The 72,089-nt window shown below is 34.2% G+C and overlaps 1 pseudogene; it reads left to right on the top strand.

The window, feature by feature from the left end:
- Positions 1-45,457: 45,457 nt before the first annotated feature.
- On the top strand, positions 45,458-48,043 carry LOC123609358 (annotated as a pseudogene).
- The last annotated feature ends 24,046 nt before the right edge of the window (positions 48,044-72,089 follow it).

Here is a 72,089-nt window from a genome sequence, read left to right as displayed (position 1 = left end):
ACCAATGTGTGTTGTTCTCAAAAATAATAACAAAGTTAGGAAAAATTCATTTACACTTAGGGAAAGATAAAATGAAACACATGTCTAAATGTCATTAAAATTATATTAAAATCCTATTATAAACAATGTAGTACTACTAGAACATTCTAACAAGTTAGTTGAGAAAGCAAAATCCATTGAAAGGCACTACTTACAAAGATGAAGACAGGAGAAATAGAACAGTTGAAAAGCCCTGTATCTATTAAAATTTGAATACATTATTTAAAAGCAAAACAAGTTTAGAATTTCTACTGTGCTTTATTGTTTTTAATGTTGCAATTGAAATCTAGGTGCAACAAAAAGAAAAAGAAAGAACAACTAGAACATAATGTAAAAATATTTTCAAAGACATCATCTTTATGTTAAAAATCTGAAGAAATCTACCAAGAAAACAAGATCTAATTAAGTGAATGCAATAAGGAAGGGAAATAAAAGGTCAATACAGAAAATTCCATTGCATTTCTGTATACTAAAACCGAATTGGAAATTTTTATTTATTACACCAATTATATATTTCAAACATATGGTGCTTACAAATAAATATTAGCAAAATATTTTTAAATGTTAGCACAAGTAGAAACTGTTGCAGGGAACATTAGAGAAAGCCTATGTAAATGTTCAGACAAACTCTTGAGATGTCAATTTTCCTTAAATTGACCTATGTATTGAATACCATTATCAAAATTCTAGAAATCTGTGTAGAAATTGATGACTATATTTATTATATGGAAACAAGTCACAAAACAGCCAAAATGCCCTTAAAAAAGTTGGAGGATTTTTATGACCTGATCTCAGGAATTTATATGAATTTATAATAGTTAAAACAGTATAGCATTTGTGTAAGGATAGACATAATGATTAATGGAATAGAACAAAGAATTTAGAAATAGACTTTCAGATATGTAGTTAATTGATTTTAAACAAAGGTATCAAGGTAAAAAAATGCAGGAAGCATAGTTAAAAAAATGGTGGTAGAAAAGCTGGGTATCTGTAAGAAAAAATAAATTTTTTTTTTATCCATTCCTCACAACATTGGAAAACATTAATTTGACATTGATCACAGACCTAAATTCTAACCAAATTTTGACTAAATGTAAAAATTCTAGAAGAAAACAAAGGATACTATATTTACTGTCTTTTACATAAAGAAATTGGTAGTTACATATAAAGTAATAGAAACCAGAAATCATTAATACTAGAAGAAATATAGAAACTTGATCGTTCACAATAAAAATCTTGTGTTGTTGTAATATGCATTTAATAAAAACAGACTGGAAGAAAATATTAACACCATGTATTCAACAAAAGAGTCATAAGCAACACCTTAAAAAGTCCTACAAATCAGTGATAAAAAGGCAGACAACACAAGAAAACTGAGCAAAACTCTTGAATTGATACATCAGCTAAGAAGATATATGAATGTCCAGTAATCGCCAGAAAAGGAGCTCACTATCATCAGTCATCAAGAAACAAAATGAAACCAAAATATTATACCACTTCAATCCCAGTACAATAGTTAAAATTAAAAGTATGAAAAATACCCCATGTTGGCCAGAAGGAAGCACTATGATTCTATTCTCAGTTATGTCTGTAAGTATATAAGACAGTAAAACTTTGAAAAACAGGTTTGCAGTTTCTTGTATACCTTTCCTGTATATTCTACAGTCACCAAATAGCTCAATAATTTAATTTTTTGCTGTTTTGCCAAGCAGCTAAGTTTGAAAACAGATAGCCACACAAAAGTCAAGTACAAAAATACTGATATCGTTTTTATTCATAAGAAGAAACTGGAAACAACCAAATGCCCATAGATAAAGGAATGAATAGTAACCTTATGCTATTTACCAAAAGGAGTTGAAAACTTATGACCACACATGCACTTTCACACAGATGTTTACATGAGCAGCTTATTTGTAACTGCCAAAACTTGGGAACAACCAAGATGTGGCTCAAACTGTGGTACATCCAGGCAATGGAATATTATTCAGTGTTAAACAGAAATGAACTATTAAGACACAGAGGAACCTTAAATTCATATTGCTAAGTGAAAGAAGCCAATCTGAAAAATCTACATCTTCTAGAGTTTCAAATATATGATAATACGAAAAAGGCATGGAGACAATAAAATATCATTGCTAGAGGTGTGGGTGGATCACGGGATTCTTAGGGCAGTGAAAATAAATATGTTGCATGTTATTATAATGATGAATATATGTATATGCCATTGTGTTTTTGTGCAAACCCATGGAATGTACAACACCAAGAATGAGCCCTAAGGTAAACTATGGACTTTGGGTGATTATGATGTATCAAAGCAGGTTCATTCTTGAAAAAGGGGGAAAAAAAGGTACCATCTGGTGAGTGATACTGATAATGCGAGAGGCTATTCATGTGTGAAGGCAGGGTATATATCGATAATCTCAGTACCTCTCAATTTCGATGTGAATCTAAAACTGCTGTAAAAAGTAAAGTCTATAAAAGAAAAATGAAGAGATTCTCTACATATATTAGAAAATAAAGGTTGCATTTTTTTACTGTGGTTTAAACACATTTTTATTTTTGGAGGAAGGAAAAGATGGGTTTCTGACACATAAAATATTTATAGTCATGTTCCTTCTATCGCCTTGTGAGCTCACATGTCGGCTCTCCCTTATTCATGTTCACCCCCCACTTTTGCATCCTCAGGCACTTGCTTAGGAAAGCATGGATGTATTTCTATCAATTGCTTCTCTAATAGAAACTGTTTATAAAGTCAGCATCCTGGAAACAGTAGGTTACAGCACCCCTGTAAAATATGTATAAACCATGCTTAAATGAAAGTGCTTTTCTTACTGAACAAATAATGCCTATCTGAAAAGTTATATGACAAAATGAATTTCACTTAGAAATACTGCTAGCTACTTCAACACTGTCTACACAATACTGGTTTCCATGGGCCAATTATTTAGTTTTGGGCTGAAGTTTCCAAAGATATGGCTGTCTCAGTTGGTAATAATCACATAAACATGTCATTTTTTCAGATACCCTTCAATAATCAATGATATCAAGAGAATTTATCTGGCCTATAACACTTTTTCTCATTTGTCTAACGTTTTTATATACACTGATTTGCATGTATTACAGTGAATCACATAACATATGAGATATTCTTAGAGCCCATAACGGCACTAAAGACACAAGAATTCCACACTGGTGGAATAAAATTTTCTCCTTATACCCATTCCTCCTCCTTAAGACTTATTAATGAATTAAATAAAGAACATGCAGACAGTGCATCTTGTCCAAATATAAGGAAAATATTTAAATTAATTTTCAAAGGGAAATGGGTCAATCTAAAGATTACAGGATTGGGCATTGCTTCCATGTCCAAAGGGAATGTGTACAAATAAATCAAATTGACGTATTATATTAATTGAGTTTTCATATAATTCCAGAGACAGTTTTTAGCATAAAGATAGATGCCATAAATAACTGCCACTTTTACTATACAATATAGTCATATAATTTATCTTTCAGTTAGAGCAATATGGCAATCTTGTTCCCTAGATCCCCCCCAACTCACACACACAATCTCTTAGAAAATGATGCAATAGCCAAATTATGGAAGAGCCTAAATGTCCATCAACTGATGAATGGATAAAAAAACCTGTGGTTTATATACACAATGGAATACTACTTGGCAATGAGAAAGAATGAAATCTGGCATTTGTAGCAACGTGGATGGAACTGGAGAGTGTTAGCTAAGTGAAATAAGTCATACAGAGAAAGACAGATACCATATGTTTCCACTCTTATGTGGATCCTGAGAAACTTAACAGAAGACCATGGGGGAGGGGAAGGAAAAAAAAGGAAAAAGTTAGAGAGGGAGAGAGCCAAACCATTAGAGACTCTTAAAAACTGAGGGTTGATGGGGAGTTGGAGGGAGGGGAGGGTGGGTGATGAGCATTGAGGGGGGCACCTGTTGGGAGGAGCACCGGGTGTTCTATGGAAACCAATCTGACAATAAATTTCATATTAAAAAAAAAAAGAGGGGCGCCTGGGTGTCTCAGTCGGTTAAGCGGCTGACTTTGGCTCAGGTCATGATCTTGCGGTCCGTGAGTTCGAGCCCCGCGTTGGGCTCTGTGCTGACTGCTCAGAGCCTGGAGCCTGTTTCAGATTCTGTGTCTCCCTCTCTCTCTGATCCTCCCCCATTCATGCTCTCTCTCTGTCTCAAAATTAAGTAAACGTTAAAAAAAATTAAAAAAAAAAAAAGAAAATGATGCTACCTCCATTCTCTAGTGTGTGCTATATGTAACTCTTCGTTTCAATTCTATACACCTTAAAGTAAACTTTATTTTTTAGATGGATTGTTGACACATATTATTTGTACAACCAATATTCATTTTCCAGTATGATGGAAAGGTCTGGGTATCAGAAATATCTAAGTACAAATACCTGGTTTGCAAGTTATGTGACCTTGATCAAGTTAAAACAACGTTCTTCACCTCAGTCCCTCATCTAAAAATTAAGATGGTAATTTAAAGAATTTTGGGGAAATTGTGTGAGATATAAATATGTGAGTTAAGATGTCATTTTACAAAGCAGAGTTGGTGTTAACTGTTATCACTGTCATGGGCTAGACACTTGGCAGGCTTTGGCAGTACATGGTCATCATCATGCTACCAAGAAAGACACAGACAGAAATGGGAAGAAGTGTATACAAATAATTATAATACACTATGGTTTTTTATTCCAAAATAATATTCCACTAGTGAGTTTCCTACATTAACTGGTTCATCTTTGATTTCTTATATTTTTATTGTTAGGAATGTTAAGGGTGGGGGGGTGATGAAACACACATCCTTCACACACACAATTAACTATTTTTTGTTTGTTTAGCATTTCCTTTCTGCCTTAGTAAAATAATTAAATGCCTTTTAAATATCATTTTCAGACCAATTTAGTTGTTCTCTTCCCCTGTAAAATGTGAGAAGCTTTCCAAATCATTTATATATAAGCACATAAGTTTTGTTCCTCTTTTAGTCTTACAGCATAATTATGTTATAAAATTGACACACAATTCTTAAAAATAAAATTCAATACTATTTTTTTATTTTATTTTTTATTTTTTAAAATTTACATCCAAATTAATTAGCATATAGTGCAACAGTGATTTCAGGACTAGATTCCTTAGTGCCCCTTACCCATTTAGCCCATCCCCCCTCCCACAACCCCTCCAGTAATCCTCAGTTTGTTCTCCATATTTATGAGCCTCTTCTGTTTTGTCCCCCTCCCTGTTTTTATATATGATTTTTGTTTCCCTTCCCTTATGTTCATCTGTTTGTCTCTTAAAGTCCTCATATGAGTGAAGTCATATGATCTTTGTCTTTCTCTGACTAATTTCACTTAGCATAATGCCCTCCAGTTCCATCCATGTAGTTGCAAATGGCAAGATTTCATTCTTTTTGATTGCCGAGTAATACTCCATTGCATATATATACCACTTCTTCTTTATCCATTCATCCATCGATGGACATTTGGGATCTTTCCATACTTTGGCTATTGTCGATAGTGCTGCTATAAACATTGGGGTGCATGTGTCCCTTCTAAACAGCACACCTGTATTCTGTTCCATTGATTTGAGTGTCTGTTCTTGTGCTAATTACTATTTCTTTTAATTTTTTTTTTCAACGTTTATTTATTTTTGGGACAGAGAGAGACAGAGCATGAATGGGGGAGGGGCAGAGAGAGAGCGAGACATAGAATCGGAAACAGGCGCCAGGCTCTGAGCCATCAGCCCAGAGCCCGACGCGGGGCTCGAACTCACGGACCGCGAGATCGTGACCTGGCTGAAGTCGGACGCTTAACCGACTGCGCCACCCAGGCGCCCCAACTAATTACTATTTCTGATATAAGCTTGGCATATTTACTTTTGTGTCTAGAAAACTGTATTATCTATCATCTATTTTTCCATACACCTAGATGTGACACAGCAGGGTAGTCAAATGTTGATGGACATTGTAAAGTTTTCTATTTTTTTTTGGTATTAAAAAAAAAGCTGGGCTAAGTTGCACCTGTTTTTTTTATGAACATGTTATTACTGATTTCTGGATTATCTGAAATTAATTTCATTAGAGGTTCACAAACTTTGTTTCAAAACAAAGTCTCTTTGATGGTTAGATTTAATTACAGATTCAGTTTTAGTGGATTTAAATGTTTGACAAAGGTCAAGTTAGTTGTCATGACCAATGCCTCCTGGTATTCTTACTTGTTATTACCTGATGCCATATGCCATTAGACTGCAGCAAAAGACCTCAGCACAATCTTATATTTTCCTTTGCTTATTGCTTATTGCACTATGTTTAGCAGGACGTAGATTTGTGATATTTTCATTATTTCTTAAGCAGTCCAGTATTTTAGTTTAGTTTAGTATTTAAAGTTTATTTATTTTGAGAGAGAGAGAGAGAGAGAGAGAGGGAGAGAGAGAGTGCCCGTGCACGTGTAAATTGGGGGGGTGGGGTTGGGGAGAGTGAGAGGAAGAGAGATAGAATCCCAAACACACAACACGCTCAGGGCAGAGCCTTATCTGGCGCTCAATCCCACAAACCTTGAGACATGACCTGAGCCAAAATCAAGAGTTTGACACTCAACTGACTGAGCCACCCAGGCACCCCTTAAACAACCCAGTATTTTAATAACAAATGTGATACCCGGGGACAGTTTGTCTTAGAGCATCCAGTCCTTCAGAGAATTTACTTCATGATACCCAAATTTAGACATTGTATTGTATTTGTCATGTAACAAATGTCTTTCTAAATTAAGGAAGTCTACATAGTAGTCTTATGTCTCCAACTGAGCTAAGTGAAAGTATGTGTATTCTTAAAATGCTTATCCTTAAAATTTCTTTATAATTACAATTATGTATATAGGTTTTTTCCTTGCTTACATGGGATAAAGGTTGCAAAATTTCAGGTTTATTAAATAATATAAAATCTGTTAATAGGTACAATCCACTAACCAAAATAACTACTCATTTTAATTAATCAAAAATATAAATTAAATGCCTAGCAAGTATTATATACTTGTTCTATATATTTCCACAGAAATATGTGCTTCATTCTTTTTTTTTAAATTTTTTAAAAAAATTTACATCCAAATTAGTTAGCATATAGTGCAACAATGATTTCAGGACTAGATTCCTAAGTGCCTTTTACCCATTTAGCCCATCCCCCCTCCCACAACCTCTCCAGCAACCCTCAGTTTGTTCTCCATATTTATGAGTCTCTTCTGTTTTGCCCCCCTCCCTGTTTTTATATGATTTTTGTTTCCCTTCCCTTATGTTCATCTGTTTTGTCTCTTAAAGTCCTCATATAAGTGAAGTCATATGACTTTTGTCTTTCTCTGACTAATTTCACTTAGCATAATACCCTCCAGTTCCATCCACGTAGTTGTAAATGGCAAGATTTCATTCTTTTTTATTGCCCAGTAATACTCCATCATATATATATATATATATATATATATATATATATATATATATACACTACATCTCTTTATCCATTCATCCATACTTTGGCTATTGTTGATAGTGCTGTTGTAAACATGGGGGTGCATGTGTCCCTTCGAAAGAGCATACCTTTATCCCTTGGATAAATACCTAGTAGTGTAATTATTGGGTCATAGGTTAGTTCTATTTTTAGTTTTTTGAGGAACCTCCATACTGTTTTCCAGAGTGGCTGCACCAGCTTGCCCTCCCACCAACAGTGCAAAAGGGATCCTCTTTCTCCGCATCCTCGCCAACATCTGTTGGTGCTTGAGTTGTTAATGTTAGCCATTCTGACAGGTGTAAGGTGGTATCTCATTGTGGTTTTGATTTGTATTTCCCTGATGATGAGTGAAGTTGAGTATTTTTTCATGTGTTGGTTGGCCATCTGGATGTCTTCTTTGGAGAAGCGTCTATTCATGTCTTTTGCCCATTTCTTCACTGGGTTATTTGTTTTTTGGGTGTTGAGTTTGATAAGTTCTTTATAGATTTTGGATACTAACCCTTTATCTGATATGTAGTTTGCAAATATCTTCTCCCATTTTGTCAGTTGCCTTTTAGTTTTGCTGATTGTTTCCTTCACTGTGCAGAAGCTTTTTATTTTGATGAGGTCCCATTAGTTCATTTTTTCTTTTGTTTGCCTTGCCTCCAGAGACGTGTTGAGTAAGAAGTTGCTGTGGGCAAGATCAAAGAGGTTTTTGCCTGCTTTCTCCTCGAGGATTTTGATGGCTTCCTGTCTTACATTGAGGTCATTCATTCACTTTGAGTTTATTTTTGTGTATGGTGTAAGAAAGTGGTCCAGGTTCATTCTTCTATATGTCACGGTCCAGTTTTCCCAGCACCACTAGCTGAAGAGACTGTCTTTATTCCATTGGATATTCTTTCCTGTTTTGTCAAAAATTAGTTGGCCATACGCTTGTGGGTCCATTTCTGGGTTCTTTATTCTGTTCCATTGATCTTCTGCCAATTCTATTTCTGATACAAGCTTGGCAAATTTACTTTTGTGTCTAGAAAACTGTATTATCTATCTATCATCTATTTTTCCATCCACCTAGGTGTGACACAGCAGGGTAGTCAAACGTTGATGGACATTGTAAAGTTTTCTATTTTTTTTTTTTTTTTTGGTATTACAAAAAAGCTGGACTAAGTTGAACCTGTTTTTTTATGAACATGTTATTACTGATTTCTGGGTTATCTGAAATTAATTTCATTAGATGTTCACAAACTTTGTTTCAAGACAAATAAAATAATATCAGTTTCAGTATATGCCCCTGAAGAGAGATTTTTTGAATGTACAACGTTGTCAAATATTTCTATGTCCTTTTGGAAAGACAAATTTTAGAATACCAATACTATATAATATATTGAGGGTCGTTCTATACCAGTTCACCATGTCAACTTAAAAAGGGCTTATTAATTCATTTTTAATGGTTGCCCTCTATTCTTTGCAATTATTTACCATGATTTATTTAACAAGTTTTCTATTTATAAAGCTTTTAAGTTTTATTTTTTACCTTATTAATTTTTACTTATTCTTTCTTACTACAGACAATGTGGTAAATTAAAAAGTACATTGCATATATAGACATTTTTAGGAGTGAAATTACAAAGTTAAAGTTATGTTTTTGGATGTTGCTAATTGTCTTGCCTAAACATTACATCAAATGCACAGTTTAATGAACAATGTACTACAATGATCATTTTCTTCAACCCTCAATTGACACAGAGTATTATAAAACTTTATAATAGGTGAAACAGTATTTCAATGTATTTTTAAGTTTCATTACTTTTACTATGGTTAAAATTGAATAGATTTCCACATATTAGAGCCCATTATATGTCTTTTCCTTACATGTTAGTAGCATATTTTTAGAAGATAAAGGAAGGTCAGTAATGTGCCCTCCACTCTGAGAAGACACTTTAATATTGAAAAATGAATCAAGCCTCTCCATACCATTTACAGAGTGTTATTCGAGGTAACTTACTGACAGGGATCATCAGGCTGGTGGACGAACAGAAGGACCAACAGATTGACAATCCAAGGCACGAGACAGCTATTCTCCGAAACTATCCTCCACCCATTCTATGCCCCCTCCAGCTTTCATAAAGGGGCATTGTGATGAGGTCACAGGGTTGTTATCTAAAGTGGTGCTCTCTTTGTGCCAAAAGATCTCTACTAGTTACCTAAAGTGGGGCCTTCTGTGCACCATTTTAGGGAAGATCAGAATAACCCTTCCCACATTTGGCTAAGGACATACATTAACCTGCATGGGGCCTGGAACATGCAGCCACGAGGCAGGTCATTGCAAAGTCATGAATAAGATGGAAGACCAAAGATGGAGTCAGTGTTGTCAGCATTCCTACAGATATGCTCAATTTTTCTTTAAGTTAATTTATTTATTTTGAGAGAGAGCATGAGTAGGGGAGGGACAGAGAGAGACAGAGAGAGAGAGAGAGAGAGATGCCCAAGCAGGCTCTGTGCTATAAGTGTAGAACCCAATGAGGGGCTTGAATCCACAAACCATGAGATCATGACCTGACCTGAAATCAAAAGTCAGATGCTCAACTGACTGAGCCACCTAGGCACCCCACATGTGCTCAATTTTATGACTCACTTTCTTATGGAATGTTAGAAGTTCTTTATAAACGATTGAAGTTAGAGCTTTATCCTTATTATCAGTTGAAAATATATTTCCCATTTTTGCAATTTTTGTATATAAAATTGCCTATAATATTCAAACACAGTTAATTGAGGTGTAATTATTGTACAATAAACTGCATATGTATATGATTTAATGCATCATATGTATATGATTTAATGCATCATATGTATATGATTTAATGTAAATCATGTAATGATTTTACATGAAAGTAAAATCAAAAATCAGTATAACAAGCACATCAATCACCTGCAATAGTTTCCTCAATAGTTTCCATTGCTAAGCAGTGAATAGGTATACCATAATTTGTTCATTTGTTTAGTGGTGAGCATTCAGTTTATTTCATTTCATTTATCATTTCATTTCATTTCATTTTATGCAGTTGTAAACAGTATTGCTTTTTAAAATCTAAAATTGATTGGTCCCCGCTTTTTTTTTTTTTTTGAGAGTTGGAAGAAGATTTTTCCCAGTGTTCTTCATTATTCTAGCCAACTAATTGAATATACCAAACATTGCCTTATCCTTATTTAGAGAAAAAGGATTAAGTAAAGACTATATTCTCCCCTGGAAGAGGAGTCGAATTAAATGTATTCTTATTTTTTACTAAGTTATCATATGCCAATGTTCCTGGTCAGCTATAAAAAAATTCAGGCTTGTCACTGTTTTTTTTTTTTTTTTGGATTTTACAATAGAATCATATTTCATATATTTATTTTGATCTGACTTTGGTCTTTAGCAATCTATAGAAATCTCTCTTATCAATATGGAGCAGAGAGCAGAATACAGTTCATCCTTGGGATAAACTTAATATTAAATGTGCCAGTGAAACTAGGAGGGTGAGTCTTGACATAAACTTAGTAGGTAGGCACTAGTCACAAAGTCAAGACCAATCTAAAATTTAGCATTAAGAGTTAGTGGCTTAACAAATTAAACAGAAGACAGAATGTGGTTATATATGTGTGTGTGTGTGTGTGTGTGTGTGTGTGTATATATATATATATATGTATATATATATATGTATATATATATAATGTCACTATGTTACTTTTAACATTGTTTTAATGTTTTTATTTATTTTTGAGACAGAGAGAGACAGAGCATAAGCAGGGGAGGGGCAGAGAGAGGGGGAGACACAGAATCTGAAGCAGATTCCAGGCTCTGAGCTGTCAGCACCGAATCCGATGCGGGGCTCGAACTCACGGGAGTGTGAGATCATGACCTGAGCTGAAGTTGTTTGCTCAACCGACTGAGCCACCCAGGCGCCCCCAAAATATAATTTCTCTGAAGTAAATGTAAGCATATAGTCCTGATGGATATGAGATACCTTTGACAAATCTAGAAGAGCTGGACTACCACGTCTGATTTTATGTAGTCGTGGCAATGGACACAGGTTTCTGTTCACCCACTGAAATTAAAAGGGCACACTCTAGCTTTAGGGTTAACAGTAAAGTTGTAAACTGTCATATTCACATTACTTTTACATTCTTTAAAACAAATTTAAGCAGCAGGCTGCTGTAATTGTTCTGGACTAAAGCCAACTTGAAAAGACAACCAGGAGAGATGACGATTCTCAGAAGGTGAGGCAACATGACAATTACGCGTCATGCCTTATTACTTTCGCTGACATGACCAGCTGCGGTGGGGAAAAAGTCCCTGAACTATCTCCAAATCTCTTTAAAACATAGATTCCCTTAAGATTTTAAAATAAATTCAAAGTATTTCCAGTATTGCCTCATCTCTTGTCTGAGGAACAAGACATTTTATCAGAACTATCTCAAAATTGAGTTGGGATCTTTGTTTTCATTATGATTTACCTTCATTCATGTAATTTTTCTGATTATATATAATAATCATAAAGAGAAGGTCAGTCATGATTTTCAGGGAAGTAAGAACAATGGATTCAACGTTAGGTGGCCTCTGCATATTTGGCAAATTCTGACTGCCTTTTGTTATATTTTCATTTCTTAATCACAAAAAATAACATTTGGCAGATTTCTGCTGGCATCTTGTGTGTGTATATGTGTTTCCATACATTCTTTTGACAGCACTTTTTTTTTCCTAAAAGCATTATATTCAAACACTTTATTTCTATGAATTAACTCTGGTAAAATTTCTTACAAACTATCAAACAGATTTTCCTTTTGAATGTGCACTCTGATCAAATTAATTTCTCAACTGTACTAGTGAATAGTAATTAGAAAGCAAACTTGGCTGAATGCACGAATGTTAGCAAAGGAGCATGAAAAACTGAAATTAATATATTTAATTTTATCAGTTAGTCATGTATTAGGTATTACTCTGCCAAAAAACTTGCTGTAATTTTTTTCCTCATTGGCAAGACAATCAGGTACAGAATGCTTTTGCATTTAGGTTTGCTTACAATTCTAATTGCCACCATCAATTCCCTCTTGAGGCTATGGAAAGAAAGGAAAGAAAGTACAAATTTACATCACTCCAAATAGCAGGTAATCTTTAAAATACATAAATTATACATGCAAACATAAATATTGAATAATTCATTGTTTAATCACATTTTAGTAAATAATTATTTTTTCAGTGTCTAACATTCAGTCTTTATAATGAATACATTTCTTATTTGGAATGGATTTCCATTTAACTGAGCAAATGGTGTTATAGTTTCTTTTATTAATCACCAATTTAGTAACTAAGAAAATATTATTATTGCTTATTTCTAAAATGTATCAAGTGAATTATTTCATATATTCAGTCACATATATTCATTTATGGTATAGAACTATTTTCTAGGAGAGGGAGGAATGATTACTGTGATTTTAAAAGTCCAGTCATGATTACGACTGAAATGTTATCTTTAAACAAATTATTATAACAAACATAAACGGAAAGTTGTTCATTGTTATAATGTTGGATTCATAATGAAATGTATATTTCACTTTTTATATCCTTAAAAATAAAACAACATTGTAAAGCAGTGTGCACCTTGTTTTTGTTGTATTACTACAATTATTCTTCCTCATTCATTCCTATCCTAATATTAGCATCTAAAACAGTATTATAAGAGACATTGACTCTTCAGTGAATATACAAGCAGACATTAAGGGAGAATAGAATTGACTAAAATTTCACAAGGCAGCAGAGGTAAGTAGACAGAGAATCAAACTGAATGAATAGAGAAAAATATATACAATTGTATTTATTACAATAGCTTGTTTACAAATCATGACTACATAGTATGTCACTAAGAGTTTTAAAACATATAATTTTCATATTATTTTTTAGTTTCTAATCACATGAACAGACACACACACTCACCTACAAACCACATTATGTGAAAGAGAAGTTGAATATAGTAACTAACACAATCACCAACTCAAATAAAAGTAGTAATAATTTAACAAGAGAAGGAAACATTGAATTACAGTAAGCACTATCTGAGAAAAGAGTACCTATTAAAGCAATTAAATAGAAGATTTCAAAAGAGGGGCAGGGGTAAATAAAATGTGATCAATCTAATATAAAGCAGCTAAGAGAATAAATAAAGGAAAACAAAGAGAATAAAACAAAAACTAAGATGGAAGACAATCCAGTTGTAGTATCATTAAAGTAATAAAGGCTAATTATGTTCCTTGAAAAGACAGAAATTCCCAGATTGGCTAAAATAAAAAAGCTTTGTGCTGTGTAGAAGATACTTACAAAGACATCTTTGTAAGTCAACAATAAATGGATAAAAAGACTGAGGAACATATACAAAGCAAATAGAAATCACTAAAACCTGGAATAACAATTCTTACATGAGACCAAAATTGATAAGGATATAGAGTATTGGAAAACAAAATGAACCATCTTGATCTATGTTTTATATGCAGGATACTGCATACAATAAATGTAGGGTACACATTACTTCCGAACACAAACATTTACAAAATTATCTATGAAATGATTAAACAGGTCTAAGCAAACACAAAATAATTACGATGAAAATGATATTTTGTCCACAGAAAACAAGACAATATAATTAAAAATAAATAATAAACATATATATTTTTTAAAATGTCCAACATGTGAAACAAACAAACAAACAAAAAATGATGTAGGGGTGGCTGGGTGGCTCAGTTGGTTGTGTCCAGATTCTTGATTTCAGCTCAGGTCATGATCTTACAGTTCATGGATTTGAGCCCTACATTGGGCTCTGTGCTGCCTGTGTAGAACCTGCTTGGGATTCTCTCTCCCTGTCTCTCTGCCCCTCCCCTGCTCGCTCTCTCTCTCTCTCTCAAAATAAATAAATATTTAAAAATTAAAAAAAAAACTATTTAAAATAGTTAATTAGTAGAAAATGTTATTAGAATGGTTATTACAAAATACTTAAAATTACATTTATGGCAGCAAATATACTAAATATCAAAACTTGTCAGATGGAAAAACAATGGTACATAAATATTAATGTTTTGCTTTAAATGCATTCATATGTGCCAAAGGAAGATTGAAAAGTGATGGCCTAGGGGCTCCTGGGTGGCTCAGTCGTTAAGCCTCCGACTTCAGCTTTGGTCATGATTTCGCGGTTCATGGATTTGAGCCCCAAGTCGGGTTCTGTGCTGACAGCTCAGAGCCTGGAGCTTGCTTCGTGGATTCTGTCTCCTTCTCTTTCTGCCCCTCCCCCACTCATACTCTGTCTCTCTCACTCTTGAAAATAAATTTAAAAAATTTTAAAAATTAAAAAAAAAAAAAACTAAAAAAAAGTTAAAAGTAAAAAAAAGAAAGAAAAGCGATGGCCTAGATATTCAACCTAGCTGTTAATAAATAAAACTTCAGAGTATCTTAAAAAAAAATTTTTTTTAATTTTAAAGAGAAAAGCACACATGAGCAGGGTAGAAAGGCAGAGGGAAAGAGAAAGGCTCCCTAGCAGTTTCCACGCTCAGCACAGAGCCCCACCCAGGTCTCAGCACCACAACCTGAGATCATGACCTGAGCCAAAACTAAGAGTTGGACTCTCAACAAACTGAGCAACCCAGGGACCCCTAAAACTTCCGAATAAATTCAAACAAGTCAAAAGTAATTAATAATACACAGCAAGTAAGAAATTTTGTTGTGGGAAACAAAGAAATAGTGGATTCGTTAAAGAAAAAGGAGAGAGAGAGGAGAGGGGAAGAAGGAGGAGACGCAGGAGGAGGAGGAGGAGGAGGAGAAGGAGGGGAGAAGAACTACAAGAACAAGAACCAACAAAATAAACATCTCTAGAAAAATTAACCAGGGAAAAGAGAGAAATCATAAGTAATTATACAGGGCATGAGATAATTGCTTAACAACACACACCGTGTAAAGAATTTAAAAATCAATAAAGATTACTGTAGGAATCTTTATATTTCATATTTGAAAACGGAAAAATGGACAATTGTCTAGAAAATCATAAATGACAGGCATTTAAGGAAAATTCAGATAACTGAATATACCTAACAACATTAAATAATATAATCACTTATTAAAACCACTTACACACACACACACACATACACTCACTCACTAAGAAATTATGCTATTTTAATAACAGAATGAAGAGAAAATTCCTGTATTATATTAATTTTTCTAGGAAAGAAGAGAGGAATAAATTTTAAAATTTTGATAGCAAATTTGATCTAGGTTATGCTATTCCCACTTAAAACCTAAGTGCAGAAAATTTAAACGAGTGTTAAAGAAAAAAAATTCTGAATCTTGTTAAAATGGTAAGGAAGACTTTATTCAGGAGCATTGAGGAATGTGAGAAGCCTTTAATAATAGGAGAAAGAGATGGGGCTCAACTCTGACTCAACTCTGACCACAAGAACAAGTGAGGATTTATAGCCAAGAAGCAAGTCAGTGGAGTTGTGGGGTCAGAGTTTGGTGAGCAGAAAATTACTAAGAGGAGATATAGAGACATCAGAGGAAGAAAGAGTTCTTGCTAGACTGACCAAACAGGATTCTTACCAAGGGCAGACCAAAATGATCAATAGCAAGGGGGGGGGGGGGGCGGGGATGAGGAATTTGATTAGATATCCAAAGTGATCATATATCAAGGATAGGAGGACTCTCTCTAAATTGACTTAGCAAGATTTTTTTTAAGTTTATTTATTTATTTTGAGAGACACAGAGAAAGCACCAGTGGGGGAGGGGCAGAGAGAGAGAGAATCCCAAGCAGGCTCACACTGCCAGTGCAGAGCCTGATGGCCAGCTCAAACCTACAAAGCAGTGAGATCATGACCTGAGCTGAAACCAAGAGTCAGACGTTTAACCCAGAAAGCCACCGATGCACCCCTGACTTATCAGGATTCTTGCTAAAACTGGACTCTTCAAGGACAGACAGTGAAGCCCAAGTTAGAGGCCTAGTAAACAAAGGGGCTCAGAGTAGCCTGGCTGAAACTTGGCCAAGAAGGGAGTCTTTGTCAGTAGTCATTTTCTAGAATACTCTTGAAGACAGCATTTAAATAAGATTCAACATCTATTTTTATTAAATTGAGAAGGAAATTTATTAACCTTATTAAGATTATGAAAACATAACAGAAAGTGAAATGATAAAAATTCAAATGCTTCTTTATTTAAAGCTAAAATTGTGTCAAGGACCTTTATTAACATTCTTTCCTTGGAACATTCAACTGACATGCTAACTGAGCAAATAAAGAGATAGAGGACTTGACATGAAAACAAGCAGTCTTGGGGTGCCTGGGTGGCTCAGTTGATTAAGTGTCTGACTTCAGCTCAGGTCATGATCTTGCATTTTGTGAGTTCAAGCCCTGTGTCGGGTTCTGTGCTGACAGCTCAGAGCTCAGAGCCTAGAGCCTGCTTCGGATTCTGTGTCACCCTTTTTCTGCTTCTCCCCCACTCTCTGTCTCTCTCTGTCTCTCAGAAATAAATAAACACTGAAAAAATTAAAACAAAAACAAACAACAAAAAAAAACAAGCAATCTTTTTGTAATCCACAAAGGAGATAATTTCATGAATAGAAAAAAATTTAAAAATCTATAAATAACCTAATAAGGTTCTTTAGGAAGTTCCCAAATACTAGATTAATGAATCATAAGCACAAAAAAAGTGCTGTTTATCTTCTTCACATTATTGTTTAAGATCACCCAGATGAGCTGCAGTATCAGCTGATAACATTTTTTAAATAATTATTTGCTTAAATATAGATAAAATTTAATAGAAAAAAATTGAAAAATTCTACATATACTCTATTATATTTTCCTAAAATAGTTGAAAATAAATCTAGTTATGAGAAATACTGTCTTCTAATGTTTAGGAAATAATTTTGTTTTATAATAAAATGTCTATCAGTAAATATATAGTAACAAGGCAAATTGTTCCCATGTAAATTGATGTAAATATGAATGTTTATTAAAAGTAAACTCTGCACCAATACAGAGTTTAACATAACTCTTAAAATAATCAGAACCATCATTCCCTTAATGTACATTCAAAGCACAAGTCCCCAAATTTAAATAAATTGAGTTCAGTTTGCCTAATGTGCCTTAAGTGTGATGTAAGTCATTAACAGGTTGAGATCAAACATCAAATTACGTTCTTGACAGCAAATCTCTGCTGGGAAGAACAAAGTTTAGAAGCTTAAACATGTGTGGAATTGAAAAGATAAGTTTTTTCCCTGCAGATACATCTTTCAGGATGAACAAAAATATTTGAATAATTTGCTAGAAATATATTGCTATAGTTTTAAGCAAATAGTCCAAAGCTGCCTACATTTAGACATGCCGAAAGGTGCCAGGTAACATAAATTATTACCTAGAAACTATAGATATAGAATACATGAACTGTGTACTTGTGGTGTGCATATACAAATGCCCACTCACATACACATGTATTTATTTAAATATACATATATATACACACGTTTGTGTGTCCATGTGTGCATATAAATGGAATTTATGTGGAAGGACTTAATGTAAGTATTTATTAACTGCCTTTATATTTCCTTCTTTTCAAGGGAAAGTTTTCTGAGGTTTTCAGAGAAGGAAATGATAGGTACATTCTTAAAGACTCAACAAGCTTTAGGTATTACACTAAGACTCATCCTGATGCCATTCTGTGCTTAAAATAGTTGAACTTGGTGTCTGATTGATTTTACTAAGACATATATACCCCTTTATGGCAAAATGATATAATCAATGGTAAATTTTTTAATAAAAGAAAAAAAGATGGCCAAGACCAGTTTAAGAGAAGAGGAATATACTCCACAGAATGACAGGCAGATCAAAGACAAAAAAAAGGAACACAGAATAGCTACAGGCAATGCTTTGATTATTTAATAGTCCCTTTCTAAATGTTTAACTTTCCTGTAGACAGGAATCCAAACTTCTATAAGACCCCAATATCTAAGAACTGAGTACCTGAGTAGATTCTGCACAGCATTAGAAAATGCAAGGAATTAAAGATCCAAATAAATCTATACCCAATATGTACATCTAGAATGATCAGGTAGTGGGGTAGGCAGTAGAGCTACAAGAATAAAAAAATAAAAATGAGCTTCAGAATCTCATGAGGCTTATGTAAAGATTTTGTAACAAGCCATTAAAAAGAGATAAAACTCTTGAATATATTTGAGGCCTGGAGAGAAGGTGAGTGAGACTAGCAGACCTTTGTCAACAAACACTTCAACTAATTTGTGTGACTTCAGCACAAATGTGTTTAACTTTCTCCAACCTTTCCTTTGTGTAGTAAGGAAAGTGGGCAGCTATGGAAAAAGTGAGCATCAGATAAAAATCATAAGAAGAATAAAAAAATGTAGCACAGATATGATCATGTATTGCAAAAATACAAAGATGAGTAGCTAACACTATTTGAGTATTTCCTCAACTGTCATATTTTTCAACTCAGTCTAAAATATGCCATTACATAGTACTGTGCACGAGGATAAAAAATAATTATCAGTTTATGTAAGATTTTATTTGTAAGAACACTGAGAATTATATGAAAAGATGCACAGCACATTGATGACTTACAACAGCAATCTGTAATTAGGGGGAGTAGAACAAGGCATTGTTATTTTCCATTATATAGTCTTCCTATTTGTGCCTTGCTAAGTAAATAATAATTTGACATTAACAATAATTTTAATAAATCCATGTATTTCAACTCACCATTCCATATACTGCTATGTGCATTTGTCCCCAACATCCACTTGTTGAGGCCCTAATTCTCAGTGTAATGGTGTTTGGAGGTGGAGCCTGTAGGAAGTAATTGGGTTTTGATGATGTATGGGGGTGGATCTCCCATAATGGAATTGGTGCCCATGTAAGGGGATGAAAAGACCAGAGTTCTCTCTGGGCCAGGTGAGGATAAGTGAGAAGGTACCTATCTATAAGCCATGAAGCAAGCTTTCCCACCATGACTCCACTATGCCAGTAGTCTGACTGGCTAGTTTTCAGTATTTTGTGACAGAAGCCCAAGTCCACTAAGATACGTCCCAAAGACAGAAATTGACATATATGTCCCTGAACTTGAGATTGGAATAGAGGAAAATAAGGTAGAAAACAGAGAAGAGGTTTCATGTGCAATTTAAATCCTCTAAATGTATACTTTTAATCAAAGTTGAAGTATTAGAAAAACAATTTTAAAGAATAGTAAATAAATATTTGTTGCCTATTAGAATCTAATACATGGTAAAAATTATTGCTTCAAAGTTTATTGGAAAGTACAGTATCATTGGGTTTATCTGGAACTTTAGTTCAATGTGTAAGCGGTGTCTATTGAGTGTCAGTTTTCAATAACAAAACAAGATAAATATGTTTAATATATCAGAATATTACCTGCCATTTTGTTACTATGCTGTCTACAGTAAAATTAAAACTTCTCCTAAGAGCCAGGACATCATCCTCTGAACCTTTCTCACTTAAGCTCCCAAAGGAACATCCGTCTTCCTGCTTTCTTTTCTTAGCCCATTTTTCCCTAAGTCATTTTCCACACTGTGGTAAATGATCATTCTTAAATACTCATCTAATAAAAAATGCTTTCCTGAACAAAGTTCTCAAACAGTTTACCATTACGTACAAGGTAAAATGCACCCTTTCTTGAGCAGGCTATAAAGTCAATGACAGAAGTTTACCTATTTATCTTTTATCTTTTCCCTTTAACTCCTGGAAAATATAAATATACATAAATATAAGAAATACATATATATGTACATATACATACACATACATACATATATACATATATCTATTTTATGTATGTACATTCACATGTGTATCTCATCCCTGCATTTCAGCCATGTAAATAATTCAAAAGCCCCCTAACATCTCTTAAGAATTTTTATATTCTTCTCCGTTTCACAGGTTTTCCTGGATTTTTTTTACCTTTCTTTCCACTCTAATTTGACTGATATGTTACTTAAATATTACTCATAGGTAAAATTTATTTCTTTTGCCCCTTTGGACAATCATACAAGGTCACTTGTAAGATGCTAATATACTTATTCATTTGATTGTAACTCCAACACACTATGACATTCTGAAAGAAAACATTGTTAGTCATGTTTGAAATACTGATTTTAACAGTGAGTTTAATAACTATAGATTGAATACTTTACTACTAATTAAATAAATTAAAGTTAAAGACTTAAGTCAAGGAAAATATCCCATTTTATTTAAATAAAATAAAAATAATATATCTCAAATAAGTAATTTTTAAAACATAAATCTGTAATACAAGTCTCTTTTTTTTATTGTAATTATTGCTACCAAGGAGTTCCCAAACATTGAGTGAAGAAATGCAGGAGTTTAGAAGCTCCTGGGTGGTTCAGTAGGTTAAGCATCTGACTTGGGCTCAGATCATGATCTCATGGTTTGTGGGTTATAGCCCCTCGTTGAGCTCTGTGATGACAGCTCAAAGCCTGGAGCCTGGTTTGGATCCTGTGTCTCCCTCTGTCCCTACCCCTCCCCTGCTTACACTCTGTCTCTTTCTCTCTCTAAAAAATTAACATTAAAAAAAAGAAAATAGGAAAAAATGCAGAAGTTTAATAGAACCCGTTTGATGATACCATGAGATGTTTTTTGAATTGCCTTCAAAATTAAGTCAAATAGCATCTCAAATGATTTGACTGCTAATCCATTTTTCCCTTTGTACTGAAAAAAAAAAGGTTTTTCTTAAGACACTAAATTGCTATGTGTTTTATTTATTAATTTTCTATTCATTTAAATGAATAGTTTATTCATTATGAATGTAGAATTCATAGAATTCTACTATGTAGAATAGTAGTTCATCAACTACTAGTAAAGACACTTAATAGTAGTTACCCAGCAGTCTTTCTTTCTTTTTTCTTTTTAATTTTTTTAAAATTTACATCCAAATTACTTAGCATATAGTGCAACAATGATTTCAGGACTAGATTCCTTAGTGCCTCTTACCCATTTAGCACATCACCCCCCCACAACCCCTCCAGCAACCCTCAGTTTGTTCCCCATATTTATGAGTCTCTTCTGTTTTGTCCCCCTCCCTGTTTTTATATGATTTTTGTTTCCCTTCCCTTATGTTCATCTGTTTTGTCTCTTAAAGTCCTCATATGAGTGAAGTCATATGATTTTTGTCTTTCTCTGACTAATTTCACTTAGCATAATACCCTCCAGTTCCATCCACGTAGTTGCAAATGGCAAGATTTCATTCTTTTTTGATTGCCCAGTAATACTCCATTGTATATATATACCACTTGTTCTTTTTTTAATTTTTTTTTTGTTTAACGTTTTATTTATTTTTGAGACAGAGAGAGACAGAACATGAACGGGGGAGGGTCAGAGAGAGAGGGAGACACAGAATCTGAAACAGGCTCCAGGCTCTGAGCAGTCAGCATAGAGCCTGACGCGGGGCTCGAACTCACGGACTGCGAGATCATGACCTGAGCCGAAGTCGGACGCTCAACCTACTGAGCCACCCAGGCGCCCCTATACCACTTCTTTATCCATTCATCCATCGATGGACATTTGGGCTCTTTCCATACTTTGGCTATTGTTGATAGTGCTGCTATAACATAGGAGTGCATGTGTCCCTTCAAAACAGCACATCTGTATCCGATGCAGAAGAATGAACCTGGACCACTTTCTTACACCATACACAAAAATAAACTCAAAATGGATGAACAACCTAAATATAAGACAGGAAGCCATCAAAATCCTCGAGTTGAAAGCAGGCAAAAACCTCTTTGATCTTGGCCGCAGCAACTTTCTACTCAATACATCTCTGGAGGCAAGGGAAACAAAAACAAAAATGAACTACTGGGACCTCATCAAAATAAAAAAACTTCTGCACAGCAAAGGAAACAATCAGCAAAACTATAAGGCAACCGACAGAATGGGAGAAGATATTTGCAAATGACATAGCAGATAAAGGGTTAGTACCCAAAATCTATAAAGAACTTATCAAATTCAACACCCGAAAAACAAATAACCTAGTGAAGAAATGGGCAAAAGACATGAATAGACACTTCTCCAAAGAAGACATCCAAATGGCCAACTGACACATGAAAAAATGCTCAACTTCACTCATCATCAGGGAAATACAAATCAAAACCACAATGAGATACCACCTTACACCTGTCAGAATGGCTAACATTAACAACTCAAGCACCAACAGATGTTGGTGAGGATGTGGAGAAAGAGGAACTCTTTTGCACTGCTGGTGGGAATGCAAACTGGTGCAGCCACTCTGGAAAACAGTATGGAGGTTTCTCAAAAAACTAAAAATAGAACTACCTAGGACCCAGCAATTGCACTACTAGGCATTTATCTGGAAGTCTTTCTTAATGGTGCCATGCAAGTGATATCATCCTATATTTCTAGCAAAATACGAAGGATTTCTAGTAATTTTGATTTTATTACCGTGATCATATGTAAGGGTATCAGTTATTCTAACGAACAGAGTATCATCGTGCTTTGAGAGGTGTGGGTAAATTTTAGTAGTGTTTTGATATTATTTAGGATAGGAAAGAAAATTGGCCTAAACACAATTTAAAGGGAGTGAGGCTGCTCAACAATAGCCAAATTGTGGAAAGAGCCTAAATGTCCATCAACTGATGAATGGATAAAGAAATTGTGGTTTATATACACAATGGAGTACTACATGGCAATGAGAAAGAACGAAATATGGCCCTTTGTAGCAACGTGGATGGAACTGGAGAGTGTGATGCTAAGTGAAATAAGCCATACAGAGAAAGACAGATACCATATGTTTTCACTCTTCTGTGGATCCTGAGAAATTTAACAGAAACCCATGGGGGAGGGGAAGAAAAAAAAAAAAAAAAAGAGGTTAGAGTGGGAGAGAGCCAAAGCATAAGAAACTGTTAAAAACTGAGAACAAACTGAGGGTTGATGGGGGGTGGGGGGGGGAGGGGAGGGTGGGTGATGGGTATTGAGGAGGGCACCTTTTCGGATGAGCACTGGGTGTTGTATGAAAACCAATTTGACAATAAATTTCATATATTGAAAAAAAAAAAGGGAGTGAGGCTGTAAAAAAGCCATATCCATAATATTTATATACAAATATATGAATTGCCAAAGGAAAAAATGCCATATGATATAAAACAGTAACAAAAATTTTCTTTTAAATTGTGAACCCTAAATAAACTAAATGGTTGAAGCTTAATGGTTGACCTCAGGTAGACTTCAGACTAGAATTAATAACACAATTACTAGATAATAAAGTAACTAAACTAGAATGAATCCCATTAGTCAGTGCCCTGAATCATCATCTGTTGCCTTGTAATAACTGGTTAGGAACTAAAGATTACTAAAGGGTAAAAATAAATATTTTGATTTCATGTGATATGCTGAGATTTGAAAATATGATTTGGGTAGAATTCAGATACTAACATGATTAGTCAAATAATGCTTGGGTCACTTATGCACTCTAGGGAAGCAACACTGTGTTTAAGCAAGTAATTTTATTTTATTTTTTTACCTCTACCTGTACATCAGAGAATTGACATTTGAAGGTGAGAGAAAGAAAGCAACTTTACAAGGTAGGACTTTTGGGAAATAGAGCAGTGTCTTCCAGGCAAAACTGATTAGAAAACACTCTTTTTACCTCTAAATCCATGGAGGCCTATGAAATACTTTACTCCACAGCTACTGAAATAACATCTTGTTCTTCATAAGCAAGGGCATTTGATTTTTCTCCTTTTGAGAAAACCAATAGAGGCTTGACTCTAAAAAGTTCTGCTTTACACAATTTTTTTTTTATAGTGGTTACAAACATGTGCAACAATAACAGGGTAAGTGTAATATCTAAGTTAGGGCAGTTGGGGATGATTTGCTGTGTACTTTAAGGATCAGATTTTATATTTCCATTAGAGAAGACAACAACTTGTTCCACTCAGCATATAAACTTTGTTATTCCAAATAATGATCAAACTGGCCTAAAGCCAGAAAGCGTAAAGTCAGACAGCAAAACAGAAAATATCTTATAAACAAAGTACCAATGGAAGACAAGAATTGGTATCCAGGATCAGGAATAATAAAGTCTTGATGATTTGGCAATAAAAAAGCTTACTGATACTGATCTTAGGAGGGGACAGGATTCAATTACAGGACTGCATTTTAGTCACATAAAATATTATTTTTATTTTGCGATAAGCCTGTGTATTTACATGGAAAAATATGGTTTGCAAACAAACAGGAGAAAGAGACAGGACTGCAGTGTGTGATACTTTTTTTGTTCTTCTCAAGTCACAACTTCTAAAAAACAAGTAAGCATTGGTAAAGAAAGATATTGGAACCAAGTAAATTAAACATTTCTAATTTCAATTCTTTTGCCCAGACAGAAGAGTTTAGAGATGCAAAATGCTTTATGAACTAGTACCAGAACAGTGACTATCCATATTTTCTTTTGCCTTTCCTTATGCAAGTTATGGCTCACCTTTGCTATAAATACAAAGACTAATTAGAATCAACATTAGCCCCCAGTGTCCATACAGTTATGCAGGAGACATTAGACAAGCAACTAAAAAGTATAGCATAAAATTTAATTAGTGGTTGAGGGATTACAAATATTTTATGAGTTAATCTATTCTGGGAAAGGCAACCAGAAGTATTTTATCAGATGAAAAGGCATTTGTATTAAGCTTTGAGTTAAGACTAGGATTTCAAACATTTGAAACGAGGGTGAGGTGAATAAAAATAAGAATGGAACACAGAGAATTAGAGATATTTCTATAAAAAGAACTTAAAGACAGGAAAGGCCAACACTTGGTCCACATTCAACAAGTGAGTTGAATTAATGACAGTACAGCACAACTGATTTATATGATCAGAACTCAAGTAAAGAAAACATATTTGAGCAACGGCTGAAGAATCCATGACTGGTGCATAGAACACAGCACAGAGTTGTTCACATGAGACGTGGTTGAATTGAAATAAGGCAGTGGAAAAGAAGATGAAGACACAGATGTAAGAAATGTAGAGGAGGGCATAATTCATAGTATTTGGCGACCTATCAAAAGTAGGTCAAAGAAGGGAACTTGAATGTAAAGATGGGACAAAGATGACTGAATTTTAAGTCAAGTTGCCTGGGCACTAATATAGAGAAGAAAGCTGTGTATGAGGTGATGTAATTTATGGTTAGGAAATTTTGGCTCTTATTTGCAGCTGGGTGCCCAGCATATGCTAGAATATACCTATAAATAAATGTAATATAAAGTAATATCTAGTTGCCAAAGAGTACATACATTCAAGGTGCTAGTACTATTACAGTTATTCTTAATTATTTTTAACATTTTGATTTAGTTTTCATTACACACTTACATTATACATATTAAATAATATATAGCATTTGCTCCTCACCTCTTCCTGCATACCATCCTTAGTAGTAAAATGAAAATTAAATAAGAAACAGTGAAATAGCACCTGTCCCTAAGTAAATGAATAAAATCAAATTTTTCTCTAGAGCATATCTGATAAGCCAGCAAAACCAGATGCTTTGGTTACAAGATTCTAGTGGATTAGTATCTGGCACATGGAGAGCACGCAATAAATGTTTAGCTCTTATCTGGCCTACGAAACAAATATGGTTTTGCAGATAATCAAATCTATCTTAATTTATATAAAATTTGCTTTCTGTAATACTTCAATTAACTTTTTATTCAATGCCTATAAATATATAAGTATTTAAGATATCATTTCATTTTACTAATAGAGCATGGTTTCAGTTAATAACCACCAGTAGTTGAATATAGAAAGTAATATTTACTTTTTATTAGTAAGCTATCATGTCAGTGCAAAAATTTTTTTCTTAGATATTCTGTTAATATTCTCAATTGCATAACTACCACCAGAGTTAATACTCTAACTTTGTAAAAAATATATAACATAAAAAAGAGAACTAATTTCACAGTGTTATTAGACTTCTTTGTTCCTTGTCATTTGAAACAATAAAATTCCTGGGTCTTCTAGAGAAATAGACGAGGAAATTATCCAGACCATCCACCTAAAATACTCAAATGCAAATTGATAACACTTACTCCAGGTGATAAATTACATAATGCAAGATTAAAACAATAAAAGAAGTGTGATTTCCAAAAATTTAAATCTGACTATTATTCCTGTATCTTACTATATTTTTTTGCACATTGTATATGAGGCACAAAGTAGAAAATCATATTAAGGCAAACAAAATTTTTACATATTACATAGTTAATGAGTATTAAATCCAATATTAAGAGTAAAAACAAAAAAGTTATAATGAAAAAATAAGTAAAAAAATGAAGATATGCCTTACTTGATGAAGATGAGAAAACATTCCCTTACCATGTACATGATTATTTATGTAGAAGTATGATATATCTATAAATTATAAGTTCATTATTTGACAAACTAATAAGCTTTAAAATATAATTATAAACAACATATAATGGAAAGATGAAAAGTTAGAGGCTGATTTTAAGTGAGGGTTTTATTTTAAAAGCATTTCAATAAGTTAGGTTTGAGCTGTTTTGAAAAAAAATTTATATTTACATAAAAAACATATTGTAAGTGGAGGAGTAAAGAGAAAGAGTTCAAAAAGCATTTTGAGGACTGATCTTGTTTAGAACAGCTGTTTCCAAAACTGTAAGATTGTCAAAATCACATGGGATAATGTTTAGAATTACAGATTCCCTAACACTAAGCCAAATGTACTAAGTAACAATCTCCAGTGTTAGGCAGAGGGGACCAAGTGGATGAATGGGTTGGTTGACTTTAAACAGTGGCTGGGAACACTGTGTGTGTGTGTGTATGTGTGTGTGTGTGTGTGTGTGTGTGTGTGTGTGTGTGTTGGTTTTTGTTTTTTGTTTTGTTTTTTAGAGAGAAAGTGCACGTGAGTGGGGGAGGGGAGCAGAGGGAGAGAAGGGGAGAGAGAGAGACAGACAGAAAATCTTAAGCAGGCTCCATGCTCAGTGTGGAACCCTGTGTGGGGCTTGCTCTCATGACCTCGGGATCATGACCTGAGCCCAAATCATGAATTGGACACTCAATCAATTGAGCCACCCACACACACCTATTTTGTTTGGTTTTAAATTTCATGAGTAAACTACAAACTGTTTGGGTAAGAAAATTTTAATATGAAAGTTTTATTTTATAAAGATAATTCTGATTAAAATGGATATGATTTAGGAAGAGTTAAGATGGTAGAGAAGGAGGAGAACCCTGGGCTTTCCTTGACCCTCAAACACAGCTGTATTGAGGTCAGATGACTTGGAACAGCCAGGAAATTGATTGAGGATCGACAAAGGATATCCATGGTTAGAGGGAGACATTGTGGTAGGTGTGAGGCTTATTTTAACAAACAAATCAAAGCACACCTCGTCAAAGGCCCAAACAGTCCCCACAGCAAGCAAGAAGGAGCTCTGTAGAGGACTGACCAGTGGGAAAGAGCAGCCAAAATACAACAGCAGAGTGCACACTGCATACACCAGAAACACTTCCTGAAGTGCCAGACCCTGGACAGTGTGACCCATTTTTAATATAGAATTACTTTGAGGTGAAGTAAACATAAAAAGCTTTCAAAACCTGGAAAAGACAGAAACTATGGCAAAATAACAAGACAGAGGAATTCTCACCAAAAGAAAGGTCAAGAAGACAAGTCTGGGTGACTCAGTCAGTTAAGTCTCTGACTTTGGCTCAGGTCATGATCTCACAGTTTGAGAGTTTGAGACGTGTGTTGTGCTCTGTGCTGACAACCCATAGCTTGGAGCCCGCTTCCAGTTCTCTGTCTCTTTTTTCTCTGCCCCTCCACTGCTCATGCTCTGTCTCGCTCTCTCTCAAAAACAAATAAACATTAAAAATAATTTTTTAAAAAAAAGGTCAAGAAGAAATCACAGGCAGGAACTTGGTCAAAACAGATGGAAGTAATATATCTGAACAAGAATTTAGAACAACAGTCATAAGACTACTAACTGGGCTGGAAAAAAGCATTAAAAAAAAAAAAAACAGAGAAACCCTTATTGTGGAGATCAAAGACCGAAAAATTAGTCAGAATAAATAAAAAATTTTATACCTGAGAAGCCAAACTGACAGGATATATTCAAAAACGAGGATTAAAGAAGTAGAGGAGAGAATAGGTGACATAGAAAATAAAATTATGGAAAATAATGAAGCTGAAAAGAAGAGGAAAAGAAAACTATTAGTTCAGGAAGGTAGACTTAGGGGGGGAATTCAGCGATTCCATCAAGTGAAATGGTATCCGTATTGTAGGAATCCCAGAAGGAGAGTGGGAACACAGGACAGAAGGCTTATTTGAACAAATTATAGCTGAGAACTTTCCTAATTTGGGGAAGGAAATGGGCATTCAAGTCCAAGAGGCACAGATAACTCCCCTCAAAATCAACAAAAACAGATCAATACTATGGTGTAGCATAGTGAAACTTACAAAATAGAAAGATAAAGAGAGAATTCTTAAAGCAGCGAGGGGCAAAAGGTCACTAACCTACAAGGGTAGACACATAAAATTAGCAGTAGGCCTGTCCATCGCAACTTGGCAGGCCAGAAGGGAGGGGCAGGAAATAGTCAATGGGCTGAATGGGAAAAATATGCAGCCAAGAATTATTTATCCACCAACACTGCCATTCAGAATAGAAAGAGAGAGAGAGAGTTTTCCAGACAAACAAGAACTAGAGGAGTTCATGGCCACTAAACCAGCCCTGAAAGAAATTTTAATGGGACTCTTTGAATGAAGGAAAAAAAAATACCAAAGCAACAAAGACTACAAAGGACCAGAGAACATTGCCAGAAATGAGAACTCTTTGGGTAACACAATAGCACTAAATTGACATTCTTCAATAATCCCTCTGAATGTAAATGTACTAAATACTTCAATCAAAAGACATAACGTATTCGAATGGATAAAAAAAATCCGTCTATATTCTTCCTACAAGAGACTCACTTTAGACCTAAAGACACCAGCAGATTGAAAGTGAGGGGATGAAGAACCATCTATTATACTAATGGACATGAAAAGAAAGCTGGAGTATCTACACTTACATCAGACAAACTAGATTTTAAGCCAAAGACTGTAGGGATGCCAGGGTGGCTCAGTCAGTTAAGTGTCTGACTCTTGATTTTGGCTCAGGTCATGATCTTACAGTTTCATGAATTTGAGTCCCATGCCAGGCTCTGCACTGACACTGCAGAGCCTGCTTGGGATTCCCCCCAGCCCCCCTCCTGCTTGAACTCTCCCTCTGTCTCTTTCAAAATAAATAAATTAATTAAAAAATAAAAATAAATAAAAAATAAACCAAAGACTGTAACAAGATATGAAGAAGGGTATTACATAATAATTAAAGGGTCTATCCACCAAGATCTAACTATTGTAAACATTTATGCCCCCAACGTGAGAGAGGCCAAATATATAAATCAATTAATAACAAACATAAAGAAACTCATTGATAATAATACAATAATAGTAGGGGACTTTAATGTTCCACTTACCAACAATGGACATATAGTAAGCAAAAATACAAGAAGGAAACAATGGCTTTGAATGACACTCTGGACCAGATGAACATATCATCTAATGAACATATCATCTAAATGAACATATCATCCTAAAGCAGCAGAATACAAATTCTTCTCTAGTACACATGAAACATTCTCCAGAGAAGATCATACACCAGGTCACAAATCAGCCCTTGACAAATCCAGAAAGATCAAGATCATACCATGCGCATTTTCAGATCACAACACTATGAAACTTGAAGTCAACCACAAGAAAAAATTTGGAAAGCCCTCAAATACAGGTAAGTTAAAGAACATCCTACTAAAGAATAAATGGGTTAACCAGGGGATTAAATAAGTAATAAAAAAAAATAGATGGAAGCCAATGAAAATGAAAACATGACAGTCCCAACCCATTGGGATTCAGCAAGAGAAAAGTATATAGCAATTCAGGTCTATCTCAAGAAGGAAGAAAGATCCCAAATACTCAATCTACCCTTACATGTAAGGGACCCAGAAAAGGAAGAGCAAATAAAGCCTAAAAGCAGCAGCAGAAGAAAAATAATAAACATTACAGCAAAAAAAAAAAAAAAAAAAAAAAAGATATAGAAACAAACAAACAAATAAAAACCAGTAGAAGAGATCAACAAAACTAAGAGGTAATTCTTTGAGAGAATGAACAAAATTGATAACCCCTAGCTGGGCCTATCAAAAAGAAAAGAGAGAGGACCCAAATAGATAAAATCATGATTAAAAGAGGAGAGATCATAACCAACACCACAGAAATATAAACAATTATAAGAGAATACTATGAAAAATTATATGCCAACAAACCGGGTAATCTGGAAGAAATGGAAAAATTCCTATAAGCTCACAAACTACCAAAACTGAAACAGGAAGAAATAAAAAATTTAAAAGACCCATAAGCAACAAAGAAATTGAATCTGTAATCAAAAATCTCCCAACAAACAAGAGTCCTGGGCCATACAGCTTCCCAGAGGAATTCTACCAGACATGTAAAGCAAGAGTTAATACCTATTCCTCTCAAACTGTTCCAAAAAAATAGAAATAGAAGGAAAACTTCCAAACTAATTGTATGAAGCCAGCACCACCTTGATTCCAAAATCAGACAAAGACCTCACTAAAAAGAAGGATTATAGGCTAATATCCCTGAAGAACATGAATGCAAGCAACAATTATGAACAAGATACTAGCAAATCAGGGGCACCTGGGTGGCTCAGTTGGTTAAACATCTGACTTTGGCTCAGATCATGATCTCATGCCTCGTGGATTTGAGCCCTGCATCAGTTTCTGTGCTGACAGCTCGGAGCCTGAAGCCTGCTTTGGATTCTGTGTCTCCCTCTCTCTCTGCCCCTCCCCTGCTTGTATTCTGTCTCTCTCTCTTAAAAATAAACTAAACATTAAAAAAATTTGTTTTAAAAATAATTGCAAGTCAAATTCAACAGTACATCAAAAGAATTATTTACCACGATCAAGTGGGATTTATTCCTGAGCTGCAGGGCTAGTTTGATATTCACAAATCAATCAATGTGATACACCAAATTAGTAAAAGAAAGGATAACCATATGATCCTGTCAATAGATGCAGAAAAGGCATTTGACACAATACAGCATCCATTCTTAATGAAAATCTTCAACAAATAGAATGGAGGATATCTTAACATCATAAAGGCCATAACGGAAAGACTCAGAGCTAGTATCATCCTCATTGGGCAAAAACCGAGCCTTTCCCCTACAGTCAGGAATAAGACAAGGATGTCCGTTTTCACCATTACTATTTAACATTGTACTAGAAGTCTTAGCCTCAGCAATCAGACAACAAAAAGAAATAAAGGGCATCCAAATTGGCAAGGAACAAGTCAAACTTTCACTATTTGCAGATGACTCTTTGTAGAAAACCCAAAAGTCTCCAATAAAAATTGCTAGAACTAAATATATGAACTCAGCCAAGTTGCAGAATATAAAATTAACATACAGAAATCTGTTACATATCTATACACTAGTAAAGAAGCAGCAGGAAAATAAATCAAGGAATCGATCCCATTTGCAATTACATGAAAAACAATAAGATACCTAGGAATAAACCTAACTAAAGAGGTAAAAGATCTACACTCTGAAAATTACAGAACACTTATGAAAGAAATTGAAGAGGACACAAAGAAATGGAAAAGCATTCCATGCTCATGGATTGGAAGGAAAAAATTGTTAAAATGTCTATACTACCCAAAGCAATCTACACATTTAATGCAACCTTATCAAAATACCACCAGTAAATATATATATATATATATATATATATATATATATATATATATATTTTTTTTTTTTTTTCAGAGCTAGAACAAACAATCCTAAACTTTGTATGGAACCACAAAAGACCTTGAATAGACAAAGAAATCCTGAAAAAGCAAAACAAAACTGGAGACATCACGATTCCAGATTTCAAGTATATTACAAAGCTGTAGTCATCAAGACAGTATTATACTGGCACAAAAACAGACACATGGATCAAGAAACAGAATAGAAAACTCAGAAATGCACCCACAGCTATATGGTCAACTCATCTTCAACAGAGTAGGAAAGAATATCCAATGGAAATAAGATAGTCTCTTCAAAAACTGGTGATGGGAAAAATGGATGGTGACATGCAGAAGAATGAAACTGGACCATTTTCTTATACCATACACAAAAAAATAAATTCAAATGGATGAAAGACCTAAATGTGAGACAGGAAACCATTAATATCTTAGAGGAGAACACAAGCAGCAACCTCTCTGACATCAGCTGGAGCAACTTCTTACTGAACACATCTGTGAAGGCAAGGGAAACAAAAGCAAAAATGAACTATTGGGACTTGACCAAGATAAAAAGCTTCTGCACAGCAAAGGAAACAACCAACAAAACTAAAAGGCAGTCTACAGAATGGGAGAAGATATTTGCAAATGATGTATATGATAAAGGGTTAGTATCCAAAATCTATAAAGAATTTATCAAACTCCACACCCAAAAAACAAATAACCCAGTGAAGAAATGGGCAGAAGACATGAATATACATTTTACAAAGAAGACATCCAGATGGCTAACAGACACATGAAAAGATGCTCAACATCACTCATCATCAGGGAAATACAAATCAAACCCATGATGAGATACCACCTCATACCTGTCAGAACGGCTAAAATTAACAACATAAGAAACAACAGATGTTGGCAAGGATGTGGGGAAAGGGGAACCCTCTTGCTCTGCTGATGGGAATGCAAGCTGGTGCAGCCAATCTGGAGAACAATATGGAGATTCCTCAAAAAACTATAAATAGAACGACCTGAGGTTCCAGCAATTGCACTATTAGGTATTTACCCAAAAGATTCACAAAAATATAGATTCAAAGGGGTACATTAACCCCAATATTTATAGCATCATTATCAACAATTGCCAAACTATGGAAAGAGCCCAAATATCCATCAACTGATGAACAGCTAATGAATATGTGGTGTGTGTGTGTATGTATGTATATATACATATATATATACACACACATATATATATATATATATACATATATACACATACATATGTATATGTATATATATATACACACATACATGTGTGTGTGTGTATATATATATATATATACATACACACACACACACACACACACACACAATGGGATATTACTCATCCATAAAAAAATAATGAAATCTTGCTATCTGCAATGATGTGGATGGAACCAGATAAGCAAATTAGGTCAAGAGGAAGAGAATAAAAATAAGTATGACTTTTGGGTAAAATGTTAATTTCATTCTGTGGTGAAAGGCAGTCTCATGAGCATAGTCTTTCTTTCAGCCTCCACTTGGCCATGTAAGAACGGCTTATTGCCTTTTGTGGGAATATCTTTCCCTTTTACAGGCTCAATGAGTGTTCTTTTGTTTATGCTTAAAGTGTGTGCATCATATGACATCTAGCCGACACCACCGCTGGTTCCTTTCACTACTGCATGAGATGGTGCCTTAGGCAAATTACTTTGCCTTCAGCAGCCAGGAGAGACCCACTGGTCATGGAGGACTGGCACACACTGCTAAAGCTGATCTTGCTATGTCTCTTCTCTCTGTAAGGAAAGTGTTGCTCCATCCTGTGCTCGACTGTGGTGTGTTTTCTTTGGCAACTCTGATACCATGATGCAATGAGTAGAAGTGTTTCCACCCCTGGGATTGATAACTGGTGCACAGTGCTCTACAGCCTTGGGATTGTACTGTTTGTTTGTTTATTTTGTTTTGAACTTAATTAATTAATTAATTTTGAGAGAGAGAGAGAGAGAGATCATGAGCAGGGGAGGGGCAGAGACAGGGAGAGAGAGAATCCCAAGCAGACTTTGCACTATAATCGCAGAGCCTATGTGGGGCTCTAACCCACAAACTGTGAGGTCATGACCTGAGCCAAAATCAAGAGTCAGACACTTAACCCACTGAGCCCTAACTAGTGCATGGTACTCTGCTTTTCATATTCTGTGACAGGGCAATGGAAAGAAATTATATTTCAAGTTTTTAGTAATATAATGAGCAATGATCTAAACACGCTCACTGCAGAATGCCTGTGGAAACACATGTGGAAATTTTATTTGGTTTTTGAAGAGAGTTATCAAAAGCTCAGGGAGAAGGCAGGGCAACTTAGTTAAAAGATAGAGGAGGCAAAGAAGTATGTAAAATAAAAATGATAGTTTCAGAGAGAAATGATGTGAAGATTATTTTTTTTCTAGTTTATAAATCTTTCTCGTAGGAAATGTGCCCATTAAACATATGTTCTAAGGATGGAAATAGGCAATAAGCCACTTAAAATAAATAAATAAAGATAGCAATAAATGTTATGTATGTTATGTAGGAAGTAAACAAGCTGAAGAAATAATAACTTTAATCAGAGTTATCAGTGGAACACATTCTTTAGAGCAGATATTTCAGCTGAAATAGGTAGGTCAAGAAGTGTTTGCAAAACAGCTTTTTAGGCTAAAACAAATGCCTATAGGAAAGAGGGCTGGGTGTGTCTGGAGAAGAGAATGCCCTCTTTTAGTGAACAATGGGAAGAGCATGATTATACTCACAATAAAATAAAGGAAATTACCAGGGAAAAAAAAAATTACCAGCAGACAAAAACAGATGAAGGAATGGCTCTCTGAGCACTTCACTTTTAATGAGGTATCACCTTTGTTTTCAGATAATAGAATTATCAGACATTATAATATAAAATAATACTTGTTGGCCAAAACTTGGGACAAAACTGCAAATGTCCTGTACAGAGTCAATTACGTTAATTTGGATCTTAGGGAAGATGTGTGTGTATGGGGTGTGTGTGTGTGTGTGTGTGTGTGTGTGTGTGTGTGTGTGTGTATCCAGATGTTTGTTAAACTTCTTGGTTCACATGTTCTTTTGTTATCACTCAAAGAGAAAGAATAGATAGAGCAGGGACCAGACAGAGCTTGGAGTTACTGCAGAATGATAGAATCTTGAATAAAAAAAGAGACAAAAAATAGGGCAAATTAAAAGCCAATTGAGAAATAAATTAAACCAGGAGAGTAAGGTGCCAGGAAAGTCAAAACAGAAGTGTGCTAAGAAAGGAACTTCCAATTAGCTTATGAAAGTTAATTCTCATTGAGAATTTTGAAAAGATCTGTTTTAGTTGAGGATAACAGAAGACTGATGAGATAATCAGGAGGTGATAGAGGGGAAGATAAAACTTTAGAAAAGTTTTTTTAGTCAAATTTTCTATGAAAGGTGGCAGTAAAGTTAGGTGGTAGCTGCAGTGGGGTGATGGGCGTGGAGGGTATTTTTACAGATGAGAAATGACAGTGGTTTATATCCGAATATGATATAATCGTAGTTTGAATGAGCTGTTACAAATAGGATATCGAAGTGATATGAAAGGAATTAATCCTTGAGAAGGTCAAACAGGACTTGATTCCCAGAACACAAAAAGAACAGACTGTACTTTGATCAAAATGAGTTATTCATCCATTTAGAGAATTGAAAGAAAATTTGAACACATGCAGGAATCGTTAATTAAAAATTGTAGATTAAATTGGAAATTAGAAATTGAAGAGCAGTTTCCTCTAGCATTTACTATATTTCCCAAACATTTATGAGTTGAAGAGTGTTATCATATGGGCTAAATATTAAGATCTACACAGAGCTAAAGAATAGTAAAATCTGGCACAGTGCCCTGATTTGCAAGGGCAGTAATATGGGGCTGCTGGGAAGTGTTAAATGCACTGTTGAGGCTTGAGGTCACAATTTTGTGGTAAAGTAAACTGATCTTGGGTGATTTTCATTCACAATATTGAGCTATTTAAGTGAAAACATGAATTGGTTTTGTTCTGTCTGTATTGTCTTTTTTATTATCTGAACTATAATGCTTGGGGATTTTTTTCTTCAGGTATATAAGATAGAAATAAGATAGGGGTGTACATTTTACAGTGATTATAGGGTAGTGCTATTGCCAAACTATGTAATCTAATTTGGAGAAAAGAGAAACTTACTATGAAGTAGAAAAATGTTAAGTGTGGTGGCATCAGTGAACTGGACATTACCATGTGGTTAAAGAATATTTTAGGGCAAATGAGCAGGAAAAAATAGGAAGTGGCAGGCAAAAAAGAGTGGGGTGGTTGAAATCAGCTAATCATATATAATCCAGTAACCAATAACAAATTGTCCAGGATATGACAATTGAAGTGGTGTAAGGAAGGGAAATGGAGGAACACATCTTTTTTGTGTGTGATTTGGGTAAATAATCTGATAAATATTCGATATTAATGGATCATATGAAATCATTATAACAAACATCCTGGTAAAAGACATCACAAGAAAACATAATAAAAGCCATTAATTCAGGTAGTAAGGACTTCAATAAGCTAAGAGATATGATTGAAAAGTCAGTAACTGAAAGCAGGGAGAAATGCTAATAGCATTGCCAAAAGGCATCCTCTTTCAATGGCACCCAATCTTACAAACTAGAAGGATGTATATAGGGTTTGTATGCAGCAAAGGAGAGCATGATGGTCCCACTTCTTAAAACTGAGCTGTGGGAAACAAGAGAGATAAAATACTCACTGCTTGAGACAGCTGTATATGGTAAAGGTTTTATGGACAGTGGAGTTCAAGATAAGGCAAAAGTTGAAGAATCATAAAGAAATTTTTGAAGACATGAGGAATTCTGTAGATAATAAGTATGATATTATACAAGGCTGAAACAGACTGGGGGGGGGGATTTGGTTGGATAAGAAATTACACAGTAATAGGGGCCCCTGGGTGACTCAGTCTGTTAAGCATCCAACTTTGGCTCAGGTCATGATTTCACAGTTTGGGAGTTCAAGCCCCACGTCGGGCTCGGTGCTGACAGCTCAGAGCCTAGAGCCTGCTTCAGATTCTGTGACTCCCTCTCTCTTGGCCCCTCCCCTGGACTCTCTCTCTCTCAAATAAATAAATAAATAAATAAATAAATAAATAAATAAACAAATAAATAAATAAATAAACATTAAAAATTAAAAATAATTTACACAGTAATACTGTTATGAAAATCTTAGTCATAGAGGTCATATGAGTGCTGGGTTTTTATTCTTTTTATTTTGAATGTACAATACAGTATAGTTAACACTACAGTATTGTGCACTTAATATTGTGCAATGTTGTACAGCAAACCTCTAGAATTTATTCATCTTGCATACTTGAAACTTTATACCCATTGTGTATATTTGTTTATGCATAATGTGTACAATTTACTGCATGTTTGATGAATTATTAACCTCTTCACTCTAACAAATAAGGTGAAAGAACTAGAAAAATCTGAAGATCAAAGTTCTACAAATTTAATTTTCTAAATTAAATTTTAAAAAGTATATCAACTAGCAGTTTGCCCCTTTCTTTATCTGAAATGAGAAAGATTACAAAAAATCCTATCGGAAAAGAAGGAAAATTAATCAAGAGGTGTTATTGCTAAGTGGCTTAAATGTTAATGAATTTAATAAAATATTTATGAGTCAGATTCAAAAGTCATATAGATTAAGATTAGAAGTCAAACAAGCCAATTAAGTAATTAAGAAATACCACTGCAGAATAAATTATATAATATGTCAAATGCTTTTAATGTCAAAATCATCCTACACACGAAGTTTGTAATCTGAGTTATAAATATTATGAATTTTATGTCCATAACCAAAATTTTAAAAGGAGAATAGAAGTGCTTTACCTTTTTAACAGAAACAAATATTCAATTTGAAAGAAATTCAGAAATCTTTAAAAAAGAAACAAGAATTAGAACATATTAAGGAAAGGATAGACTCAGTTCCTAAGTCAAATATAAAGAGAAAAATAATTTGAAAATTAATTAAGTTAATTGAGGCAGAAATATGTCTTTATTCCCTATCTTTCATCTATATTCCTTATTCGAATAAAATTGGGGCCTTGGATATATTCATCTTTATATTTTAAGATTTTACTCTATGAACACAGCACAAATAAGAATTGTCAGGCCCTCTCAATATCAATAAAAAGTGTGTAAAATTAAATTTGTTTATTCATTGTGTTATTTTTTAATGCCCAGCAAAGAGAATGAATTAGACATTGAAGATCAACACATATATTTTAAATGAACAAATAAAACAACACATTATGAATTTGATTTAGAAAATATGATTACTCAATATGTACAATGATTATTCATCAATAATCATTTCATCAAATAATATTTCATCAAATTATTTTTTCTTCAATAATTCATATAATTGTGTAAGTTAAAGTCTTTCCAAAATTCTTTCAAATTATTGTTTTCATATTCTACTTCATAAGTCTGGATGATTCCTCAAAGAAACTAGCCTATGAATTTTTATCCAAGAGCTTATGATACCTTATAGATCATTTATCATTGAAGAGTTTCAAAACCATTTATGTAAATGTTCTATTTCTCTACTTTTCACATAGTGGTCTGCATGTTTTGTATGCTAATTCAGTTATACATCACTCATTTGCAGTTATTTCCTTTTTTTAATTCTCATCATTAGGTAGGCTTATATACCTGGATACAAATCAAATGCTTTTCAGGTAGATGATGATGTTGACTATTCAGCTGGAGATTTTTTTTTTTTAATGTTTACTTATTTATATTCAGAGAGAGAGAGAGAGGAGAGAGCACAAGTGAGGGGAGGGAGGGCCAGTGAGAGACGAAAAGAAAAGCAGGCTCTGTGCTGAACACTGTGAGCCCAATTTGGGGCGCAATCCCATGAACCGTGAGATCATGACCTGAGCCAAAATCAAGAGTTGGAGGCTTCACCTACTGAGCTACCCAGGCGCCCCTCAGTTGTAGATACTTAAACACCATCACATTAGTAGACTCCTTCAATCACACATAGTTATATCAGTTATCATTGTAAAGATTAGAAATTGTTTAGAACCAGCTACAAAGTAGCTCATCCCCCCCAAAATGGTCATTATCTCAAATAACAAGTTGTATGGAAATAGGGTCAGTTCAAGGTGAGATAATTTAGAGACACAACATCTCTGGAACTTATTTCTTCATTATTTTGCTGTTGATAGATTATGTCTTTAGACAGATAGAATGTTTCTATTCTGGGCATAAACAGTGAAAATATGAGAATATCCAAAAAGGAGAAGAGAGTTATTTTGGTGTGTAATACTTTTTATTAGCAAGGAAATAAGAAATTTCTAAGTGACTTCCCAGAAGACTTTCTTTCAGTTCTTGTTAACCAGAATTGGACCACTTCTGCTGGAGCAACAACACAATAGCAAGGGGATAAATTAATCACTATTGTCCTGAACAAATTATTTTGTATCCTTTATCTGGAGAGGGTGTCATTCCCTGAACACATGGCCATTAATGATGAACTTTTAAACAAAACTGGAACTATGTCAGCAAGGACAGAATGGAAGGATAGAATAGGATAACAAATTACTTTGGGTCATTAAAAAAATACATTCTGTGCTCAAAACAAAATAAAACAAAATATGCACTATTTTGGATTGAGTGATTTAATTCTGTTTCCCAGTTACCCCAGTTGTCATTTACAATCTATAGTCCAGAAGACATTGTCCAATCACAGTTCATGGAGGTTCAGTGTGACATTTGTTGGCCAGTTGTTCATATCTTTACCCTTATTGAATTCTAAATTGAAACAAATGGTATAGCCTTCTATGTTTTTACCAAAACTAGGGCTGAAATAATAATGACATGGGACTTTCTAGCCATTCATAGAAAGGTCTTCCTCTGGGAAGGAGAGAGCCTTTTGAAGTTACCTTACTACCTGATGGCCAAAAATGAAGAGGAAAACCACTTTTTTTCATCATCAGCAACAAGTAGCATTAATGACTAAGCAAGTGAGAGAACTTACTGTTGTTAAGAAGAACAGAGCATAAGAAGTAGCTATTGTCTTAAAAAAAATAAAAGCACACTCATTGTAGAAATGTGAACAAGTTGACATCATATTCTCATCATCTGTACCAATCAGATCTGTCACTTCACTTTTGTGAAGAGTCCATCAGTGAGCACATTCATGAGTGGTGCCAAAAAATTTTATTAGGGTATTGGTTCATCCTGGAAGGTGAAGTAGAAGGTCTTTCTGTAAACATGATAATAAAGTAGTATGATTCATTATTATAAATAGTCTTAGCTTTGAATTCTATTGGCACCTAGATATTTGAAACTAATTTCATCTTGCTTCCAATGTGTTCCCAATCTTGCAACCTATTCTTCTACTTTTCTCTTTGACTTATGATTACTTTTTATAAGCAGTGCTATTAAACTATCATTTAAAATGTATAATTTTATATGTTTTGACATAGATATAAAACTGTAAAATTATCACTATAATCAAAGTAATGCATATATCCATTATTCCCCAAAGCTAGGATTTATATTTGATTTTCTCTAATTTTCTTGTCTTCCCATGTCATTTGTTTTCTACTCTACATATAGCATCTTAACCCATTAAGTAAATGTTTCTTTAAATTTTAGTGAGTATCAGAACCCTTTTGAAAGGGATACCAATCCAATGTACAGTAGCCATTCATTTACTAAGTATGTATTAAACAAAGACAATTGATTATTGCTTTTTGTGGTAGTATGGTTCTATAAAATAACCATGAACAGTGAATTAGCAAATATTGAACTATTGCTTCTGGGAAATATATACATGTAGGTATATACGCACATGTCACATAAATATATTCTTAATATAAACAATAAACAATTCTTAATAAAACAATACATCCTCATAGAGTCTACTTTCTTTATTAACAAAAAAAAAAAAAAAAGAAAGAAAGAAAAATGGGTTGAGAAGTAAGTGACTTGCTCGAGACCACCCCACTAGCAGGCTGGACCAGAGTTGTTTTTCAAACCCCATCCAACTGGCCCCAGAGCCAGAGAGCTTCCTGCACCAAACTGCACTGCTCTGTATCAACTCCATTTTTGGTCATCTCTGTGAGAGGTGAAACAAGAAGGCAGAGCTTTAGCCTTATTTCACCTAAGCAGGGAACATCTCCATCAAGTGATAGAAATTTTTCATGTTCTGTGCATATCTGCAAATGACTGCCAAAGCACAATGACTATTGATTTAGGGGTTACAAATAAATATTATAGAGAGTAGGCAAATACACAAATATAGAATTCACAAAAAAATGGGGATAGACTCTAATTATTGGGAAGTCTATGATATGGCCACTAATTTAAAAAGCCATGTTTCAAAGGAAATGGCCCCAATGCATGGGATCAGTACTCTTTAGACACATCTATTCTTTTACTCTTTATCTTCAGGATAATTACATAGACTCCCTTAGTGTATTACAGTTGTTCATACTGAACATGAGTTTGTCACACATTGTGATTGATGTTCCTGAGACCAAACACATTGCTAAGCATACATAGTCTTTAGCCTAGTCCCTGCTTCTGCCCTTTACCATAACTATGGATTAAGTCTATAGATGATGCAAGTTAATGGTCAAATAATGATGATGACATTATTTGATGAAGAACCCACAGCTAACATCATATTCAATGGCTAAACACTGAAAGATTTCTCATGAAGGTTAGAAAAAAGACAGAATGCTAATTCATCTCTGGTATTCGAAATTATACTGCAAGTTCTAAAATTATTAGAGAAAACGTAGGAGTAAATCTTCATGACCTTACATTTGGCAATGAATTTTTACACATGATACCTAAACACAGGCAACAAAAAAGAAATAGAAAAGGTAGGATTCATCAAAATGAAAGACTTGTGCATCAATGATGTCAGCTAAGAAAGTAAAATGATAACCTATAGAATGAAAGAAAATATTACAAATCATATGTCTGAGAAGAATGTAGCATCCAGGGGCGCCTGGGTGGCGCAGTCGGTTAAGTGTCCGACTTCAGCCAGGTCACTGATCTCGCGGTCCGTGAGTTCGAGCCCCGCGTCAGGCTCTGGGCTGATGGCTCAGAGCCTGGAGCCTGTTTCCGATTCTGTGTCTCCCTCTCTCTCTGCCCCTCCCCCGTTCATGCTCTGTCTCTCTCTGTCCCAAAAATAAAAATAAAAACGTTGAAAAAAAAAAAAAAAAAAAAAGAACGTAGCATCCAAAATATAAAACAAACTCTCACAACTCAACATCAAAAAAGCTGAGCAACCCAATTTTAAAAAATGAGCCAAGTTGTTGAATACATACATCTCCAAAGAAGGTATAAAATGTCGATCAAGCACATGGAAAGATGTTCAATCATATTAGTTATTACATAAATTGAAATCAAAACCTCAATGAGATCTACTTCACACCCACTATGATGGTATAATTTTTTTAAGGAAAATAATAAGTATTGGTGAGGACATGGAGAATTTGGAACCCTCCTATAATGTTGGTAGGAATGTCTTATGGTTCAGTCACTATGGAAAACATTTTGGCATTTTCTCAAAAAGTTATACACAGAATTATCCTATGTCTCTGACTCCACTCTTGGAATATACTCAAAGAAATACATCTATATTTAAGGTCGTAACAGTGGTATTGACAATACCATATATGGTTAGAGCTATTAATCTTTTAGTCCAACATAAGTGTCTCATTTGAGAAAACTAAATTTCAGAGACATAAAGTGACTTACTCAAACCCACACAATTATTAAAAATGCAAAGAAAAAATAAGAAAATGTCAATGTACTCTGTATTTTGCTGTTAAACACAAATAAATTGCAGTTATAGACTATATTGAAAAAAAAGGCACCAAAAACTTTCCATGTTCTTAACGTAAGTGGCAACTAGCAATCCACCAAGGTAGTGCCTTTAAAAATAGAACAGAAGAACTCAAGAAAACCACTAAGTCCCCAACCATTTCAGAAGAGTAAGAGGGAAGAGGAATTGTCATCAACATTTTAGGGGTACTATGTTTTCTGAAAGGTTGCTCTCTCACCGAATAGAGCGGGAAGGAGTGTGTTTCATTGTTGTCTTCCTATATAAATAGAAGGGATTTTCCAGGAAAATTATTTGGGAAAAATAAGGGTGCACATAAGAACCATAAGCAAATATTTCTTTTCTCATTTTATATTATTATTGCTACAAGGTGTTAAAGCTTCTCTTGTTCATTTCAGAGAAGGAAGTAATGAAACTGCAGAAAGGGAAGATCACGAAGAGAAGTTGACGCAGTCATATCACATATTGTGAGTGAAAGTGTATACTTTTCTTGTGGATCAAATGAACATTGTGGAAAGTAGATGTAGTTGAGTAGTATTGTAATACCCAAAATAAAGAATCTTCTCAACAGGTAAGAGTTTGCAGCAAAAAGAGGTCAGGAATAAGGATCATTGTTGGTGGGAGCAGAGGTTGGAAAGCTAGAGGTAGAAGAGGCTGGGTCAACACCAAGTCCTCCACATCAGCAAATTGGGCAGCTGGGTATCTTTGTAGGTGCCCACCATGAACCCATATATGCATCCATGACAAGAACATGGATGCATGTCCTTGGGATGATTATTACTCAGAAAATATGTGCAGCCAATCAACATAAGCTAGCAAAGTAGTAACCACAAATCAGAAGGAAGCTGTATCCTCACAAACGTTACAATCCAAAGGATGTGTGTCCAGAAGAACTAGTGTTAGAAAATGGAAGATGGAGGAATTTCAAGTTCCTTGAGCCAAAGTTTAATCTACATTGGATAAAAGCAAAGCTTTAAATGTGCTACATAATTGTAGATTTATACTATATTAGAATTAGCTTTAATAGCCCTAAGTGGCTGGAAAAAAACATAATATGCAAAAAGCATATTCTACCTTAGAGCATCTTAGTTATCTACTGCTGCATAACAAATTATCTCTTAATTTAGCAATTTAAAATAACAAAAACTTATTTATTTATTTGTCTGTTTGCTTGTTTGTTTGTTTTTCCTAGGTCAGGAATTGAGGAACTGTTTAACTGAGTAATTCTGGCAGTGTGTCTCAGCGTTTGCAGTCAAGATTTTAATTGGGCTTATTCTCAAATAAGAGAATACTTGAAACTTTGGTGGAGGCTAGAAGATAGTCTGAGATTATAGATAGGGCTTCAACACTATTACTTAGAATAGAGAAAACTCTTGGGCATATAGAGAAATGAGGTTGATCAAATATTTATATTGTATTATAATATTATGTTAATTATAAAAAACAGAGTAGAAATAAGAAAGAAAATTATTTCAGTTCTCTGACTCAATATTATCTTTTGCAGTTTCTATTTCCTGAATTACCTTTTCAGCTACCAAAGCTATACAAATTACCATATTAATGTAAGGATATTCTTTTATTTTATTTCATAAATTATTTGAAAAAATTACACATTAAATGGTCAGAGAAATGTTTCCATGGATCTTTTCAAAAGAATTCCGAATGGAATATGCAAAATAAAAGATGAAATATTTTGATTAACATAAGTCCCATTATTCTTAAGGTATTAAAAATAACTACTGACAATGCTTAGCTTAATGTCCCCAAAAAGTTTTCTTTCATATTTTCACTAATATTCTAGATACAAATTATTTGCATAAATTTTTAATAATTACATTCTCTCTTCAAAACTCTAAACCATAAACGGATAAAAATTGTGCCTCATCTTAGCTTTGACTTAGTGAAGTGTTTTACTTTTTAGTGTTGACTAAAACATATTATTACTCATCAAGAACTACCCATCTTGACTGAGGTGAGTGGCTTGTGGTGAGTGGCTGTCAAGGGATGAAAATAGGTATGCCTAGAGGCAGATTTTAAAAGCAGTTTCTCTTCAGATCATCTTCTTTCACACTATCTGATAAGCATCTTGATTCACCATGGCATTAGCAGTGGTAACAAAATGGGCAATACTAAACAGAACTATCTGGAAACATTTATTTCCAATTTGAAGGGGAACTTTATATCGTGTTTGTCATAAATCTACATATTCTTCTCTTCCAGATGACTATAATTGCAATTTGGAGCTTTGTCATAGACTCTGGATCTGGAGTTCTCTCTTGTCCAACAAAAGAGCAGACTCAGGATTGAAATGAGAGAGGCTAATGTCCGGGAGGAGACAAGAGCCCGGAGGAAGGGTCCTTGATCCATTTTTATTAGGATCAGAAGGCTTGATGAGCATGCACAAGCGTGATGAACATGCACAAAGAGACAATGAAACCGTGAGCATTATCTCATGGATGTGAGGAAAAGAGGGTTTTGAAGACATGCAGTACTAGGAGTTTGGGTCAATACAAAACAAAATCCTGGTACCTGGCTGAAGGTTGTTTACAGCAGACAGAGGCACCACCTGTTTACCTGAACTGACCTAGCTGAAAGAAAGCCAGAACTTGCTACCTCAGGGTCAACAAGGCACCTTTCTTTTGCTAATTAGCTCCCCTCTGGACAACTTTGCCTTGCTGTGGTCTAAAGTTCTGTTTACCTGTTTTTGTCCTTCTTTCCTATGAAAGCAGCTTTCTGCTATTGTACTAAATTGGGGGGGGGTGCTTCTGCCCTGAATATCTAATCTTGTTTTGCTAATCTTGGGTATTTTCATCCTGAGATTTCCTATTCCTATATTTTGTCCTGGGGCAGGCGGGGGGAGGGGGGGGAGCGGGGATGGAAGCTGTGGTCTTTGCCCTGTTTACCTAATCTGTTTTACCTAATCTTGTTTACCCAAACTTGGGTGTGTTCATCCTGTGGCTTTCTATTTCTTTATGCCTTGTTAATCCATCAGTGCAAGCTCAGGGAATTCCTAAACTCATCCCCCACAGATCTTATTTTGACATCTGATGGTAGGAGAATAGTATGTTAGCAATAGTAGTATGTTGCCACCCTTCTGTGGACCTTCCATATAAACAGACAAACCTATCCCTTCGCCAGATCCTCTGCATAATAATGAAGAAACACACAATCAGTGTTGCAAACCAGATTAGAAGAAAAAAATAAACACATTGAGCAAGGACCCATGACAAAAGAACTTAGCAAAATGTTCTTTACTACTAGGCACTGTTGGTATCCTCATGGAAAGTTTCATAGATATTATAGGAACCCGGATTCTCCAAATGACAGTGAGAGGCTAAGAGAAAAATTACCAGGTGTACTCACAACTGCAAAGAAAAGATCTCCCCCCCCCCCCCCCCCCTTCCCGAAACCAGCCAGGGCGCTCCCGGTTGTAGTCTGACCTAAAGGCAGGAACCAATCAAGTTCTGCTGAGTGGTTTGAAATAAAGGCGGGAACCAAACAAGTTCTGCTGAGCGTTCAAATTTAAATGTCAACCAATAACAGCTCTGTAACCTCAAAAAAACCCTAACTTGTTTGTGCCTGTCTATAAAAGAAACTGTAAGATCCTTGCTCGGGGCCTCTTAGCGTCACCGGCAATGAGTGCGCAGAGGACCGGGTTCGAACCTGCAATAAAGGACCCTTGCCGCTTGGCTTTGACTCTGGACTCTGGACTCTGGTGGTTTGTTTTCGGGGGTCTTTGGAATCGGGGCATATCAACAGATGATATTGAGATTTTCAGGAATCAAAAATATATTATTTTGTGTCTCATTTGCCATTTGAGAAAATGCAATCAAGTATATTCATTAATATGTTATATAGCAAAATAATAATTAAATGTCTTTTCATTAAAAAAAGATCTACCCATCTTTATTCTATTTTCCAAAAAAGCTAGCATTTTACCAATAATTAAAACAAATCTTAATTTACATCTGGTAATGTATCTTGCCCATAAGACATTTAGCCAACAGGGTAACACAAAAAATGCAAATCATTAAAATATATCCTATTGAATGTTATAATTTTTGTTTTTTTATTGAGGCAAGAACATTTAACGTGAGATCTACTCTTTCATATCAAATCTTTTCAGTGAGGGGCGCCTGGGTGTCTCAGTCAATTAAGCGTCAGCCTTGGGCTCAGGTCATAACTTCATGGTTCATGAGTTGGAGCCTGGGTTGGGCTCTCTGCTATCAGAGTGGAGCACTTTATGGATCCTCTGACTCCCTCTCTCTCTCTGCCCCTCTCCTGCTCTCTCCTCTCTCACTTATTTCTCAAAAATAAGTAAACACTAAAACAAACAAACAAATAAACAAAAAACTTTCAGTGCACAATACAGTGTTAACTTGTACAGCAGAACTCTAGAGCTTACTCATCTTGCATAATTCAAACTTTAGACTGAACGGCAACTCCCCTCTTCCTCCTCCCTGGCTCCTGTTAACCACCATTGTATTCTCTGTTTCTGTGAGTTTTACTATTTTAGATACCTTACAAAAGCAAAATCACGTGATATTTGTGACTGGCTCATTTCATTTAGTATAATGTCCTCTGTGTTAATGATGTCATTGCATAGGGCAAGAACTTTATTTTTAAGGTTAAATAATATTTCATTGCATGTACACATCACATTTTCTTTCTTTTCAGTATGATTGAAATAAAATTAGCAGATAACATTAGTTATAGGTGTTAGTTTAAGCTGTACAACATATGATTTGATAGATGTACATATTGAAAAATAATCACCACAATAAGTTTAGTGTACATCTATCACTTCATATAGTTAATTTTTTTCTTATGACTTGAACTTTTAAGATTTACTCTCTTAGCAACTTTCAAATACACAATACAGTATTGTTAATTATAATCACCATGCTGTACATCACATCCTAAAAACTTAATAATCTTATAATTAGAAGTTTGTGCCTTTTGACAACCTTCACCCATTCCCACCCACCGCCCACCTCTGGCAACCACCAATTCTCTGTTTCTATGACTTTGGAATTTTTTTTTTTTTTTAATTTTTTTTCATTGTTTATTTTTGGGACAGAGAGAGACGGAGCATGAACGGGGGAGGGGCAGAGAGAGAGGGAGACACAGAATCAGAAACAGGCTCCAGGCTCTGAGCCATCAGCCCAGAGCCTGACGCGGGGCTCCAACTCCCGGACCGCGAGATCGTGACCTGGCTGAAGTCGGACGCTTAACCGACTGCGCCACCCAGGCGCCCCTAGTTTGGAATTTTTTGATTCTACATGATACTAAATAGTATTTGCCTATTTCTGTCTGACTTATTTCACTTAGCATAATACCCTCCAGGTCCATCCATTTGTTGCAAGTGGCAGGATTTCCTTCTTTTTTTATGGCTAAATAATATTTTTGAAGTAAAATATATTTCATATCTTCTTTATGCACTCATCTGTTGTCGCATACTTAGGTTATTTCCATGCCTTGGCTATTGTGCATAATACTGCAATAAACATGGGGGTGCAAATAACTCTTCGAGAATCTGACTTCAGTTCTTTTAAATATATACCTAGATATAGAATTATTGGATCATATGGCAAGTTCTTTTATTAATTTTGGAGGAATCTTCGTACTGTTTTCCATGTGGCAATTTACATTGCCACCAGCAGTGCAGGGGGGTTCCAGTTTCTTCACATCCTTGCCAACACTTGTTTCTCTCTCTCTCTCTCTCATGGTGGTTTTGATTTTCATTTCCCTGATTATTAGTTATGTTGAACATCTTTTCATGTATCTATTTACCAGTTAGTTATATGTCTTCTTTGGAGAAATGTCTACTCAAGGTATCATTTAATGGGCGCATATCCCATGTACTTTGTTAACACAGAAAATAAGGAATTTGGCAGTAATGCAATCACTGCTTCCCCAAACAGTGATTTTTCCCCAAATACAAAAAATATTAAAAATAACAAATTGTTTCTGAATTAAACAACTAGAGAGACAATAGGAGAGAATTACAGAGACATAATGAAGGATAATAGGTAAGTTGCTATTTCCCTCTCTGATGTGGTTTTTGTTGCTTGTATAACTGAAAGAAAAACTTGATAAAAACCCCTGATAAGTAAACTCTCCTTGTTTATGCAGATAGAGAGACACTCTGTTGTGAGGACAGATATATGCAACAGAGTGATTATCTCTTTACCAGGAGGGTAGAAGTTGGCTTGACACTTGCTATTATAATTTATTTTGGTAGCAAAAGAACACAAGGACCCTTTTAAAATTTCCGTCCTATGATTTGCCTTAGACTTAAGAAAACAATTGAAATGAAATGTGGAAGATATAAAAATTATGGTTAACACCTGGCACAGTGCTTTTGCACAATAGGTGCTTAAGTAAGTGTGCTTAATCTGCAAATATTTCCCCTTTAAAAAGGCAAATGTAAATAAATGCTTGATTGTTTTCCGATTGTTAGTTTCATGAAAAGTGAAATAAAATATGGCTTAGTGTGAAATAGGTATAGTCTACCTTTTTTTTCCTGCAAAATACATGTCTATTTTATTTTCTGAATTATTTCCAGTGTATAAAATATCTACTATTTCAATAACCATATTTGTATTTTTATCATTCTTTTTTCCTCATTTCCTTGTTACTTTAGCTTGGTAGAAGAGTAACTGCTGGGGTATTTTTTTTTTTCTTTCTAAAATATACTCATGGGAAATATAACTTTATAAAAGATTTAAACACAAACAAGTCATGAATAAGACCTTTTTATATTATTTTTTGTCCAGAATCCTATGGCAGCACAAGTAAATTATAAGGTGCATTTCACAAAATAAGCTCCTTGAAGAGCCACACAGCACTAAAATTAGCAATTAAATTGCCAGAAAGAGAGGTGAGGATGAGGCAGCCTATCTGAAGAGATAATAGCTAATAATATCCCTGAACTGATGAAGACATACATCCACAAATTCAAAGAGTTGTATAAACACTGAGCAACAAAATGCAAAATAAAACACCTACCGGACACATCATGGTAAAATTGCTAGAAAGCAGAGATGGGAAAATCTTAAGGAATCCTGAGAAATAATATAAATTACTTTACTATCAAAGTTCTTCAAAAACCAATGGTTGTTAGAAATCAATAAAATAGTATATTCATAATCCTACATGAACATAGTTCCAGCTTTACATTCTCTAGGAAGTAAAAATATTCAAAATGAGAAAAATAAACACATTGTCAAATAAGTAATAAATAAGATATAAGAGAAGATATAAGAGATTTGTCTAACAAGCCTGATTTCTATCGAGGTGATTTTTTAGACCTAAAGTCATAAAATATGAAAACTTGGAGATGCTTAGAGGAATGAAAACACTGAAAAGAATAAATCTAATTGGAAATTACTGTGTAAATCGAAATATAGTAGGGTTAAATATAGGTCAAAGTAACATAAATCTGGAGGGATGAATAAAATTTATGTACTCCAATTTCTTTCAAATTTTAAGAAGCATGTAAAAATATGAAGTGACATTAAATCTTGAGAAGCAAGAACACATGCTGTAATCTGCAGAAAGACAAACAAAAATAGTAAAAGAATATAAATTAATAGTGTGTGTTCCAGGAAGAGAGGAAGAAAGCAAGGGAGAGAGACAGAGACAAAAAGAAAATATATTTATTCAGAAAACTGATGATATCCTAATTTAACTCAAACATCAACTTCTTTCAGTAATCCTTGTTTTATTCATTCATTCATTCATTCATTCATTCATTCATTCATTCATTCATTTTTAAAGTTTACTTATTTATTTTAGAGAGAGAGAGAGCAGGGGACAGGCAGAGAATCCCAAGCAGGCTCCATGCTGTCAGTGCAGAGTGATGCAGGGCTTCATCTCAGGAACCATAAGATCATGACCTGAGCTGAAATCAAGAGTAGGACACTTAATCAATTGAGACACCCAGGTGTACCCTCGTTTTTTAGTAATCTTCATTTTATTTTACTGTTTTTTTAACGTTTATTTATTTTGAGAGACAAAGAGGGAGAGAGAGAGAGAGAGAGAGAGAGAGATAACTGGGAGAGGGGCAGAGAGAGAAAGAGGCAGAGGATCTGAAGTGGGTTCTGTGCTGACAGCAGAGAACCTGATGCAGGGCTTGAATTTGCAAACCATGAGCTTATGACCTGAGCCGAAGGCTGACACTTAACTGACTGAGACATTCAGGTGCCCCTTTTAATAATCTTCATTTTAGATCTGTGGGAGCCTTGGGTCACAAGTTTTAGCATGCAGCTGTTATAGCTTTTTTTTTTTTTTTTTAATTGGTAACAGGTTTTGGAATAGTGTTGTGCTAAACAGATTTTTGTCCTTATTTATTATAAGTACTCAACATAATAGTACAGAAAATTTCAAGGCTACATTTTAATAACTCATATTCAGCAAATAACAAAACCGAAAAAATCCCATTTTCATATTAGAATTGATCTATGTTGAATGATTATTTGTAGGGAAATGTACATGTTCATTGGGCTCTTACCTTCTTAGCTCCAATGGATTAAAAAATTAAAATACCCCATCAATGTAATGATTCATGAAAATTTTCCCTCTTATTAATACATCTATCTTATAGTACATCTAGTTGGATAGTTTAGTTCCCATGTGTATTAGCCATGGTAATAATAGACAATTTAAACAACTTCTCTATGTTTTCATAAAATGAGGATAAAATAGTGTCTGGTTCATAGAATTTGAAGGAATGACCAGGTAACACATGTGCAATGCCTAAGTACCCAGCCAGAATGTGCCTATCATATAGTAAATCTGCAATAATTTCTCATTTATTATCATCTTAATTCTTATAAATGCTAACCTCTCCTCTCATCAGACAGGCATTGATTATTAATTTACTGCTTCAATGTTGCCTTCTTAAATGTTCTTTTTTGAATGTTTTCATTCCCACATGCAATTTTATTAACCTTAGGAATGATGAGAAAGTTCTTTACTGCTTGTATACCTCTATTTTATTTAGCAATAAATTGAGAAAATGTATTAAGAGATAAGAAAGGTAGAATAGGATTAAAATGTGAATTTATATTGAGCAGTCACTGAAGAATTCTATCTAATTTTCCTTAAAAATTATTCTCATTAAAGTATACACAGATATTAGAATTGGTCTTATTTTTATGTGGTTTAAAGTCCTGTCATCTCACCTAAGAAATTTGGCGTACTTGAATGCCAAATTAAACTGGATATGGTCCTACCAAAGCCTCAAAGAAACTTCACACAGAAAATAAGTTGCAAAACCATCATTACAGCTGTAAAATCTTTGGTCTTGTTTTCTACTCCAATGTCGTTACTACTTGAAATCACATCTTTGCTATCAGGCAATACTTCATTCTGAGAACTATTTTTCTGATATTATTGTACTTAAGAAGATAACATCTAATGGTCTCTATGTCAGATTGCTGGATTTTTGTTTCGTTTTCTTTGTTTTTGGTGCATCTATATGTTTAGAAGTACTCATATTTCAAGGTATTGAATTCAGGCGCAGTTTTTCATTGGAATTATAAAGAGTTGGGGAATAACAGCATGTAAGAGTTTCTGTGTCTATGATGAATATAAGTTCTTTCTTTTAAAGCTCTTTGCTTTAGGGGTACCTGGGTGGCTCAGTTGGTTGGGCATCTGACTTCGGCTCAGGTCATGATCTCACTGTCTGTGGGTTCAAGACCCATGTTGGGCTCTGTGCTGACAGCTCAGAGCCTGGAGCCTGCTTCAGATTCTGTGTCTCCCTCTTTCTCTGCCTTTCCTGCTCCCCCACTCATTCTCTGTCTATGTCTCTCTGTCTCTCTCTGTCAAAAATAAATAAACACTAAAAAAAAAAAAGCTCTTTGCTTTGGATTTCAAATCTTTATCAATTTAATTTAACCTATCATGAAGAAGATAAATAAGCTATTAAAGTCCTATTAAAATAGCACATGCATAGCTCCAAGAGTCTGGCAATATGCTTGTTTTCCATTAAATGAATATAGATCTTCCCAGATCTCTAGGGTTACTATGGATACAAAATAGGAAATATTATTTACAATAACTTGACAATATAATTATATATTTAAAAATCTCAAATAGTAACTTGGGCTAACAATTATAGTGCTGCACTTTAAAGAAATATTTTAAGTTCTCAAAAACTCTGTATTCCAGGAATAAAAATAAATATTGCTAATAGGGAAAATAAATAAAATAAAAAGAAAATCATTGGCTTTCAATCATTAATTTAATGTTAATCTAGTCTTAAGCTTGTATATTTAGTGCCTGACTGATAATTTCATTTCTATGCTAGGTCTCCTATAATAGGAAAGAAAAACAAAAAACAAAACAAAACAAAAAAACTTTTGTGGACCTAATGGCAGACATGTACATAGAAACAGTAATTCAGTTGAGACATGAAATGTAAGAATATTCATTTTTGAGATTTGCAGATATGGCATGAGTTTTGAGAGATTTTTCTTAAAACTTAAATAAAGAACAAATAATGTGAGGCGCCTGGTTGGCTCAGTTGGTTAAGCATGCAACTCTTGGTTTTGGCTCAGATCATGATCTCATGGTTTGTAAATTTGAGGCCTGCATCTGGCTCCGTGCTGACAGTGCAGAGCTTGCTTGGGATTCTCTGTCTCCCTTTCTCTGACCCTCTCCTGCTCACTCTTTCTGTCTCTCTCTCAAAAATAAATGAACTAAAACCACCACCAACACCACCACCACCACAACAACAACAAATGTGTTATACATTGATGAAGCCATCACAATTAATACAAATACAAATATATCAAATTTGGGGGTACCATGTGATCTTTATATATAAAGCCTCAATACTAGTACATTTCTGAAACAAAGTCACTATTTTTGTTCTTAATTTTAATGGGCTACTTAGTCAACTTGTATTTTATCCTTAGTTTATTCGTGTTGCATTTCCAGTGGTATTCAGAGTGTAAGATATTAGGTATATGTACATATTAAATCAATCTATAGGACACCATGGCTTTTATCCCAACCATTCTACCAAAATTATTCTTAGCAATAGTTTTCACGTTCCTAAATCAAACAAGTAGTTCAAAAGCTTTCCAAAAATCACATAACCACTAAGAGGCTCAGTGTCCCAGAATGTCTGCACTATTGCCAAACATTTAAATAATTATAATAAAGGCTTTATATGCCATGGAAGTGGGATTCGATATCATTCTTAAAGTAATAAAGAACAAATAAAGCTTTAAAAACCATGATGATGTGTGGCTGGGACCAAATAGACTTGTAAAGACCAAATTTAAAATATCCAAATTAAGAAATGTATATATCCTTTTCTAAAATATCCAAATTACAGATGATGTGGATTTTTGCTCTATGAGTAGTATATGTAACATAAAGAAACACAATACATGGATCTTTTTGGAGATTGATTAGTACTGACTCAAAATATTAAGAGAACTAGAAGCCTTTGAGTTTGTTCAAGCATCTGATTGTAAATATGAGGGTTATGATGTTACATACACACCAACAGGATTGTGAAGACAGGGTTGGTTTTCAGAAAGTGAAAGATAGTATAGACTATGAGGATGACTGGGGCGCCTGGGTGGCGCAGTCGGTTAGGCGTCCGACTTCAGCCAAGTCACGATCTCGCGGTCCGTGAGTTCGAGCCCCGCGTCAGGCTCTGGGCTGATGGCTCAGAGCCTGGAGCCTGTTTCTGATTCTGTGTCTCCCTCTCTCTCTGCCCCTCCCCCGTTCATGCTCTGTCTCTCTCTGTCCCAAAAATGAATAAACGTTGAAAAAAAAAATTAAAAAAAAAAAAAAAGACTATGAGGATGATTGAATGTTATCTACTCAGAGAAAAGAATGATAGCTTTGTTTACTGTAGAAGTCTGAGAACTTCTAGAGTGACAAAAACTGCTAAAGTAATTAAAATTACATTAGACTAAAACAGTTTGATTGTAATGATGGACATATATATCATCCTTTTTGCACAAATGAAATTATTTGAAAAATATATACATTATTTAAGAACAATATGGAGTACCTGAATATTAACATGTAAACAAAATAATTATTCTTAGAACACATGCACATACATTAATCATTTTCTTAGCCATATTTGTTCTAATGAGGTTTGCTATTTTTCTGAAGGGTATTTTTTGTAAGTTGTTCTTTTATAAATATTTTTTCTTTTTTATAAAAATACTAGCCAGCTTCTTTCAAGTTGTATTTTATGGTTAATGAGTATGAAATTATTGACGCTTTCAATTGACTTTTCTCTTTAGATCGTAACATTTTGTTATCTTTTTAAGTTATAAATTTCACGTGATAAAACTTTTAATACATAGTTCACTGATTTTTGACAAAGTATACCATATATAACCAACACTACATTTATGATGTAGTGGGTATTCATAATCTCAGAAAATTCCCTGGACCTCCCTTATTTATAAATCCCCTCGTCCCCACTATCCTGGAAACTGTTAATATGATTTATATCTCTGTGGAATAGGTTTGTCTGTTGCAGAACTTTACATTTACATGAATTGAATAATACAGTATATACGCCTTCGTGTCTGACTAGCTTCTTCCACTAAATTTTTTTCATATTCATCTGTGCTGTGGAAAGTGGAAAGACCTCATTCATTTTATTGTTAATTACTATTTCACTATATGATTTAACTATATGATTATAACATATATGATTTAATCTGTATGATTAGATATCATATAGATTAAATCACCATATGATTACATCAGTTATGTTTATTTAAATGTATTTTGACTATTTGTTTCCAATTTCTGGATGTTATGAATAAAGCCACTATGAACACTTACATATATTTTTTTATGGACATTTTGGGTATTGGGTAAAATATCAGAACTGGATTTGCTGGGTTGTATATTAAGTACATTTAATTTTGTGACAAATGGAAATCTATTTTCATATTTGGTTGTGTGAATTTATACATCCATAGGGAATGTAGGAGAGTTCCTCTTGCTCAAGAATTTTGGCCAATTTGGTATTAACAGTTTTTAAAATTTTAGTCATTCTAATGGTGGATGTAATGTACTGTACAATTACAATTTTCTTTTGCATGTCTTTGGTGACTAATGATGTTGATAATCTTTCCGTAAACTTATTACAAGTTTGCGAGATATTTATAGTTTACATGTTTTCTTCCACCCTGTGATTCATCTCTATTTTTAAGAAAGACTTTGAAGAGCAGAATATTGTAATGTCAATTAAATCAGGTATATCATTTCTTTTTTGGTGGGTATTTTTTTGTGTCCTATCTAGAAAACTTCAGCTCACCCCAAGGTAACAAATATTTTCTCTTTTCTTCTAGAAAGGTTGTAGCTTCTGCTTTTATATTAGTCCTCTAATCCATTTTGAAGTACTTTTTTGTATGTAGTATAAGCTAAAGGTTACAATTTTTTTAATATATATTTCTTCTTAAGATTAATCTCTTCTTGGGGTGCCTCGGTGGCTCAGTCGGTTAAGCGTCTGACTTCAGCTCAGGTCACCATCTCACAGTCCGTGTGTCTGAGCCCCGCATCGGGCCCTGGGCCGATGGCTCAGAGCCTGAAGCCTGCTTCAGATTCTGTGTCTCCCTCTCTCTCTGCCCCTCCCCCGTTCATGCTCTGTCACTCTCTGTCTCAAAAATAAATAAATGTCAAAAAAAAAAAATAAAAAAAAAGATTAATCTCTTCCATAGATTTGCAGGTGATGCTTTTCAAAAATCAATGTATCATTTGTATGTCCATCAATTATGTACTCTCTCTGCTGTTCCATGTTTCTACTTCATGCAATTGCCACACTGATTTGATTGGTTTAGATTTCAAATATGTCTTGAAATCAGTGTACAACTTTCAGCTTTCTTCTTCACAAATGTTTTGTTGGTCATAAATGTCATCTCAGTTTACTAATTACTACACAAATGTCTGATGGATTTTTGATTGAGTTAAATCTATAAATTTCAGGAACATTATCATTTAAACAATATTTTGTTTTCAAATTCATAAATATGAACGATGTCGCTCTCTTTTCATTTAATTGAGTCTTTTAATATTTCAATCAGCAGTGTGTCACAGTTTTTACTGTGGATGCCTGGTTCATTAAATTTATTCTAAAGTACTTCATGTTTTAGATGCTACATCAAATGACATTGTTGGCAAGTTTATTCAGACAAATGAAAAGTATGAAGTCACATATTGCAGTCAATACTTAATTAGTAAGTACACAAAACTATTATGTTCCTGATAATCTCCTAAACACCTAACTTACTTAAACCTCATTTAGACCTCGCAATGATTGCAGAAAGCAGATTCTGTTATTCTTTTCTTTTATCAACTGGGAAACTGAGATACTGTTCTCAAGCAGGTTCTTGGTGAGATTTTTTTAGCTAGGAGACAGCCTTACCTACCTTGAGGACTAACGGGACTTTGTAATCATGAAAACTAGATTCCCTTCATTTTTTGTTAGTTTTTTTTTTTTTTTTTTTGCTTTAATCAGCATAATTGGGTCTGCTGTTACAAAAAATTGAAATGATCTTAATATACATGAGGAAATAAACTTCTTAAGGATATATAAGTGAGACAGATCTGGAGGTATACCCTGGAGAACATTGTTTGAAATAATGATGGAGGTATTGTTTGAAATAATGATTGGAACTTGTTCAGGTCAAACAATATTTTTTTTCTTTTCACTGTATCACATTACCTTTATTTCTATTTTCCACTTTTTCATATTGTAGACATTATTATATTCTCATTTTCTTTACGAATTTATTAACATAAAATATTGTAAAACTTTAGAATAAGATTTCTAGTTCTTTTGCATTTAGATATATTAATAGTAGCTGATATGAAATACCTTTAAATTAAGGTAATATAAATAATATCTTAGGAATATATTTTTTCCTATCACTTCCTTTCACAGAACAGTATTAAGATATAATAGCATTAGGTTTTTTTGGTTTTATAATATTATACTTATTTTTGCTTTTGTTCTCTGTCTTTTCAGTGTCATATCCAATAAGTTATTGCCAAGGATCAAAAAGGCATTCCCCAATGTTTTCTCCAGGATTTTTATGTTTCCAGGTCTTATATTTAACTCTTTAATGCATTTGAGTTTATTTTTGTGTATGGTTTAAAATAATTGTCCAATTTCATTCTTTTTTTTAAGTTTATTTATTTTGAGACAGAGAGAAAGAGAGAGAGTGTGTTCACAAACGGGAAATGGGCAGAGAGAGAGGGAGAAAGAGAGCAAATCCCAAGTAGGCTCTGCACTGAGAGCTGGATGCAGGGCTTGAACTCAGGAAATGTGAGATCAGGACCTGAGCTAAAATCAAGAGTTGGATGCTTAACCAACTGAGCCACTCAGGCACCTCGGTCCCTTTTCATTCTTTTGCAGGTAGATATCCATTTATTGAAGACACTATCCTTTCACCTTAAATATTACTGGCACCTTTGCTGAAGACTAGTTACCTATATATGTGTGGGTTTATTTCTGTATTGTTCATTCTGCTTCACTGGTAATTATCTCTGTTTTTATGCAAGTGCCTTTTTGTTTTGATTACTATAGCTTTGTAGCACAGTCTGAAATCAGAAATCTAAGTGAAATAAGTCAGTCAGAAAAAGGCAAGTATCATATGATTTCATTCATAGGTGGAATTTAAGAAACAAAATAGATGAACATAGGGGACGAGGAAAAAGAGAGAGGGAGGCAAGCCATAAGAGACACTTACCTATAGAGAACAAACTGAGGGTTGCTGGAGGGGAGGTGAGTAGGGTGATGGGCTAAATGGGTGATGGGCATTAAGGAAGGCACTCTTTGTGATGAACACTGGGTATTATATTTAAGGGATGAATCACTAAATTCTATTCTAAAACCAATACTACATTATATGCTATATGTTACCTAACCTGAATTTAAATAAAATCTTTGAAGAAAAAAAATTTGTTTTATATTATAGTAATCTGTTCCAAAAGAAAGAAAAGAAGGAAGGAAGGAAGGAAGGGAGATAGTGGGAGGGGGGAAGGGGGGAGGGAGGAAGGAAGAAAGAAAAAGGAATATGATTTTCCAGATTTGTTTTTCTTTCACAGGATTGCTTTGGATATTTGGTATAATTGGTAGTTTCATGTAAATATTGAAGGGTTTTTTTTTCTTTTCACTGTATCACACTGAAAGATAGGTTTTGTATTGAATATGTAGATCACTTTGAGTAGTATGGACATTTTAACAATATTAACTCTTCCAATTTATGTACATATGATGCCTTTCCATTTATGTGTATCTTCTTTAATTTCTTTCATCTATGATTTATAGTTTTCAGTGTATAAAACTTTCAATTTCTTGGTTAAGCTACTCATAAGTATTTTATTCTTTTCAAAGCTAATGTAAATGGGATTGTTTTCTTGATTTCCTTTTTGGAGAGTTTGTTGTTGCTGTATAGAAATGCAACTGAATTTTGTATGCTGATTTTGCATCCTGCAACTTTACTAATTTTGATGACTAGTTCTAAAAGTCTGTGTGTCTGTGTGTGTGTGTGTGTGTGTGTGTGTGTGTAGTCTAGTATTTTCTACATAAACAATCACGTACAACTTCAAACAAAGATAATTTCATTTCTTCCTTTCCGATTTTGATGTTTTTGTTTCTTTTTCTTACCTAATTTCTTTGTCTAGGACTTCAGTACTATCTTGAACAGAAGTGGTGAGAATATTCTTTGCCTTGTTCTGAAACTCACAGAGAAATTTTCAGTTTTATACCATCAAGTATGATGTTAGCTCTGGGCTTTTAAAAATATTATTTATTTAAATTCAACTTAGTTAACAAACGGCATAGTGTTAGTATCAGGAGTAGAATCCAGTGATTCATCATTTACATATAACACCCAGCGCTCATCCTAACAAGTGCCCTCTTTAATGCCCATCATCTATTTCACCACCTCCCCACTCTTCTCCTCACCAGTAACCCTCAGTTTGTTCTCTACCTTTAAAAGTCTCTTATGGTTTGCCTCCCTCTGTTTTATCTTATTTTTCCTTCCCTTCCCTTATGTTCATCTGTTGTGTTTCTTAAATTCCACATGAGTGAAATCATATGATATTTGTCTTTCTCTGATTGACTCATTTCACTTAGCATAATACACTCTAATTCCATCCACATTGTTGCAAATGGCAAGATTTCATTCTTTTTGATCACCAAGTTCACCAAGTGGTATTCCATTGTGTGTGTGTATATATATATATATATATATATACACACACACACACACACACACACATATATATGATCTTCTTTATCCATTCATCAATGAACTTTTAGACTCTTTCCATAATTAGGCCATTGCTGATAGTGCTGCTATAAACATTGGTGTGCATGTACCCCTTCAAATCAGTACTTTGTATCCCTTGGATAAATATCTAGTAGCTAGAAAAAGCAATCATAAAATGTTTAGGGAACCAGAAAAGATCCTGAATAGACAAAGTAATATTGAAAAAGAAAACCAAAGCTGGAGGGATCACAATTCTGGACTTCAACCTGTATCACAAAACTGTAATCATCAAGACAGTATGGTAATGGCACAAAAACAGACACACAGACCAATGGAACAGAATAGAGAACCCAGAAATGGACGCACAAATATATGACCCACTAATCTTTGAGAAATCAGGAAAGAATCTCCAATGGAAAAAAGACAATCTCTTCAGCAAATGGCACTGGGAAAACTGGACAGCAACATGCAGAGCAATTAAACTGGGCCACCTTCTTACACCATACAAAAACAAAAATTCAAAGTGGATGAAAGACCGAAATGTGAGGTAAGAAACCATCAAAATCCTAGAGGAGAACACAGGCAGCAACATCTTTGACTTCAGTCGCAGCAACTTCTTACTTATGCACTTCTTACTTCTTACAACATATGTCTCCGGAGGTGAGAGAAATAAAAGCAAAAATGAACTACAGGGACCTCATCAAGATAAAAAAGCTTCTGAATAGTGAAGGAAACAATAAAAAAACCTCAAAGGCAACTGATAGAATGGGAGAAGGTATTTGGCAAATGACATATCAGATAGTTAGTATCCAAAGTCTATAAAGAGTTATCAAACTCAACACCCCAAAAAACAAATATTCCAGTGAAGAAATGGGCAGAAGACATGAATAGACACTTTGACAAAGAAGACATCCAGATGGCAAATAGACACATGAAAAGATGTTCAACATCATTCATCATCAGAAAAATACAAATCAAAACCACAATGAGATATCACCTCACACCTGTCAGAATGGCTAAAATTAACAACTTGGGAACAACAGATGTTGGCACAGATGCAGATAAAGGGGAACCCTTTTGCACTGCTTGTGGGAATGTAAACTGGTACAGACAGTCTGGGAAACAGTATACAGGTTCCTCAAAAAATTAAAAATAGAATCACCTTACAACCGATCAATTGAACTAGGAGGTATGGGCTTTTTATACACAGTATTTCCTGTGTTGAGGTAAGTTCTTTCTATATCTAATTTGTTGAGAGTTTTTAACATGAAAAGGTGTTGGATTTTGTGAAATGCATTCTCTGCATCTATTGAAACAATCATGTGATATTTGTCCTTCATTCTAGTAATGTAGTGTATCACACTGACAAGTAAGTTTGCATCAAACCAAAAAGCTTCTGCACAGCAAAGAAAACATTCGACAAAATAAAAAGGCAACCTACAGCACAGAAATGATGATTTGCAAACCACATATCTTATAAAGGGTTAATGTCCAAAATATATAAAGAAATTTCACAACTCAAGAGCATAAAACAAAAACAGAAACAAATAATCCAATTAAAAATGGGCAAAGAAACCAAATTGACATTCCTCCAAAGAAGACATACAAGCTGCCTACAGGAATATGAAACAATACTCAGTATTACTAAGCATTAGGGAAATTTAATTAAAAGCCACCATGAGATATTACCTTACACCTGTTAAGGTGGCTATTAAAAAAACGTGTTGGTGAGGTTGTAGACAAAGACCATTGGATAATGTTGGTGGGGATTTAAATTGGTGTAGCCACTATGGAAAAAAGAATTGGAAGTTCCTCAAAAAACTAATACTAGAACTACCACATGATCCAGAAACCCTACTTCTGGATATATAGCCAAAGGAATTGAATTCAGGATTTCAAAAGGTATCTGCATTCCAATGATTATAGGAGTACCATTCACAATGGTCAAGACATGGAAGCAACCTAAATGTACGTCAACAAATGATTAGGTAAAGAAAGTAGTACATGCGCACAATGGAATATCATTAAGTCTTAATAAAGAAGTAAATCTTGCCATTTGTGAGAACATGAGTGAACCTAGAAAACATTTGTTAAGTAAAATAAATCAGACACACAAGACAAATACTACATGATGCCATTTATATGAGTAATCTAAAATAGTCAAACTTATGGAAGCACAGATTAGAATGGTGGTTGTTAAAAACTGGGGACGGAGGGCGAGTGAAATAGGGAAGTAGTAAAGTCAAAGCCTGCAAAGTTTCAACTGCACAAAATGAATAAGCCCTAGAAATATATTGTATAGCATAGTATCTGTAGTTATCAACACTGTATTGTATACTTAAAATTTTACTAAGGGGGTAAATCTCCTGTTAAATGTTCTTATTCCCCTCCAATAATAATAAATGAGAGAGGGCAGAAGGAAACTGTTCAATGGGATGGATTATATCACAGAGTGTGGTGATACAGTCACATGGTTCCAACACATTAGGTTGTATACATTAAATACATACATACAGCTTTTTGTGTGTCATTTATTTCTCTCTAATAAAAAATAATATGCTTAATTGATATAGGGTGATTTTTTTCTTTATGACTATTAAGTTTTTGAGGAACCTTTTTAAAGTAAGAATTAAAGCAAGGGATAAATACTTTGCCTTTTTATAAGCTAACTCCAAAAGTACTAAAAGTGAATTATAATTTGAAATTAAACATTAATATTTATATGTAGTATAATCCTCAAATTTTACCAAAATGATTATAGAATATAGTATGTTCAATTTTCCAAAAAGTCATTAGAATACCACAATGGAATATTCAGAGAAAACCTAACTCTAATATAAAGAAAATATAACAATGCATAAATGATAGGTTGTCTATTATTTATTACTTATGGAGATCTAGATTTTGTTCAGCAATGAAAGTCTGTATGTAGCGCACCTCCAGCATGCAATAATAAATTTAATGTGTATCAGCCGGTAATGCGTGTTTCTAAAAAGAAGCAAATATTTGACCTACATGTCATATCAACTAAATACCCAAGTCAAATACACAACATTTAGCTAGTGGCAACTTTTGTTTCTGCATTGAATGGTAACTTCAATAACATCAGCATTTTAAAAATCCATAAAAACTGATTTGTCACAGTAGTGAAAATTACAGCAAATTATGGAAATTATTCCAAGCTTAGCGCTTGATATCATAATTAAGACAGCATTGTGTAACTTGTTATAGATATATTTTCACATTTATGCATGTGTGACTGAGTGAATCTATTCCTAAAACAGATATTATGACCTCTTTGTGGCTTATTCCCGATTTTGACGGCTAGTATCCCACTTTTCCACATACAACATGAACCTTCTTTCTGTTCCTAGACTGTACTAAGTTTCTAATTCAAGCATTTATATAACTTATCCTTCTGCCACAAACATCTTTCTTCCTTCCTTATGCCTCCTCCCGCACTCCTGGACCTCTCCCAAACCACTATTCATATCTGGCCACTCACACAAAATGAAATTCTCTGGCTTTTAACTGTGTATCTAATAGTGTAATTATTTCTGAAAGCCCTTCCTGCTTCTTTAAACTCTAATGCCTCATGGGTACCATAGTCCTTGTCTGTATCATTCGCCATTATTTCTCAATACTAACTTGCTGACATAGTGGAGAAAATAAGGTAATTATTGTAAGGAATTTGAGCCAATATTGACACTAAAATAATATTTAGAGTAGTCTTCATTGAACAAAATATTATGGAAGATTCTCTTTGTGCTTTTCTTTTAATTTTATTTCTAAGTAATCTCTATACCCAATGTGGGGTTCAAACTCACAACCGTAGGTCAAGAGTCACATGCTTTACTGGCTGAGCTAGCCAGGTGCCTCAGGAAAGGTTTATTTTATATGTTGATTCATTCCTATAGCACTTAACTTATCACTTTCATTCATCATCATCAGTAAGAATACAGTCAGTCAGCTGAGCATCTGACTCTCAATTTCAGCTCAGGACATGATCCCAGGGATGTGGGATTGAGCCCCATGTTGGGGACCACAGTCAGAGTGAAGCCTGCTTAACATTCTCTCTCTCCCTCTGCCCCTCTCCCCCACTGGTGCACTCTCTCTAAAATAAAAACCAAAACCAAAGCAAACAAACAAGAGAACGCAGTGTTAAATATGATAGAACATGTGGATTCTAGTCTAGATATGAAAACAGAAATAAGAATATTACCAAAATGATTTCTTCGAAATGCATTGTGATAACACTTACCACAATAACATTTAAATTCTATATTTTCATTAGTTGTAACCAAACTAGTAATTTTAGTTTATTTATTTATTTTTTAAAATTTTAGTTTATTGCAGGAAGAGAATATCTTATCAATGACCATGATCCCATGTTTGGGATTTAAGAGCCAGGAACATTTTTTTTAATAAGTATGGATGAAAGGATTACAATTTTGTTTTACCAAAGAATGAAAGATATACACGGAATCCTTCTTCTATTTGCAAATTATTGTGTCTGTGTAAATTTTTTGTCAGAAATGTCATATATAATGTATAGACATGTATATTATCTGCATTCATACTTTGTCAGCAGTGCAGCATGTTTACTCCCAATATAAACAAAAGGAAATACCTGAATTTGAACGATTATTTTTGAATAATATATCTCAATGAATCAAATGCATCATTTGAAATATCATTTTACGTGTGTGTGTGTGTGTGTGTGTGTGTGTATGTGTGAGTGTGTGTGTGTGTGTGAGAGAGAGAGAGAGAGAGAGACAGAAAGAGACAGAGAGAGAGAGAGACAGAGGAGACAGTACACACTTTAGCTCTGGATACTGGATTCCTGAAGAAACTTGCTTCATCCCAGTTAACTGTTAACATATTCCATTAGCAAGAATGGCTTTTATTCTATCTCAGAGAAAGAAATAATAAGGCAGATTATTCAGCATTTCTGTATTTCCACCTAAATTCGTGATATGGTCAGTAGAGATAGCCAAGGACATAAGAAACACACACAAATTGGTATATGCCACCGACCAACAGACTTGATAAAGTTTCAAACATAGTAATTGTCCTTTCTGCTTTTAGAGGGTATTTTCTAATGTCGTTCACAGTTTAATTTCCAGGGCCATACCCTGCACTGTTTTCACACCACTCTAACTATTAATATGGCTGGCAGTCTACTTGTATTAGATTTGTCTGATGGTCATGTTTATTTGAGCAATACTGTTCTTAATAGGAGTGTGAAGGGGCCGATACCATTATATTTCACCAGCTAATGACAGAATTCATGTCGTTAGGAATAGAAGAGACAAATTGTGTCTTTAATTTATACAGTTCAAATAATTTCTGTTTAGTAATATTTAAAATTTCATTGCTACTATATTTTTCTATTGCCACATGTAAGAAATATAATTCAACTTTCTGCATCTAATTTTATAAAATGTATATATAAAATGGTTATATTTATGTATAAGCTCTAAGGGCCAAACAAGTCTCTATTATCTTCTTTGTAATTAAAACTGGTAAATACAACTTCTGCTTTTGACACATTTTTGAAGAGCATTTGTTCTGAACACATTGATTGCTAATAATCAACTGGGTTAGCAGTTTTCTTATGAAATTAAATTTCTGTTTGATCTACAAATCTGGGATAAATTATTCTATCAGATAATGAACATTCTATTGCCTCATTAAATCCCCATCTCCTTTAAGTGAGCCAACTCAAACATTCTCGACATCTAATATTTCTCATGGAGATCTCCTGAACTTGGCCTAGATCATTTATTATGCTCCCCTTTAATCTCACTCATCATTGTTTATTATCATAAATCATAGCAAAGAGTATTCTTTGATTTATTTTCTATCATTAACACTTTAATTAAATACTTCCTAAGCTCTGCCTTATAAGCAAATAGTAGGTTTCCATTTTTTCATCCTCTGTCATTCTTAGTACATTATACCAGAAGAGACACGATTTTAGTTTGTTGTGTTATTAATCATGTAATCTTTGCTCCCTTAGTTAATGTGGTGTCGGTCAGGTTTCTCTTCTTTAAATTTATAATTATAATAAATAATTTGAGGAGACATTTTGAACTATAAAATCATCTTGCTCATCATATAGCTTTTACGCACTATTTTTAACATTATTGATGACTCTTTGCTAAATCAAAGTTGATGGCAGCAAAGTAATGATTTCATAATTCCATCATTTCTTCTACATTTCTTATTAGCATTCATGTGTAAGGAAGACATTTTCTCCCACCTCCCCCTGCATTCATTTTATTTAGGGATGTTGAACAAAGCTGCATTGATTCAACATCAATATTTGTATAGAACTGGCATCATTAATATAATAAATGTACCATACATATGATTGTATTTTTCTATTTATTTTGCTTCTCTATGGGTACTCTAAATAAAAATAGAAACAATCTTGCATTTAAAATAATTATTTCCTATGAGGAACATTTTTATAAGAGATATTGACCAATTATTACCAACTTTAATACAATGTATCTTTAGAACTCAAGTGAGTTCTTTATTCAAACTCAAATAGTTTAATGTACTTGCATGACACATGAAACAATATAGTGTTATTTTAAGACAGTTTTAGAATAGTTAAAATTATTTGTTGGCAGTTTTAGGATAACCGTTAACAATCTTTTTAGAGAAATATAATTGGTATTATAAAAGAGGAGATATACTGGAATAATAACAAATGAACAATTAATATCAAAGAAGGCAGGAACAGGAGGGTAGAGGAGAAAAAAATAGGGAAAGAAAGCCTATACAAAACAGTTACAAACATGGTAGATAATAATCCAACTACATTTATAACATCCTTAAATGAGAATAAGTAAATAAAACAACTAAAACTAGGTTGTCAGAAAGGATTTTAAAAATCCAACTATATGGTGTACAAAAAAACCACTACAAAAAAACCACTTTAAAGACATGGGTAGAATAAAAGTAAAGGAACAGAGAAAAATATACCATGAAACCACTCAGCAAAAGAAAGCTAGAGTAGTTACATTGCACACAAAGCCTACTTCAGAACAAGGAAATTATTAGGATAAAAAGAGATACAACACGAATATAAATCTTTGATTCTTAAAAAAAAATCCTAAACATGTTTACACCTTATAAGAGACCATTAAAAAGCTCGAGTCAAAGACTGATAAAACTAGAAGAAATAAAAAAGTCTATGATTATAGGTAGGACCTCAATGTTTCTCTTCAGGTAATTGACAAATTAAGCAGGCAGAAAATCAGTAAAGATAGTTGGCCTGAACAGCATTGTCAATAAACTTGATCCACTGTCATATAAGGAATACTACAACCACCAACCAGCAAAATACACATTCTTCTCAAGGCCAAAGAGAGCATTCACCAAATTAAACCATATTCTAAGATATAAAACATTTAAATTAAAAGGACTAGAGATTATACATACCATATTCTCAGACCACAATGGAATTAAATTAGAAATAAAAATGAGATGGACAGTAGAAAACTTCCAAATACCCCAAAATTAAAAGACAAACTTCTAACTAACACATTGGTTATTTAGGACCAATTTAAGTTATTAAAAAGGCCAAGAGGAATAAAAATATTTTGAACTAAATAAAAATTAATATAAACTTGGTCAAATTTGTTGGGTGCTATGATAGCACCATGAGATTAAAATTTATAGCATTAAGTTCATATATTATGAACAAAGAAATTTCTGAAATCAGTAATGTTAGTTCTTGCCTTAGGAAACCAGAGAGAAAAGAATAATTTACATCTAAAGCAAGCATAAGGAAAGAAATAATAAATTAGAGCAAAACTCAGTGAAATTGAAAAGAGAAAACAATAGAGAAAATCAATGAATTCAATAGCTTATTTTTTGAGGAGACTAATAAAACTGATACATCTCTATATACATTAATCAAGAAAATAGGGAAGAAGCAAATTACAAATATAAATGAGATAAGGGTATTAGTAATGATCTCAAGTGGATGTCAAGTGGATAATAGAGGAATACTACAAACAACTCCATGTCCACAAATGTAGTGCCTTAGAAAAACTGAACCAATGAGACCAAGTGTGGACTAATTATAAGCAAAGTTGGGCAGATAAATATGAACAGATTGATATTCTGGTAAATTAGCTGATTCTTCAAACATAAATGATGTCAGTGTTGATTGGGACAGGATGCGAGTCAACTCTACTTTTAGAAGGTTGTGCTTTGAGAGTCCTGAATAGATTTGTGATTCCTTGCTTGAGGTAGCCAAAAAAAGAAGGCAAATAAGAAGGAATAAAATTCAAATTCTGAAAAGATAACAGAAAAGTACCAAATTAAAAGAATCATATACAAGAAGGATTTCAGAGTCAAACAGCTATGTGTCAAAATAGAAACATAATATTAAACGAGAAGAAATACCAAGAACTAGTGTGTCGTGAGCCTTTAAAATCAGCTGGGGAGTATTGTATGTGGTCAGGTATAGGTGTCTTACAGAATCCGAGACGATGGTACATCAAAACAGACCTAGAATCACATGCCACCAAGAAGTTCATTTTGCAGAAAATAGTGATCTAACAGAACAATTGATGCAATATATTTTGCATAGGATAACAGATGATTCATATGAGATAGCAGATGAGGAAATGCTCATGCTCAGGCTATTTGCACCTTAATGCTTGAAAGCAAGTGACAAATTTGCTAAAAGGGGGTTTAATGATAACCGAGCACAACCATTATCTTAGTCATATTAATACAAGAGGCAAATTACCAAAACAAACTCTCAGCCACATGGGGATAAGCAGAAAGTCAGTTATCCAAACTGGTATACAAACTCCAAACCAGGGTATTAACAGAATAACAATATAGAGTGATAACATAGAACAGTAATAGAGTGGTAAACAATATAGAGCAGTAAGTTAGATTTCCTTAAATTCCCCTGTTAGTAATGTAAAACTGTTCAAGAGAAAAGATGGAAACCTATGGATTGGGCTTAATGAGTTCTAGTTGAGTGATGTAGAATGTAGAAACCAGAAAATAGCTAGAATATGAAAAAAAAAAAAAAAACACTTCATTTCACATTCTTCTACCTGTACCTACTGTTACAGTGATTTTTAAGTACAATGTTATACATTCTGCATTGAATCCTTTGTTGGCATAATTTGAAAATAGTTAACTAAATAAAGATGTTGTCATTATATTGTACTTTGTGTGTTTATTGGCCAGTAAGGCAATACATGGCATAAAGTGATACAAATTATAGTCTAGTTACGTGGAACATTTTAAATTCCCATTTTATGGTTTTTCATAATCCTAACTCTACATATTCAGGCACAATGGGCCACATGATCACTAATAAATAAAACAATCAAGCAGACAACATGGGAGTAAATTAAAAATGGAATGAAACTTTAGCAAGTAAATTTACTATTGGATGAATTCCAAAAAGCCCATTTAGTTAGCCACAAATTTTCTAATACTCCAACAAACAATGAGGAAAAAAATCACTTTTTAAGTGTTTAATTACACTTAACAACACATTCTTTTTCACTTTGTATCCTATCTCATTTATGATCCTTATATCCACCCTGAAAGGTAAATACCATTGATATATTTTATAGAAGAAATTAAGCCTCAGGTAAATTATGACTGGCAAAATTAACATGCCAGTGATGTAGACATGGATCTAACACAATGCCCAGCAACTACCTACTTCTCTCTCTACAAGTTACATTGAATGGATGTGCCAGGCATATTACCATGTTCCCCTTCTTCCACACATCTCCATACTCCTGTTTCATCCTAGGGCAGGTGATATACCAAAAAGTGACTGCTAATCCAGTAATATGATTCAATATATATGTTAGACACAACTCTTTTTCTAAATACTGCAAAACCTCTAACTACCATTTTCATTGGAATCTAGGTATCAGGGAATGATAGGGACTTTACAATATTTCTTAAGTGATTATTTTAAGGATTTCACAAGGTCTGTACTTCACTGTACAGCATACACATTTTTTAAAATATTATGATATATTAAACTTTAATCAATCACCATCTGTTTACAATAAATCCATGTTAAGTAGAGATAATGAACAAAATAGATATATAATTATGTTGCTATACTTGTGAATTTAGATGGGAGATACTTTTCATTTGAATTCAGCCTCCCTCTCATGTTAGTATAATTGTAACTTTTCAAACATGGACCTCAAAATATTTATAAATTATGCTGTTATTCTGGATCCATTCAGAAAATTGCAAGACAGCACAAAGCTTCTTTCTAGCAACAACTGGGAATTTTGGAATAAATTGTCTTCCTTCTACCATGGACTTGGAAGCCCCCTAAGATTCAGAAACAGTAACTGGGCAGTAGCTCCTAGGCAGAGCCTTTTGGGGGCAAAGACTAAAGATACAGCCTGTATTTCTCTATGTCCAATCCTAAGTGTTAGTGTGTATTATGAGGAGAGACTGTTTCTCATACTCTAGACATTAGGTTAGAAGTATGCCAGTTATTAAATAGTCCAGTTTCCTCAGTATGAGCCCCTATCTCCGCTTCACACTTCCAGACCTCTGTCCTGATGGCAGTTCTTTAGTGAAGTTCCCACATCTCTTTCAACCTCACTCTAAATCCCCACGCTTGCTGAAGTCTAGTCCTGTTGGCTTTCGCCTGAGTGTTGGTCTTTTTTGCAGCTAGAATTTCTTCCTCTTCTTGCTCTTCTTCCCACTCCACTCCCTACTCCACTTGCTTTGAAAATTAACCATTTGTATCACTCTGTGCATGGCCATTCCCATGAGCTCTCAATTAGACACATATGGAAAAATAATTTAGTTACACATTTTAAGGGATTCTACAATGCAGGAACTGATCCATCATCTCTGGAAAGTAAGGTCTGCCTTGGAGGAGTAATTAAAACATTTATTTATTTATTTATTTATTTATTTATTTATTTATTTATTTTAACGTTTATTTATATGAGAGAGAGAGAGAGGCAGAGCATGAGCAGGAGAGGGTCAGAGAGAAAGGGAGAGACAGAATCCAAACGAGGCTCCAGGCTCTGAGCTGTGAGCACAGAGCCTGACTCAGGACTCGAACTCATGGACTGTGAGACCACGACCTGAGCTGAAGTCGGATGCTCAACCGACTGAGCCACCCAGGTGCCCCAAAACATTTATTTATATTATAGAAATATACTGTATAAGGTTCCATTGTTTGAATTAAACACTATAACCATATTTGTTTTTCTTTTTTTAAAGTTTTTATTTAAATTCCAGTTAGTTAACATACACTGTAATATTAGTTTCAGGTGTACAATATAGTGATTCAACACTTCCATATAATATCTGGCGCTCATCAGAAGTGCAATCCTTAATCTCCCCTCCCATCACCTATTTAACCCATCCCCCTCCCCAACCATCAGTTTGTTGCCTATTGTTAAAAGCCTAT

The sequence above is a fragment of the Leopardus geoffroyi genome, chromosome A1 (genome assembly GCF_018350155.1).
Source record: "Leopardus geoffroyi isolate Oge1 chromosome A1, O.geoffroyi_Oge1_pat1.0, whole genome shotgun sequence".
Lineage (NCBI taxonomy): Eukaryota > Metazoa > Chordata > Mammalia > Carnivora > Felidae > Leopardus > Leopardus geoffroyi.
Note: the sequence above shows the minus strand (reverse complement) of the source record. Positions and strands in the feature narration are given on the sequence as shown.